Source organism: Marmota monax, unplaced genomic scaffold, assembly GCF_021218885.2.
Source record: "Marmota monax isolate L192 unplaced genomic scaffold, Marmota_monax_Labrador192_F-V1.1 WCK01_AAM20220418_F8-fsc00002, whole genome shotgun sequence".
Lineage (NCBI taxonomy): Eukaryota > Metazoa > Chordata > Mammalia > Rodentia > Sciuridae > Marmota > Marmota monax.
In genome coordinates this window covers 28,854,327-28,926,415 of record NW_026693571.1, presented here as the reverse complement: position 1 = coordinate 28,926,415, position 72,089 = coordinate 28,854,327, and the positions used below count along the sequence as shown (strand labels likewise).

The window sequence follows — 72,089 nt, the reverse complement described above, 5'->3', positions numbered from 1 at the left end:
ACCATATGATCATCTCGATAGATGCGGAAAAAGCATTCGACAAAGTACAGCATCCCTTTATGTTCAAAACTCTAGAAAAACTAGGGATAACAGGAACATACCTCAATATTGTAAAAGCAATCTATGCTAAGCCTCAGGCTAGCATCATTCTGAATGGAGAAAAATTGAAGGCATTCCCTCTAAAATCTGGAACAAGACAGGGATGCCCTCTCTCACCACTTCTGTTCAACATAGTTCTCGAAACACTGGCCACAGCAATTAGACAGACGAAAGAAATTAAAGGCATAAAAATAGGAAAAGAAGAACTTAAATTATCACTATTTGCAGATGATATGATTCTATACCTAGCAGACCCAAAAGGCTCTACAAAGAAACTATTAGAGCTAATAAATGAATTCAGCAAAGTGGCAGGATATAAAATCAACACGCATAAATCAAAGGCATTCCTGTATATCAGCGACAAATCCTCTGAAATGGAAATGAGGACAACCACTCCATTCACAATATCTTCAAAAAAAATAAAATACTTGGGAATCAACCTAACAAAAGAGGTGAAAGACTTATACAATGAAAACTACAGAACCCTAAAGAGAGAAATAGAAGAAGATCTTAGAAGATGGAAAAATATACCCTGTTCATGGATAGGCAGAACTAACATCATCAAAATGGCGATATTACCAAAAGTTCTCTATAGGTTTAATGCAATGCCAATCAAAATCCCAAAGGCATTTCTTGTAGAAATAGAGAAAGCAATCATGAAATTCATATGGAAAAATAAAAGACCTAGAATAGCAAAAACAATGCTAAGCAGGAAGTGTGAATCAGGCGGTATAGCGATACCAGACTTCAAACTATACTACAGAGCAATAGTAACAAAAACAGCATGGTACTGGTACCAAAACAGGCGGGTGGACCAATGGTACAGAATAGAGGACACAGAAACCAATCCACAAAACTACAACTATCTTATATTTGATAAAGGGGCTAAAAGCATGCAATGGAGGAAGGATAGCATCTTCAACAAATGGTGCTGGGAAAACTGGAAATCCATATGCAACAAAATGAAACTGAATCCCTTTCTCTCGCCATGCACAAAAGTTAATTCAAAATGGATCAAGGAGCTTGATATCAAATCAGAGACACGCCGTCTGATAGAAGAAAAAGTTGGCTACGATCTACATACTGTGGGGTCGGGCTCCAAATTCCTCAATAGGACACCCATAGCACAAAAGTTAATAACTAGAATCAACAAATGGGACTTACTCAAACTAAAAAGTTTTTTCTCAGCTAAAGAAACAATAAGAGAGGTAAATAGAGAGCCTACATCCTGGGAACAAATCTTTACTCCTCACACTTCAGACAGAGCCCTAATATCCAGAGTATACAAAGAACTCCAAAAATTAGACAATAAGATAACTAACAACCCAATCAACAAATGGGCCAAGGACCTGAACAGACACTTCTCAGAGGAGGACATACAATCAATCAACAAGTACATGAAAAAATGCTCACCATCTCTAGCAGTCAGAGAAATGCAAATCAAAACCACCCTAAGATACCATCTCACTCCAGTAAGATTGGCAGCCATCATGAAGTCAAACAACAACAAGTGCTGGCGAGGATGTGGGGAAAAGGGTACACTTGTACATTGCTGGTGGGACTGCAAATTGGTGCAGCCAATTTGGAAAGCAGTATGGAGATTTCTTGGAAAGCTGGGAATGGAGCCACCATTTGACCCAGCTATTTCCCTTCTTGGTCTATTCCCTAAAGACCTAAAAAGAGCATGCTACAGGGACACTGCTACATCGATGTTCATAGCAGCTCAATTCACAATAGCAAGACTTTGGAACCAACCCAGATGCCCTTCAATAGACGAATGGATAAAAAAAATGTGGCATTTATACACAATGGAGTATTACTCTGCATTAAAAAATGACAAAATCATAGAATTTGCAGGGAAATGGATGGCACTAGAGCAGATTATGCTAAGTGAAGCTAGCCAATCCCTAAAAAGCAAATGCCAAATGTCTCCTTTGATATAAGGAGAGTAACTAAGAACAGAGTAGGGACGAAGAGCATGAGAAGAAGATTAACATTAAACAGAGATGAGAGGTGGGAGGGAAAGGGAGAGAAAAGGGAAATTGCATGGAAATGGAAGGAGACCCTCAGGGTTATACAAAAGAACATACAAGAGGGAATGAGGGGAAAGGGAAAAATAATACAAGGGGGAGAAATGAAGGTCAATAGGGGGGGTAGAGAGAGAAGAAGGGTGGGGAGGGGAGGGGAGGGGGGATAGTAGAGGATAGGAAAGGCAGCAGAACACAACAGACAGTAGTATGGCAATATGTAAATCAATGGATGTGTAACCGATGTGATTCTGCAATCTGTATATGGGGTAAAAATGGGAGCTCATAACCCACTTGAAGCAAAGTGTGAAAGATGATATATCAAGAACTATGTAATGTTTTGAACAACCAACAATAAAAAAAATATAAAATAAAAAAAAAAATGTTGAGAGAAAGCAACTACAAATTGAACTCCGTGATGGTGACGTTGCTCTCAGAGCCATGGAACTGTTTGTCTTCAGGGCAGCCCACACTCTGAATTGCAAATCGTGGCAAGGGAGAGAGCATCCATTTGGATGAGTAGGTGCTTTTTAAACCTTGCAAGCCTGTGACTAGCAGAGGGGTTGTTTCCTGTTCTCCAAAGACAGTGTTCCTAGTGCGCCTGTTGTTACAAATAGCTGAGTGGAATTCCCTCCCCTCTTAACCTGGCCTGCCTACTCCACACAGGCCTCTGCTCCAAGGACACTTAGAGGCACAGGAGCTCCTCATTATCTTGTTCCTGTATTCTCCTAGCAGACACTATTATGTGTTCCGCTTTTAAATGGCTGGGACTCAAAGCTCCTCACAGTAGTTGTGGTGCAGTTGTCCATTTAGTCAAGAGCCAGAAAGAAAAATGTCTATGTATCCTGTATCCTACTAGAAGTTAGAGTAACATTTTCAATAGGATTGAAAATTATTTTCATAGGATGTTCAACATAACACTACAACAGCTTTCCCCCTTTCTTTTAGTAATAATAGATGGGCAAATTTTAAAATGCCAAAATGAATTATGTCAAAGTTTCGAATCACCCGTAGCCACTTAATCATATCAAATAAAGTACTCACTTGTAATTAAAAAAAAAAAAAAGAAATGCACTATTTGAGTCAAAACTTTGAGTGACAAAAACAAAGGTGATCTTTTCTGCAAAATGGTACTTGACTTTTAATAAAGCATTTGTGCTAAGGTTGTGTGATTTACTTCATTTAAGCTACAAATACTAGATGAGGTTTACATTAGTATCCAGAAGTTCCATGCTTGTCTAGGGAATGCTTGTTAGGATTATTTCAAACGAAAATGAATTTAGATTTTTTTTTTCATAATAAAAAGTAACCCCAATTTGACTGACTTGTTTGACAATGAGGACTGACTTTACCAATAAAATAACATTGTGGCATTATTTATAATTTAAATAAGATAAATCTGCAGCTTCAAAAATTTCTAGGGAATTATGCTAGGAAAAATATCTTTGCAGCAATTTAAACTTCAGATGAAAAATAGCAGATGTCAATGTCAAGGTGACAGGGGCTTCAGAGTTTTACAAAACATTGTTAGGTGTTGATAGAAAAAAAATATTTGGAGATAAAAATATACATGAAGTTTAGATAAAAATTATATTTTAATGGTTGATATAACAGATATTTATAAAATGTTATTAAAATCAGATAAAAATTAATATATTTAAGGATATTATTAAATGCCATTAGTAATTATAATTTTCCAAGATATTTTCAGGGAGCTAAAAAATACCAATGCCACATCTGTAAAATTTGTATAATAATATTTATTTGCTAACACAGGATCCTCTGAGAGTTATTGGTTATTTTTTCTAGATTTTTTTATTAAATGTAGTATATTATTTTTCAAAAAAATAAATCATAATGAGTTTTTTTTCTATACAGCACAAATCTTTGTGTCTACATAGAATTCAGAAATAATTTTATTAAAGTCCTGCTCTTATTTATTTGGGTGGACTCTAGCTAAAACCCTCATTGATGTGTTAGGGATCAGGTCGGTTGAAATAAAGAAACGTTTACTTTGTCTCCCCACACTGGGCAGATCAGTGAAGTTTCTGTTCACTACTCTTCTTGCTGACACAAGAATGATCTCCAGCATTATTTCTAAAGTGATTATGATTGATTAACCTTTCCTTGTGGAGTAATGCCCAAAAAAACAGATGAAAATTTTGTGTCACAAGTTGAGTGAAAATATGGTCATTAACACATGTTATAAAAATAATTCAAACTCAAAAACAAAAGATCCACTTATAATTAAATATAAGAGTTAAAGGCAGGAGAAGAAAAAAGAGGTTAGCATCTGCTATAATCCAAGATATGAAAAGGACCAAGTATAAAAAGTATCTATTAAACATACAATGAATATGAATCTAGAGAGACTTTGGTTCTGTGTTGGTAGAATTCCTAAATAATGAAAATAATGTTTGGAGGAAAGAAACTGACTTTACATAACCTTAATATTAAATTGCTTACTACTAATATAATAATAATTTATTTGGACAATCATATTTTGATAAAATGCACAAATAATATTGCAAAATAATATCATTGCAATATTGCCACTCAAGAAACCTATTACCTATTGAGAATAAATATTGGGAAGTCTTATTTGTTATAAGAAGAAAGATATATTAGTTTAAATGGACCTTTCTCTAGCAATCATTTTAAAAAAAAATTGAAGCAGATTTTTCCTATGAAGCTTTAGGGTATGTGTTATTTATATTAATAATAAACAAGAGTAAATTGTTTTGATATAAAAGCAAATCATACTTATTTTAACTTAAACAATGAAAATAAATAGAAATTGAAATCAAGAACAGCATTTTTTAAAATAGTGTTCAAAATAGAAACACCATTTTGAAAAAGTAGGACAAATAAATACAAATTGTTGAGAAATAAATAAATAATTTATAGAATTAAAAGTTACATTTTTGTTATTACAGAATACATTCAACAATACAATTTTCAGACTCATGATACAGGCCACATCCATCAACCTATGGAGTAAACTTAAAATTTAGAAATATTTGTTATTCTTCTAATAGTTTTGCTCGTAGTTTGGGGACTAAAAGTGAGAGGTTATTTCTATAAAGAGAGATACTGAAAAAGAACCAAACAGAAACTCTGAAAATTAAAAAAAAATACTTAATAAATTAAAAACTCAATTGAAAGCACATATAATAGGCTCAATCACTTTGAAAACATCCTCAGACAAAGAAGAAAAAGCATATAATATTGAAAATAAAGTCAACAATTAATTGAAAATGTTTAGAGATCATGATCAGACTGTTTAAAAAACTGGAGCAGGGTGTGGTCGTGCATGTGTACAATTCGAGCAGCTTGGGAGGCTAAGGTAGGATCATCATGAGTTCAAAGCCAGTCTTAGTAACTTAATGAGGCCCCAAGCAACCCTGTCCCAAAATACAAAATATAAAAGGCTAGGAATGTTTCTCAGTGGTTAAGTTTCCCTGGATTCAATCTTTGGTAGAAAAAAAAATCTATATATATCTAAAAGACCAACAAAATATAATAATTATTAATCATTGGCATAGATAAACTAAGCAGCTTGTTCACTTCTGGGACTAAAAGACCTGACCATAACAATTTTAGAGGAGGAACAGTTCATTTAAGGGTGCATTTAAGGGTTCACAGTTTGAGAGATCTTAATCCATAGAAGGCCAGATCCGTTCCTTGGGGCTTGAGGTAAGGCAGAACAACATGGCAGAATAGTGAGGCAGTGGGAAGCAGCTCACATGATGATCAGATAGCAGAGAGAGAAAGAGAGAGAAACTCCATTCTTCAGATACAAAATACATAACCCAAAACTATGCCCCCAATTCTCACCTCCTATAGCCACATCCTAATACTTCAGTTACCACCCAGTTAATCCCTATCAGGGGATTAATTCACTAATTGACTTAAGACTCTCACAACCCAATCATTTCTCCTCTGATCCTTCTTGCATTGTCTCACCTGTGAACATCTAGTAGACACCTCACATATAAAACACAATAGTAATGCACAATCTTTTCAATAAAATAATAATAGAAAAATTCAAACCTCTGTAACAATAAGAAAGTACAAAAATATAAGAAGCTTTTAGAAACCCAAATAGTGAGATCAACAAAGATTCTGAGACACATCATAATTATAAAGAAAGTACAAATATATAAGATGCTTTTAGAAACCCAAATAGTGAGATCAACAAAGAGTCTGAGACACATTATAAAGATAGAATTTTAAAATTCACCAGAGAAAAACAGCAGGTCATATTTAAAAGTAAGCCATTTAGGATTTCACATGATTTTTCAGTACATACACTAAAAGATATGAGTATTTGAAATAATATATACCAAAGCCTAGAGAAAATGACCACAAATCAAGATTGCTCTTTCTTCAAAATAATCCATCAAAATTAAAGATAAAGTAAAAATTTTCAATGATAAGCAGAAACTAAAAGAATTCACAACCAATAAACCTGCACTATAAGACATATTCAATGAAATATTTTATGCACAAGAAATAAGAAATAAGAATGAAAACCATAATAAGGATGAAGTTCACTTGAAGCATAATCAGTTAAATGAGAATCAAGCCTGAATTAAGCATTAAAAATACACCAAAAATACAAGAAATAAAAATCCTCTCTCTATTGTAAATCTGAAAGCAAATGGTCTAAACTTTCCAATCAAATGGCATAATGGATTAAAAAATAAGACCCAACTTTATGTTGTTTACAAGGGACTCACATCATAGGTAGAGACAGCCAGGATGGAAAAAAAAATATACCATAAAAGTGGAGACCAAAAGCAAGCTACTGTAAGATCAGACAAAATAAGTTTTGAGCCAAACTTAAGCAGAAGAGACAGAGGAGGTTTCTTAATACTGGTGAAACAAATCATTCAAAAATAAAGCAGAGTGATTGTAAATATGTATGCCCAAAATGTTGTTGCACCTATGTACATAAAATGAAATCCTCTCAACATAAAAAATTAAGTAAACCACAATACCAAAATGATTTTAGCACATCTCTCTCATCATTAAAGTCATCTAGGCATAAACTAAAACACTTCAAAATTTTAAAATGCTATAGACATAAAATATTTCATCCATTGATAACTGAATTTACCTTCTTTTCAGAAGCACATGGAACCTTATATAGAATAGATTGTATTTCAGTGCACAAAGCAAATCTAAGCAACTATAAAAAATAGAGATAATTTATTTTATTCTATCAAATCATAATGCAATAATTAGAAATCAAAAACATTATAATAAGCAAAACACATTTAAACAACTGGAAATTAAATAATAAACTTTTTTTGTGGTGCTGGGGATTGAACCCAAGACCTTGTGCATGTGAAGCAATCACCCTACCAACTGAGCCATATCCCTAAAGCAATAATATGCTTTTGAATGACAAATAGATTATAAAAGAAATCTAACAAATTAAAAATATTTTAGAAACAAATGAGAATAGAGATACAATTTACTAACATTTCCAGGACAATATGAAGACAATTCTAAGAGGAAATTTCATAGTATTGGGTTTCTACGTAAAAACATAGAAAAATTCAAAATCATCTAATGTTACAACTCAAGGATATTAAAAAAAGATGAACAAACTAATTCTCAAATCAATAAAATCTAAAAAATAATTAAAACCACAGCAAAAATTACTAAAATAGAAAACAAAAGGTAAATAAATAAATAAATACAGGCAGGTTCAGTGGCATATACCTATAATCCCAGTGACTGAGGAAATTGAGGGAGGAGGATTGCAAGTTTGAGATTAGCCTAAGCAACTTAGTGATGCCCTAAATAACTTAGCCAGATTCTGTTCGAGAATAAAAAAATAACTGCTAGGGATGCAGCTCAGTGGTAAAGCACCCATTTTAGTGCTAGATAATGCTGGAGAAACTAAACATAGAAGAATTTACCTCAACATGATAGAAGGTAAAAAATGACAATCCCAAGGCCTACGTCATATTGAATGGAGAAAAATTAAAAAACATTTCTAAAATCATGAATAAAACTAGAATATTTATTCTTACTACTTCTATTAAACATAGTTTGATAACTTTAAAGTCAAGAGCAATAAAAAAGGAATTAAAAGAATACAAATAGAAAATGAAGAAGTCAAATTATCATTGGTTTTTGGAGGCATAATCCTATATCTAGAAGACACAAAAACTTCACCAGAAGACTTGCCGAATTAATAAACAAATTCAGCAAATTGGCAGGATACGAGGTCAAGATATATAATTTGATTGCTTTCCAAATGCCAATAATTAATCTGCCAACAAAGAAAGAAAGAAAAATTAAATTAAAAAGAACAACAACAACAACAACAAAACCCCACAACAACTTAGGAATAAATCCACCCAAGTAGATAAAAGACTTCTATAACAAAACCTACAGAACACTATAAGAAAGGAATTTAAGAAGACCTTAGAAGATGAAAAGACCCCTCCATGTTCTTAGATAGGCAGAATTAATATTGTCAAATGGCCATACTACCAAAATCAATATACAGATTCAATGCAATCCACATAAAAATGCCAATGACATTTTCACAGAACTATCATAAGAGTCCTAAAAATCATTTGGAAGAATAAAAGGATATAGAACAGTCAAAGCAACCCTGAGCAAGAAGATTGATTCTGGAAGCATGGAATATCAGACTTTATACTACAGTGTTACAGTAACAATAACAGGATGGTAATGGCACCAAAACACACATGAAGACCAATGGAACAGAATAGAATAGAAGACGCAGAGTCAAACCCACCTGATACTCAACAGAGGAGCCTAAACATACATTGGATAAAAGATAGTCTTTTAACAAATGGTTATGGGAAAATTGGATTTCTCTATGTAAAAGATATCAGACTTTTAGATGCCTGTCCTTCACAGTAGTCAACTAAAATTGAAGCAAATGTGTAGGAATTAGACCAGAAACTCTACAAGTGCTAGAAGAAAACATAAGTTCAACATTCTGACATATTGATGTAGTTATCAACTTTTGTTTTTTTTTTGGTACCAGGGATTGAACTCAGGGGCATTCAACCACTGAGACACATCCGCAGTCCTATTTTGTATTTTATTTAGAGACAGGGTCTCACTAAGTTGCTTTGCACCTAATCATTGCTGAGGCCGATTTTGAATAAGTGATCCTCCTGTCTGAGGCTCCTGAGCCACTGGAATTATAGGCATTCACCACCATGCCCGGCAAGTATCAACTTTTTTAACAAGACCCCTAAAACTTAAGAAATAAAACCAAGAATCAAAGTGAGACTGGATTAAATTAAAAGCTTCTACAAAAGAAACAATTAAATGCATGAAAAGAGAATCTACAGAATGTGAGAAAATTTTTATAAGCTGCTCTTCCCACAGGGGAACATATAAGAAACTTAAAATTTTAATACCATCCCCAAACTACTAATCCAATTCATAAATGGATAAGAGAACTAAACAGACACTTCTCAAAAGAAGAAATACAAATGGCCAACAAATATTAAAAAAAAAAAATGTTCAACACCCCTAGAAATCAGGAAAATACAAATCAAAACTACTTTGAAATTTTGTCTCATTCCAGCCAGAAGGGCAATCATTAAGAATACAAATAACAAGTACAGGGGAGGATGTGGGTAAAATTTACATTCATATTGTTGATGGAACTGCAAATAATTACAACCACTCTGGAAAGCCATATGGAGATTCCTCAAAAACTAGGAATGGAGCCACCACATGTCCTAACTATCCCCTCCTTGATATTTATCCAAAAGAACTAAAATCAAAATGCTCTATAGGCACATCAACCTTTACAGTAGTGCAATTCATATTACCCAACTCAAGGAGCCAGCCCAGGTTCCCATCAACAGATGAATGGATAGATAATATCTGGTATATATACACACTAGAGTTTTTCTCAGTCATATAAAAACGAATGAAATTATGGCATTTAATGATAAATGTGATAAAACTGGAGAACATTATGCTAAGTGAAATAAGACAGACTCAAGAGTCAAGCATTGAATATTTTATCTCGTATGTGAAAGTGAAACTACACTAAGGGAGAGAGAGAAGGAAGAGGAAGCCCATGGAAACAGAAGTAAAATTAATGGAGCAGAGAAAGGGGATTGATGGGGGAGGGATGAGGGTCTGAAAAGAGAGGAAAGTTAGAATGAATTTGATCAAATTGTGCTAAGTACATATATGAATGTACCACAATGAATTTCCTCCTTTTGTGTACCTACAAAGTACTAAATTAAAGGAAAAACTATAAATAAATTTTTATTTTTAATTAGTACATTATACTTCTACATAATAATCGGGTTGATTGTATCATAATCATACAAGTGTAAAATGTAATTTGCTTGAGTGTAGTCCCCAATACATTCTTTTTTCCTCCCCTTCTCTCTCTACTTGTTTGCTTTCCTCTATGCTACCAGACCTTCTTCCATTTATATATAGTTTCTAATTAGTGCAGTACTGATATACATAAAGGAACTAAAATAATAATAATAATGAAAATAATAATTAATAATATCTTATTCCAAAATCCATGGAAAACTGAAAGTATTTCTTTTAGAAAGGAGAAACATGGGGAAAAGTAGCTACCAGTGAAATGTTCTTTCATGACATTCTTCAGGCTTTATAATAGAAAACTTCATGAAAATTTCAAAGTTGCTATTTCATCCTGGGTGACTTCACAGGATTAGATTTTACTCAACTATTATGCTTCCCAGGGAATGTCTTTGCTCAGATTGAGTGCAATAGACTTCTTTTTCAGAAATGTATTTAATGTTCCATTTAAGACATAGATAGAATGAAGTATGCCCTGCGATAAAGTACTTGGAATTTGTGAGCATTATGTTTGATTTATTTTTTGAAACATTGTAACTTTTTCTTATATTAGGCTCAGATGTGACTTTGTGAGAATTATTTTGTAAGAGATTTTGTTATAAAAATAACTAAAAGTCTTCTTATTGAAGACTGGAGGAACAGGAAATACCTGCTTATAAGACATTGTGTTTTAAGCTTCTTAATAGCCCAGTGTAAAATGTAATTTTTCTATTAGCATTATGAAAATTATCTCTGATAAATAATTTGTTAAAGTATATTTTATGACTATCCCAGTAACTATGAAGTTACTCTGAGATCATGTAGTGTATACTGGGTTTGATTGTGAAGTGGGAAGAAATCATTCAAATAGAAAAACAGATGTAAAAAATTTTATTATATGCTACTTAAATGACTTGTTAATTTTTCTTTAAGTAATAATGCAGTTCTTTATTGAGATATATTCTGAAATTTTACTATTTTTGCATAAAAATGTGCTCTTATTCACATCACTGAGTAGGAATTTAAATTGCAGCAATATTATTAGGAGTAATATTTTATTATACATTTTATTGTGTTTTATGATATGCATGAAGACACTGGAGTATATTAGTCATTAAGGTAATGAGTGTATATTTTACTGTATAGAATTTTAATGGATAAATGACATTTATGTTGGTTATTTATTATTTTACTTAAGGAAATTATGCCTTCAGTACTTATCAAGGGCTAACATTATATCACTTTAAAGAGACAATGAAGGCTTTGGCAGAAAGATAGAACAAATGTGAACTTTTATATCAAACTCACTATTTCATTCCTGAAGACTTATAGAGACAGGAGTGCTGTATTTGTGATAAACCAAAGAATGATCATACACATGCATGTCCCATCCAGAACTAAATTGCTTTGGTTTGGAATCTGATTCTCACTCTCAATAGGTAAGAATTTTTGTATAAGTTTCTTCCTATTTTATTTTCAAGAAAAGAAATAATATTATCATGAGAGTTAATGGGTCAATATGTAAATGAATCACTTAGTGTCTGGTCCAGGGTATATGTTGTAGAGGGGAATATTGTCAAAAATAATATTATCATCAGATAGAATAAAAAATAATACACTAGTTTTAGAAAGCTCCATACTTTCCATTTTTTATATACATTTGATTCTATGCACAACTTAATTTATCAAAATTATTCCAATTTGGCCTAAATAAAATTAGAAAGCAGAGTAAGATAACTTCTTTAATACTAAACTTGCCTTGTCAGAGCTGTTTTGCTGCTATCATGCCTCTTTGATTCTGGACACCCATCATAATATTCCTCCATAGCATCATAATATTCCTCCCTATGGATAATACGTTTCTTTCTGTAAACCAAAAGTAATTTTTAGGAGCAGTAAATGTAAATGAAAACAAGAAGCAAATTTACCTAAGTTATTATGAGAAAAAAGGGACATAAGTCAAATAAAAGTGTTTCCTCACATGGAATTAGCATTGACTTAATGGTAATCATAAAAAAATAGGAAGCCTAACTTGCATTATAAAGGCAGCAAATGTCAAGTATAAATGAGAAATGGTAGCAGAAGTTATAAGAGCTTAGAGAAGGGAAGACTGCCCTTTGTAGGATAGATCATTGGAAGAAGAAATAACCCTGAAAAATAGGTAAGAGCCAGAAAATAGTAAAATTAGGAGGATATATCATACAAGAATGTTATGGTCTAGCTGTGGTGTTTCCCTAAACCTCGTGTGTGAGACAATGCAAGAAGGATCAAAGGAGAAACGATTGGTTTTGAGAATCATAACTCAATCAGTGAATTAATCCCCTGATAGGGATTAACTGAGTGGTAACTAAAGTGGTAGGGTGTGGCTGGAGGAGGTGGGAATCTGGTGCATGACTTTGGGGTATATACTTTGTATCTAGAGAGTGCAGTCTCTCTCTCTCTCTCTCTCTCTCTCTCTCTCTCTCTCTCTCTCTCTCTCTCTCTCTCTCTCTCTCTCTCTCTCTCTCCCCTAACTGATCATGTGAGCTGCTTCCCTCTGCTTCACTATTCTGTCATGCTGTTCTGCCTTACCTCAAGCCCCAACGAATGGAGCTTAAATATCTATGGACTAAGACCTCTGAATCCATGAGCCCCCAAATAAACTTTTCCTCCTCTAAAACAGTTCTAATTATAAACTAATACACTCTTTAAAAATAAGCATGTTAAAGGTATGGAAACTGGTGGGATTATATTAAATATTAGAAAAAGCAGACTTCAAGATAAAAAAAACTTACTGAAACAAAAAGTGGACCAACTTATAATGCTAAAATCTGAAACTCATTGATGAGACATAATCTCAATGTGAATGTCTCTAAAACACAAAATCTAAATAAATTAAGACTACAATAACTAATTTAAAATAAAAAAATCCACCATTTCAATTTGTGATTCTTAACATCCTTTTCTAATTAATTGATAGAAAAATTAAGAAAAAAATTAGTAGGGCTGTCAACATTTGAATATTATTAGTTAATAACTTAATTTAATTTATATTTATAGAATACAATATGCAATAATAACGCAATGCCTATATTTTTAGTGCACATTGATAGTACTATAAAAGAGACCATGTGGTAGGTAGTCCCTTAAATAAGCCTCCATAAATTTTTCAAGATTGAACTCTTACAAAGCATGTTCTCTGAGCACATCAGAAATAAATTAGACACAAAGCAATAAAACATTTAGAAAATCTTTTTACTTATATACAAATCAAATGTCAAAGAAGAATGTCACAAAGTGTTAAAAATACTAGGCTGCCACAAGAAATCAAACATGTGGTTAGAAGTAGTTCTAAGGCAAACTTTACTTCTATAAAATGTGTTACCAAAGAAAACTGACAAGCTAGCACACTTGAACAGACAGAATGCCAATTTTTATTCCTAACATAGCACTGCCTCTTGCTCTGAAAGGGGGAGCTCAGAATTAAAATCTATGCAATTAGCTCATTTTATAATTGGAGAGGGCAAAGGAAACGGTTATAGTTAAAATGGCACAATAGGATCTTACATCTCAATTAATGCTAAATACTATATTCTGAAAATATACCACCAAACTTGCTATTTATCACAAAAGACAAATAAAAATTACTTCAAAGTAAGGAGAAATTTAAACACATAAAAAATCAGAATCTATAGAATTCAATAATTCAATGGTTTAAAAAATGTAGCCATTGGTAAACATTATTCCATTCTGTACATTTTTTATTTTCATTTTTTAATTTAAAAATTATTTTACATTAAAATTTTACATTAAAACATTTAGTATTTTTTATTGTAAAAATATTCAAAATTATTTTTCTAATGTTGAAAAATATATAACACCTGAGGAAATGACAGTAAACTGGAGGAATGGTGCACATCCCCAGAAGTTTTTTTTTTTAATACCTTTATTTATTTATTTATATGTGGTGCTGAGGATCAAACCCAGTGCTTCCCATATACTAGGCCAGCACTCTACCGCTGAGCCACAACCCCAGCCCCCCAGCAGTTCTTTAACACTGGACTTAAATGTGAGGAATTGGCTTCTCAGTGAGGTGGGTAACTAGGGCAAATCACCAAAATTTAGTACTGAACTGTAAAACAAAAAACAAACAAGCAAGCAGCAGAAACAACAACAACAACAATCCTATGGAGTCGTAGAAGTCAGAAACACAAAAATAAGACATAATTTGTTAGAGCAGTGCCAGCTTGGGCATCAGTATGGCTGCCACTGGCAGCAGTAAGACGGAGGAGGGCATCATAAAAAAACAAAAGAGATGGTGTGGCTGGTGTATAAAGAAATTTAAAAATAAAAAAACGAATTGACTTTGGGTAACTTGTTATTGGAAATGAAGGTTGAATTTAACTGCAGAGTCAGTAGGAGAAGTAAATCAGTGAAAGTAAATCCCAAACTAACTCCCATTGAAGGAGAAGCATTCTGGGCATTAAAAAAAAAAAAAAAACTTCTGCTAGGGGATGTGGCTGTAGCTCAGTGGCAGAGAATTTGCCTAGCAAGTGTGAGGCACTAGGTTCAATCCTTAGCACCACATAAAAATGAAACTCATAAAATAAAATCATGCTGTCCATCTATAACTTAAAAAAAAAAAAAAACAATTCTGCCAGGATCCCAGCAGAATTCCCCACTCTCAGAGAAAGTATGTGCTTGCTGTACCAGAGAAGGCAGTCACCCATTGTGATCTAGAGAAAGCTGAATTCCCATGGCCAGGTAGAGGCAGTCACACTGGTAGAGGCAGTCATCGGCTGCATCCCTACAGCTGGGGAAAGCTTTCACTCTTGCTACTGGAGAAAGCTACTACCTGTTGCATTCTCATGACTGGGAAAATTTGCACTCAGGCTACTGCCTGGTGATGTTCTCTGGCAGGGGAAAGTGCATGTTTGCAGAGCCCTGCCTGTACTCTGTCTGCAAAGCCTCACAACTCACTCTCATGACTGGGAGACAGGGACTGGGAATTTCTGCAGCTAATCCAAAATTCCCAGTAGGGGCCAGAACTAAAAAGACTGAAATAGACACAAAGAAATGTCTCTCTGGACCAATTAGACTCTGGATCACAAGGAAGAAAAGTCCCACTGTTGCTGGCACTACAGCAGACACATTGGAGCATCGGCACTCAAGGGCACATGCCTGGTATTTTATATTCATGGTCGTGAGGGTGAAATATGTAGAGGTTTTTTCCTATGCCTCCATAAATTAATTTTACAGAAACCCTAGAGTTTCAGACATCCTGCCGAGACAAGCATTCCCCTTCCAATAGAGAGTACAAAGTAATTCTGAAAAACCCACCCAGAGAGTTCCAAAGTTCAATCTAGACTAAACCCCCAATTACTGAAATCTCCAATTTAGAACTCTGCTGTACCCCCACCAGAGAAACACACAATTCATCAATATCCAAATTGTGCTATTCTACTGTGTACCTGGAGACTGGAAAATGAGATCTATTACAACCAGCTTTGCCTCCTAGTCAAAAAGGCTTGCAGCCAAGTGAGGAACACAAGGCACAGAGCTTAACAACCCAAGTGTTACAAAGTCAAAAACAAAAACCAGCAGTGAACACTCATTCCTGCCAAATGTTCAGCCATGTTAGTAGAAATAAGCCCTTTATTTCTCACCAAGATTTTTCATTTTTTAAAATTATTTTAGTTTTTAATTTTAGTTTTATTTTTTCTTTCCTAATTTCTTTTTCCATTTCTTTTTGTAATAGTCACATTTTAATCTATTTTTATTACTTTTTAATTTATTTTTTATTTTTTTTAAATCATTCATCATATTGTATTACTTTTTTTTAAAATAATTTTTATTTATTTTTATTGTTTAATTTTCGGCAGACACAACATCTTTGTGTGTATGTGGTGCTGAGGATCGAACCCGGGCCGCACGCATACCAGGCGAGCGCGCTACCGCTTGAGCCACAGAGCAAAATGTATTACAGTTCTTATTACATATATAGAGCTCAATTTTTCATATCTCGTTGTATACATAGTATACTCACACCAACTCATGTCCTCATACATGTACTTTGGATAATAATGATCATCACACTCAATCATCATTCATTACCCCATGTCCCCTCCCTTCCCCTTCCACCTCTCTGCCCTCGATAGAGTTCAGATATTCCTTCCAAGCTCCCCCTCCCTATCCCACTATGAATTAGCTTCCTTATATCAAAGAAAACATTGACATTTGGTTTTTTGGGATTGGCTAACTTCACTGAGCATTGTCTTCTCTAACTCCATCCATTTACCTGCAAATGCCATGATTTTATTCCTGAGTAATATTCCATTGTGTATATATGCCACACTTTTTTTCATCCATTCATCTATTGAAGGACATCTAGGTGGTTCCAAAATTTAGCTATTGTGAGTTGTGCTGCTATAAACATTGATGTGGCTGTGTCCCTGTAGTATGCTGTTTTTAAATCCTTTGGGTATAGACTGTGGAGAGGGATAGCTGGGTCAAATGGTGGTTCCATTCCCAGCTTTCCAAGAAATCTCCATACTGCTTTCCATATTGGCTACACCAATTCGAAATCCCACCAGAAGTGTATGAGTGTACCTTTTTCCCCACATCCTCACCAACACTTATTGTTTGTGTGCATAATAGCTGCCATTCTGACTGGAGTGGGATGAAATCTTAGAGTGGTTTTGATTTGCATTTCTCTAATTGCTAGAGATGATGAACATTTTTTCATGTGTTTGTTGATTGATTGTACATCATCTTCTGAGAAGTGTCTCTTCAGGTCCTTGGCCCATTTATTGATTGGGTTATTTGTTGTTATGATGTCTAGCTTTGTGAGTTCTTTATATACCCTAGTGATTAGTGCTCTATCTGATATGTGAGGGGTAAAGATTTGCTCCCAAGATATAGGCTCTCTGTTAACCTCATAGATTGTTTCTTTTGCTGAGAAGAAACTTTTTAGTTTGAGTTCATCCCATTTATTTATTCTTGATTTTAATAATTGTGCCACAGAAGTCTTATTAAGGAAATTGGGGCCTAATCCCACATAATGGAGATTAGGGCTTATTTTTTTTCTATTGGATGCAAGGTCTCTGGTTGTATGCCTAAGTCCTTAATACATTTTGAGTTGACTTTTGTGCATGGTGAGATAAGGATTTAATCTCATTTTGTTGCATATGGATTTCCAGTTTTCCCAGCACCATTTGTTGAGGAGGCTATTTTTCTCCAATGCATGTTCTTGGCACTTTTGTCTAATATAAGGTAATTGTAGTTTTGCGGGTTAGTCTCTGTGTCCTCTATTCTGTACCATAGATCTACCAGTCTGCTTTGGTGCCAATAGCATGCTCTTTTTGCTCTTTTTGTTACTGTTGCTCTGTAGTATAGTTTAAGGTCTGGTATAGTGATGTCACCTGCTTCAGTCTTCCTGCTAAGGATTGCTTTAGCTATTCTGGGTCTCTTATTTTTCCAGATAATTTTGTGTTTGCTTTTTCTAGTTCTATGAGGAATACCATTGGAATTTTTATTGGAATTGCATTAAATCTGTATAGTGCTTTTGGAAGTATGGTCATTTTTGATAATATTAATTCTGCCTATCCAAGAGCAAGGTAAATCTTTCAATCTTCTAAGGTCTTCTTTGATTTCTCTCTTTAGGGTTCTGTAATTTTCATTATATAAATATTTCACCTCTTTTGTTGATTCCCAAGATTGTGTGTGTGTGTGTGTGTGTGGCTATTGAGAATGGGGTAGTTTTCTTCATTTCCCTTTCTGAGGATTTGTACTGATATACAGAAATGCCTTTGATTTATGGGTGTTGATTTTATATCCTGCTACTTTGCTGAATTTATTTACTAGTTCTATGAGTTTTCTGGTGTAACTTTTAGGGTATTACAGGTATAGAATCATATCAGAAAATAGTGCCAATTTGAGTTCTTCTAATTCTATATGTATCCCTTTAATTTGTTTCATCTACTTGCTCTGGCCAGTGTTTCAAGAACAATGCTAAATAGGAGTGGTAAAAGAGGGCATCCCTGTCTTGTTCCAGTTTGTAGAGGGAATGCCTTCAGTTTTTCTCCATTTAGAATGATGTTGGCCTGGGGCTTAGCATAGATAGCCTTTATGATTTTGAGATAAGTTCCTGTTTTTTCCCAAGTTTTTCTAGTGCTTGGAACATAAAGTGGTGCTGTATTTTTGTCAAATGGTTTTTCTGCGTCTATTGAGATTATCATATGATTCTTATCTTTAAGTTGATTGATGTGATGAATTACATTTATTGATTTTTGTATGTTGAACCAATCTTGCATCCCTGGGATGAATCTCACTTGATCATGGTGCACAATCATTTTGATATGTTTTTGTATTTGATTTGCCAGAATTTTATTGAGGATTTTTGCGTCTATATTCATTAGAGATATTGATCTGAAGTTTTCTTTCTTTGAAGTGTCTTTGTCTGGTTTTGGAATCAGAGTGATATTGGCCTCATAGAATGAGTTTGGAATTACTCCCTCTTTTTCTATTTCCTGAAATAAATTGAAGAGTATTGGCATTAGTTCTACTTTAAAGGTCTTGTAGAACTCAGCTGTGTATTTATCCAGTCCTGGGCTTTTCTTGGTTGGTAGACTTTTGATGGCATCTGCCATTTTGTCAATTAAAATTGATCTGTTTAAATTGTGTATGTCATCCTGATTCAATTTGGGAAAATTATATGACTCTAGAAATTTGTCAATGCCTTTGATATTTTCTATTTATTGGAGTACAGGTTTTCAAAATAATTTCTAATTATCTTCTGTATTTCTGTAGTATCTGTCGTGATATTTCCTTTTTCGTCATGTATTTTAGTGATTTGAGTTTTCTCTATCCTTCTCTTCATCAGCATGGCTAAGGGCCTGTCAATTTTACTTATTTTTTTCAAACAACCAACTTTTTGTTCTTTCAATTTTTTCAATTGTTTCTTTTGTTTCAATTTCATTGATTTTAATTATTTCCTGTCTTCTGCTGCTTTTGGTGTTGATCTGTTCTTCTTTTACTAGGGCTTTGAGATGTAATGTTAAGTCATTTGTTTGTTGAGTTTTTCTTCTTTTAAGAAATGATCTCCATACAATGAACTTTCCTCTTAGAACTGCTTTCATACTGTCCCAGAGATTTTGATATGTTTTATCTGTGTTCTCATTCACCTGTAAAAACTGTTTAATCTCTTCCTTAATGTCTTCAGTAACCCATTGTTCATTCAGTAGCATATTATTTAGTCTGCATGTGTTGGAGTGGATTTTATTTTTTATTATATTATTGATTTCTTATTTGATTCCATTATGATCTGATGGAATGCAGGGTAGTGTCTCTACTTTTTTTATATTTGCTCAGAGTTGCTTTGTGGCATAGTATATGGTCTATTTTAGAGAAGGATCCATGTGCTTCTGAGAAGAAAGTATATTCTTTCATTGAAGGTTGGAATATTCTGTATATGTAAGTTAAGTCTAAGTTATTGATTGTATTACTGAGTTCTATAATTTCTTTGTTCAGCTTTTGTTTGAAAGATCTATGTAGTGATGAAAGAGGTGTGTTAAGGTCACCCAAATTATTGTGTTGTGGTCTATGGACTCTTGAACTTGAGAAGGGTTTGTTTGATGAACATAGCTCCTCTATTGTTTGGGGCATATGTATTTATAATTGTTAAGTCTTGTTGGTGTAGGTTCCCTTGAGCAGTATGTAGTGTCCTTCTTTATCCTTTTTGATTGACTTTAGTTTGAAGTCTATTTTATTTGATATGAAGATGGAAACTCCTGTTCACTTCCACAGACCATGTGAGTGTTATTATTTTTCCCAACCCTTCACCTTCCGTCTATAAATGTTTTTTTTTCTATGAGATGAGTCTCTTGGCAGGAGCATATTGTTGAGTCTTTTTTTTTAATCTCTGCTAGTCTATGTCTTTTGATTGGTGAATTTAGGCCATTAATATTCAGGGTTATTATTGAGACATTATTTGTATTCCCAGCCATTTTTTAAATTATTGGTATTTAATGTGACTTGGTTTCTCTTCTGGTTAGATTTTCCCTTAGTCTAATCCCTCCCTCTGCTGATTTTCATCAATGTTTTTTATTTCCTCTTCTTGGAATATTTTGCTGAGGATGTGCTGTAGTGCAGGCTTTCTAGTTGTAATTTCTTTTAACTTTTTTTTTTTAATCATGGAAGGTTTTTATTTCATCATTAAATCTACAACTCAGTTTTGCTGAATGTAAGATTCTTGGTTGGCATCTATTTTCTTTCAGAGGTTGGTATATGTTGTTCCATGATCTCCTAGCTTTGAGGGTCTGGGTTGAAAAATCTGCTGAGATACTAATTGGTCTCCCCCTGTTTGTGATCTGATTCCTCTCTCTTGCAGCTTTTAAGATTCTATTCTTATTCTGTATGCTAAGCATTTTCATTAAAATGTACCTTGGTGTAGATCAGTTTTAATTTTGTACATTTGTTGTACTGTAAGCCTCTCGTATTTGGTTTTCCAATACGTTCTTCCTGCATGGGAAATTTTCTGATATTATCTCATTGAAGAGATTGTGCATTCCTTTGGTATGAAACTCTATGCCTTCCTCTATCCCAATAACTCTAAGATTTGTTCTTTTGATGCTGTCCTATAATTCTTGGATATTTTGTTCATGGTTTCTGACTTTCTTCTCTGTGTGGTCAACTTTATTTTCCAGATTGTATACTTAGTCTTCATTATCTGACATTCTTTCTTCCAAGTGATCTAGTCTATTGATTATGCTTTCTATTGAGTTTTTTTTTTATTTGATTTTTTTTTGTATCCTTCATTTCAATGATTTCTGACTTTTTTTCAGGGTCTGTATCTCTCTCTTGAAGTAATCTTTTGCTACCTGTATTTGCTCTCTTATCTCATTGATGGAGTGATCAATTTTTGCTTGTATTTGCTATTTTAGGTCATTCTTTAATTCACAGATCATTTTAATTATGAACCTTCTAAACTCCTTTTCCAACATTTCATCAACTTTGCTGTTCATAGGTTCTGTTATTATAGTGTTCTGGTTTGTTTGGGGCATTTTCATCCCTTGTTTTTTCATGTTGTTTATGTGTCTTCCTTTCTTGCAGTGTGGATTTGAGATATTAGTTTCTTCCCTGTATTTTTGTAGCACCCATACAGATTGTACTTCCCCTTGATGTTGGACTTTCAGACCCTGCTGTTGTCCCTCAATGGATGCTACTGCTTCCTGGATCTGGGACCTGCATAAGTTGGTGTCAGTAGATCTGGGCCACTAGGGTTGACTTCCTGTGGTAGTCTGCTGGTCAGAAGGGATAACCCTGCACCAGAGACTAGGTTCTGGTGAGTGTCTGACCCAACGGGAAAGAGGTGGACCTGGCTCACTGTGTGCCTGGGCCCCACAGAGGCTGATGTGAGTATATCTGGGCCACTGGGTTTGACCTCCAGTGGTAGGTCTGCTGGTCAGAAGGGACAATTTTGCCTCAAAGGCTAGGCTCTGGCCATCTCTGCCCTGCAGGGACCAGGCATGTTGTGTGCCTGGACCCTGCGTAAGCCGGTGTGTGTGGGTCTGGGCCACTGGGCTTGACCTCCAGTGGTAGTCTCCTTGTCAGAAGGGGCAGTCTTGCACCAAAGCCTAGGCTCTGGCAGTGTCTGCCCCACCAGGGGAGGGGTGAGCTGTACCTACTGAGATCCTGGATCTCTAGTGGGCTGATGTGGGTGGTCTGGGCTGAATCTCAGCTCCTATGGTAGTCTGCTGGTCAGAGAGGGCAGCCCTGAACCAGATGCTAGGCTCTGGTGAGTGTCTGCCCCTCTGGGAAAGGGGTGGATCCAGCCTGCTGTGCGCCTGGACATCAAGGAGGCTGGTGTGAGTGTATCTAGGCCACTGGGCTTGACGTCCCACTCTAGTCTGCTCTGTATTACTTCTTAATTTTTTCATCATGTGTGATTTTGTGTGCCTATACATGTGTGTGGTTTGGTGGAGGTGTGTGTATTCACTACCTGGATAGATTTGAAAAAAAAAATGTTGTGTGCCTATATAGTTTTACTTTCACATTAATTGTTTATTTCTGTAACTTTTTATAATTTAGCCTTGATTTGTCCTAAGAGTGGCTCAATTATGTGTCCTTTTCAGCTACTTTAATGTTATAGTTGCTGGTTTATCCATACCTTCATTTTCATTCCATTAATTTTACTTTAATCACTATCTTCCCCAATAACTATTTTTTTTGTTCTCACATAATACCTTTCTTTATTTTATTACTTTATGTAAATTTTTTATGTCTTCTTCTGAACAGACAGCATATCTTAATTACTACCTTTCCTTCCTTTAATCATTTTTTTTAAATTTCAAACTTTCTGTGTTTCCCACCTAACTTTTTCTGTGTTTAATTGTAATCCCACTAAATAATATGATATATAATCATAAAATTTAGTTACATAAATTATTTTATAGTTTATATATTTCATACCCTATTCTAGTTGTGATTATTAATATAGTGGATGACATAGTAGACATTTGACTTGAATGTCTGATCTTGTCTATAGTTTCGCATTGCTAATACTGAAGTTAAATGCTGACTCTACAATTTCTGAATACATTTAGTCAGCTTAAACACACCCCCATCACCAATATGTAGGTGTTATTAATAAAACCATAAAATCAATAAAGATATTTCCAACCTAAATTTTTATATATATATATATATATATATATATATATATATATATATATATTTCTGTAAACATAATAGACATCTACAAAATATTTTACACCCAAATAGCTGAATTTATCTTCTTAACTGTAGCTCATGGAATCTTTTCCAAAATAGGCTATATTTCAGGTCACAATGTAAGTATTACCAAATACAAAAAAAAAAAAAGATATAATCCATGTATCCCATTGAACCATAATGGAATGACAATATAAATCAATAGCAACATAAGTAATAGAAACCAAAAAAAGTCACAGAGATTAAGTAATAATCTCTTAAATGAAAAATGTGTCATAGAAAAATTGAGAGAGGAAATTATGACATTTTCAGAAACAAATGAAAATTATGATACAACATATCAAAATCTAAGTGACAGTATAAAAGAAACACTAAGAGAAAAATTTTTGCTTTGAATGCCTACACCATATAAATAGAGAAATCCAAAATAAATAAGCATATGTTTTCCCTCAACTTTAGAAAATGAGGTATAAACTAATTCCTAAATCAGTGAAAGACAGGAAATAATAAAAACCAGAGCTAAAATTAAAGAAAATGAGAATAAAAATAATACACAGGATTAATGCATTGAAAAATTGTTCTTCAAAATTATACATAAAATTGCTTAACTTTTAGTGAAACCAACCAAAAGAAATAGAGAGAAGGACCAAATAAACATAATTAGAAATGAAAGAGATATCACCACAGATACCTTTAAATTCCAAAGGGTCACTGGAAAATATTTTGAAAATTTATACTCCAAATAAACTGCAAAATCTGGAAGACATTGACAAATTTTTAGACATATATGACTGCCTAAATTGAACCAAGAAGACATAGAAAACCTAAGCAGATTGATATAAAATAATAAAATTGAAACAGCAATTGAAAACCTACCAACAAAGAGAAGCTCAGTACTAGATGGATTCTGAACTGAGTTCTACCAGAACTTTAAAGAAGAACTAATACCAATATTGCTAAAATTGTTTCATGGAATATAATTCTATGAAGCTAGTCCAACCCTGAAACCCAAACCAAACTATGATACATCTAAAAAAGAAAACTACATGCAAATCTCCTTGATGAATATAAATGCAAAAACCCTTAATAAAATATTAACAAAACACATTCAAAATATACTAAGAATATAATACACTGTGATCAATAGGCTTCCTCCCAAGCATAAAAGGTTGGTTCAATATACACAAATCAATAAATATAATACATAATGGAAATATAATTAAGAGAAAAAACTGTATAACCATCTCAATAGATATAGAAAAGGCCTCCGAAAAACTACTGCCACCTTTCATAATAAAAATGTTGTATAAATTAGTGATAAAACATTATAAAGGCTTCACATTACAGATCCAAAGGCAATATCATGCTTAAAAGAGAAAAAACTGAAAGCTTTGTTTTCTAAAACCAGGAACAAGATAAAGATGTGCACTATCATCACCTCTATTCAATATAGTCCTTGAAACTCTAGCCAGAGCAGTCAGGCAAGTGAAGGGAATACAAACCAACAAACAAAAAAGGAGTTAAATTATTACTGTTTTCTGATGATATGAACCTGTATCTAGAAGACCCCAAAAACATTTCACCAGAAGACTCCAAAGCTGATAAAAAAAAAATTAACAAAGCAGCAGGATACAAGATCAACACAAATAAATTGGTAACTTTTCTATAGTTCAACAGTAATGAAGATGATAAAATCAAAAAACAATTCCCTGTACAGTATACTAAAATAAAAATTAAATATCTGGAAATTAATCCAAGAAAGTGAAAGTTCTCAACATTGAAAATTATAGAACACTGAAGAATATAATTGAAGAAGACCTTCAAAGATGGAAAGACTTCTCATTTCTTGAATAAGTAGAATAAATATTGTCAAAATAGTCATATTATCAAAAGCAATATCCAGATTTAATGGAATATCCATGAAAATACCAATGACATTCTTCACAAAAGTAGAAAAAAACAGTATTTAAATTTATTTGAAAAAATAAGAAACTCAGAATAGCCAAAGAAATTCTGAATAAGAAAAGTTTTGAAGGCAACACAATATCCAATCACAAATTATACTACAGAGATGTAGTAATAAAAGCAGCATGGTATAGGCATTAAAGTAAACATGAAGAACAATGGAATAAAATAGAAGTCTCAAAAACAAACCCCAAAACTTAGAGTCGTCCGATAATTGATAAAAAAAAAGCCAAAGATATATGTTGGAGAAAAGACAGGCTTTTTAACAAAAGTTTTTATAAAACTGAACATTTATATGTAGAAGAATAAAATTGGATATTGCTTTTTACCATGCTCAAAAGTAAAATCAAAATAGATCAAAGACTTAGAAAGAAAATTTGCAACTGCTAGAAGAAAACCTAGGATCAACATTCCATCAAATAGGTGCAGGCACCAACTCTCCCAACAAGACCCCTAAAACATAAGAAATATAACCAAGAATCAATAAGTGAGGTGCCATCAAATTAAAAAATTATGTACAGCAAAAAAAATTAGCAAGAAAGTGAAGAAAGAACATACAGAATGGTAAAAAATCTTTGCCAGCTATTCCTGTGATGGGGGTTAATATCCAAAATATATAAAGATCTCAAAAACTTCAATGCCCCAAAGCTCATTTAATAAATGGGCAAAAAAAGCTAAACAGAAATTTCTAAAAAGAAACACAAATGGCCCCAAAAAATGTAAAAATAAAAAAAAAATGTTCAACATCTCTAGCAATTAGTGAAATGCAAATAAAAACTGCACTAAGATTTTATCTCATTCCAGTCAAAATGGCAATTATCAAGAATATGAATAATAAAAAAAATGCTGGTAAGGCTGTGTAAAATAAGGTAAACTCATACACTAATGGTTGAACTGAAAATTATTATGAGAACTTTGGGAAGCAGTATGAACATTTCTTTAAAAAACTAGGAACCAGTTCATGACCTAGCTATCCCACTCCTCAGTATTCATCCAACAGATCTAAAATCAGCATACTGTAGAGATACAGCCACTATAATATTTATAGAAGCACAATTGCCAAATTATGGAATCAACCCAGATTTCTGTCTATAGATGGGTGTATCAAGAACTAGTCCTAGATGCCCTTCAATAGATGAATGGATAAAAAAAAATGTGGCATTTATACACAATGGAGTATTACTCAGCACTAAAAAATGACAAAATCATGGCATTTGCAGGGAAATGGATGACATTAGAGCAGATTATGCTAAGTGAAGCTAGCCAATCCCTAAAAAACAAATGCCAAATGTCTTCTTTGATATAAGGAGAGCAACTAAGAACAGAGCAGGGAGGAAGAGCATGAGAAAAAGATTGACATTAAACAGGGACGAGAGGCGGGAGGGAAAGAGAGAGAGAAGGGAAATTGCATGGAAATGGAAGGAGACCCTCATTGTTATACAAAATTACATATAAGAGGATGTGAGGGGAAAAGAAAAAAACAAGGGAGAGAAATGAATTACAGTAGATGGGGTAAAGAGAGAAGATGGGAAGGGAGGGGAGGGGGGATAGTAGAGGATAGGAAAGGTAGCAGAATACAACAGTCACTAGTACGGCAATATGTAAAAACGTGGATGTGTAACCGATGTGATTCTGAAATCTGCATACGGGGTAAAAATGGGAGTTCATACTACACTTGATCTTAGCCAAAAGGCCGAGAAGCGATAAAATGGGAGTTCATAACCCACTTGAATCAAATGTATGAAATATGATATGTCAAGAGCTTTGTAATGTTTTGAACAACCAATAATAAAAAAATAAAAAATAAAAAAAATAAAATGTGGTATATACACACAATAAAATTTTACTCAGACATAAAGAAGAATGAAATTATGGCATTTGCCAGTAAATAGACAGAAATGGAGAAGATCATGCTAACTAAAATAAGCCATACTCAGAAAACCAAGAATCAAACATTTCTCTCCTGTGTAGAAGCTAAAGCAAAATTAGCGAAAGAAGGCATTGGGGGAGGAAATCTAATATATAGATGCAGGAATTATCAGTGGAGTAGAAGTAGAAGAAAGAGAGGGAGAAAGGAAGGGAAAGGGAAAGAAACATGAATGAATCTAACAAAATCATGTTATAGATACATATAAATGTACCAAAGAAAATACCTCCTTTATGTATTTGTAGAAAGTTAACAATCAAAAATAGATAATGGGAGCCCCATCGATTTTTATTAAAGTAGAAGTGCTTCAACAGATAAATGGATATAGAAAATGGGATATATATAGACAATGGAATATTACTCAACCTTAAAAAAGAATGAAATTATGGAGGTGAATGAATAAATCTGCAGGTAAATGAATGGACCTGGAGAATATCATGCTAAGATAAATAAGCCAATCTCTAAAAACCAAAGGCTGAATATTCTTTCTGATATGTGGATGCTGATCAATAATGGGGGAAGGGATATTAAGGAAGAATGGAAGAACTTTGGATTGACTAGAGGGAAGAGGGTATGGGGGTTGAAAGGATGGTGGAATTAGGTCAGCATTATTACCCTATTTACAAATATGATCACATGATCAGTGTGACTCTGCATCATATACAGCCAGAGGAATGAGAAAGCCAATTCCCAAAACCAAAGGCCAAATGTTTTCTTTAACATGTGACTACTAATTCACAATAACGTCATGTGGCACTAGAGAAGAATAGCATTACCTTAGATTTAAGTAGAGGGGAGTAGGGGGAGGGAGGAGAAGGGATGTGGGGATAGGAAAGACAGTAGAATGAAACAGACATTATTACTTTACATACATATGTGACTGCATAACCAATATGATTCTACAACATGTACACTCAGAAAAATAACAAATTATATTCCATCTATGTATGATATATCAATGTGCATAAATGCATTCTACTGTCATATACAGCTAATTAAAACAAATTTAAAAATAATTTAAAAATGCCAAGAGGAACCTGAATACTATATATAAATATAATGTTCTATGAAAAAAGAAAGAAGAAAATTATAGCACCTTATTGACATCTATAATAACTATTATGCTTGACCATTTACCAATTTCCAGTCCCTTACTTTCCACAGTATTTGAAAACTAATATTTTCCTCTTAACTTCTAGGTGTTCAACTTTTTCATATTACAGTCATGAATGAGGTCATAAGAAACATCTTTTTGTGCCTGGCTTATTCCACATGACATGATTATTTCCACTTGCATCCATCTTGTCAAAAAGAATTCCTGTCTTTTTTTAATGCTGAATAGTACTTTATTTACTAATAGTATGTATGTATTTATATGAAAAGTAAATAAAACTCAGTAAATTTAGAAGAAAGAAAATGAACATAAGAATTATACTCAATGATATATAAAAAGGAAAATCTATAATCCTTTAAGAAGACTGTTCAAGAAAATAGAGGAAAATCATTTTTCAATATAAGGAAGGAAGAAAATAAACCTTTCTAGAAGCAGTATATGCAACACAAAGATAAGAAGAAGACTTTAAGAATAATTTTATTTAAACATATTTAACAACTTAGATGAAATAGGCAGTTTCCATTTAATAAACTAACCAAAAATAACACAAGAAGAACTTGAAGTAGCTATACTTGTATTAAAAAATCAGTTAACAATTACAAAAACTAAGCAAAGAAATAAAACAAAATAAAAATAATTATTTTCAAGAAAAAGGTCCACATGATTTCACTGTGATATTTTAAGAATTTAGAAAAAAACTAATATTAACCTTACCCAAAATCTTTAAATGATAGAAGAAAGGGAGCTATTCCAAAAATATTTTAAGAGACCAATGTAATACCAGTGCGAACCTGATTAATACAACAGAAGAAACAATTATAGGCCAATATCTCTCATAAACAGAAGTGCATAAAAAGACTTGTGGATCAATAGAACAAAATATAATGTCCAAAATAGCCTTATACATTCAACAACAAGAATTTTTAAATTTGTTTTAATTAATTGTATGACAGTAGAATGATATAGCATATATAAAAGGGATATAGCATATATAGAAGCAATAAAACTTCTCATTTTTCTGAGTGTACATGTTGCAGAATCAAATTGGTCATGCAGTCACATAATATAATAATGTCTGTTTCATTCTACTATCCTTTCTATCCCCACATCCCCTCTCCTCCCTTTCCTCTACCTACACTAAGGTAAATCTATTCTGCTCAAGTGCCCCACCCACTTACTGTGAATTAGTATCTGCATATTAGAGAAAACATTTGGTTTTTGTTTTGGGGGGAATTGGCTTAATTCACTTAACATGATAGTCTCCAAATCTATCTATTTACTGGTATATGCCTTAATTTTATTCTTCTTTAAAGTTGAGTAATATTCCATTGAATATATATATATATATATATATATATATATATATATATATATATATATATACAAACCACATTTTCTTTATTTATTCATCTCTAGCAGAAATGCAATGGATATAGAAAATGTGACTGATATATATATATTTAATCTCACTCCAGTCAGAGTGGCAATCATCAAGGATACAGGCAACAGTAAATATTGGTGAGGATTGCTGGTGGGACTGCAAATTGGTACAATCATTATAGAAAGCAGTATGGTGATTCCTCAGAAAACTTGGAATGGAAGCACCATTTAACTCAGCTATCCCATTCCTTGATTTTTACCCAAAGGACTTAAAATCAGCACACTACAGTAATGGAGCCATGTCAATGTTTTTAGCAGCTCAATTCATAATAGCTAATCTATGGAATCAAACTAGGTGTCTTTCAATAGATGAATGAATTAAAAAAAAACAAGATTTTTTTAAGTTAAGATTCATTAAACAGCAAAAATAAAGAATGGAAATCAAAGCCTCAAACAACTATCATAGAAATTAGATAACCATAATGCCCTAATAAAAACATAAAAATATGTACATGCAACTTAACTTTTATCTCTTATGATACACAAAATTTATTCAATATAGATCACCAAGTTAAATATAAGATGGAATATATAGAGATCCTAGTATAAAACCTTAAAATAACATTTTCCAAATTTGGCATAGGGAGAGATTTTTGACAAGATTACATGGAGTAGACATAAGAAGAATAAATCATAATATGAAATATTATAAAATTAGCTCCATTATCATGAAAAGTAATAACAGGCAAACCACAGACTGAGAAAAGAAATTTTATAATACATATATCTGACAAAGAATATATGTATTTGTAGTTCATAAAAAATTTATGTATTTGTAAAAGACTTATCAAAGGCCAACAGGCATATGAATATAAAATATAAAATCATACCTACCAATGTGTTTAAAGTTAAAAAGTCTGACACCATCAAATCATGGAGAATTCAAATTGTGGGTTCTATCACTTTGCTCTAATCACTTTAGAAAACTGGCAGATTCTTGTAAAGTAAAATACATATCTATTCTTTAATAATTATTCACCTATTTTTTCTCAAGAGAAATAAAAACGTATCTTCACAAAAGACTCAAGAAAAATATTTATATGGTCACAGCTTTGTTCCTAAGAATCCTAATCTGGGAATAACTCAAATATTTTCTTTTTATTTTATTTTTGTATTAGTTACACATGACAGTACAATGATCTTGACATATTATACATTTGAATCAAATGGGGTATAATTTCTCATTTTTCAGATTGTACAGGTTGCAGAATCACATTGGTCATACAGTCACGTATATACATACAGCAATAATAATGTCTATTCTATTCTGCTGCCCTTTCTATCCCTCTTTCCCCTCCCCTCCCCTCCCCTCACTTCTCTCTACCCAAACTAATGTGACCCACTTCTTTTTTTGTTCCCCTCACAACATCATACATGTATTCTGTATAACAATGAGGGTCTCCTTCCATCTTCCATGCAATTCCCCTTCTCCATCCTTTTCCCTCCCACCTCTCTTCCCTATTTGGTGATAATCTTCTTCTCATGCTCTTTCTCCCTATCCCATTTTGAGTCACCCCCCTTATATCAGAGAAGACATCTGGCATTTGTTTTTTAGGGATTGGCTAACTTCACTTAGCATTATCAGCTCTAATGCCATTCATTTCTCTGTAAATACCATGATCTTGGGAATAACTCAAATATTTTCTAAAAGGAGAATGAATAAACAAATTTAAGGATTCCTACTATGAAATTATATATGCAACCAAAAGAAAGAAACTACTAATAAATTAAAAATATAAATAATTAACTCTCAAAACTATTGTGCTGGATGAATAAAATAGACCCCAAAAGTAAATATTTTGTGATTTATTTTTATAAATAGTATAAACATATAGCTCAGAATCTAATAGAAAGCAGAAGAGTGATTTTTTTAGAGAGATAGACATTGACTAGAAAGGAATACAAGGGAAATTTCCAAGCTTATGGGTGTAATGTAAATATTGACTAAAGTGTTGTTTATATGTGAGTCAAAACTCATTGAATTGTTCACTTAATACACATATGTCCCACCTTACATAAATTATACCTCAACAAAATGGCTAGGGTGGGGCAAAAAACTCAATGAAAAGTCCAGAAATCCAGTCAAATAGATTCCCCTGGTTGTCACAAGTTGTACTATTGTGCAAATTTAATAACTGTGTCCTATCACATGACTAGATTGCAATTAGCTCCCCTTCCCATATTATTAGATAATGGTACTGCCTTTGTAGAGATCAATTAATAAATCTCTTTCTTCTCAGGTGGCACAACTCTAAGTTTCACTATTACCTCATCTGTCCTAATTTTATAGATACTTTAAAGCAGAACATAATATATAAAACTTTACACTGTATTCATAGATCAAGATCACAAAGCTACAAGTCCAGATCCCAATAGAAATGAACTCATGGCCAGAACAGACACCAAACAGGCAGGTAGCAACTCAAAAATGTTGTAGAGGAGATTAGAAACTAGAGTGAAGTATAAGAAAGAAGATATTTTGGAGACTAAATAAATGTGTTCACAGTTGGAATTGATAATAAGATACATACACCTGAAAAAGTACCAAAATTTGTAGACTATGCTACATCAGGGGAAGGGGCAAAAATATTTTTAGGTCACCATGAACAAGTGTGAAAAGTTAAGGCTTATTCTAAGACTGTCAAGAATGTAGCACTTCTGTAGTTTAATGCATGCTGAAACATCACAAGGAATCTGCCTTCTCTCATCAAGATTAGCATCTCCTCTCTATTGCATGCTACTTGAGAGTTTGAGAATAAAGATGCATATCACAGGGTCCTTGTTTTAAGTATTAATAGTCTAGTGAAGTTAAAATTAGATTGTTCTTCAAATAAATATTGTCACATAATAAAACTTTATAGAAAATTAGGAAAACAGGAAACAAGCTGGCTAACACAGCTATAGGAGATAAATACTGACTTCAATCTTAATAATTCAGAAAGAATTATTTAGGGAGGAATATATTACTATAAGAAAATCAATATGTATAAAAACATTTTTACATAAATAAGAAAATACAGAATAAGTCAGTTTAAAGTATTGAATATATATTTTGGGAAATGATAAGCAAGGTTTAGGAAATATGGAGTGAGATCAAATTGTAAGAATACTATGTCATATGGAATGTTGAAAAATTCAGTCTTTTGCTCTGAATATTAGATTTTGATTATTTTTGGTCTGATTTCTAACCACAAACACTTTCATTGACTTAAAAATATTTTTAAGGATTTTCTAAATATTTTCAAATATTTGAGCATTGGAGAAATTTTTCATAAAATACAGATTGTCAATCTTAACTTGAAAAAGTCAGATTTAGCAACATTGCTTCCCAAGTTACTACAACAGGAACTGAATAATATTCTATAAGGTAAAATATCCATTGCCCACCCTCTGTGTGTGGAACTTGTAAATTATTTATAAATGCTACTAGCCTGGCATTTATTATTTGTGTCAGTTATTTAAAATATATTATATGGCATTAAACAAATTAATATTTTTTTATGGATGGATGCTTTAGAAATAAAGTAGATCTGTGACAATAAAGTGAGTATAATACTCTAGCTAAGGTCTAACTCACTTTTGACATAGCAGTGACAGTGTGATTAGAATGGAATATATAACTTGAAGATATGTAATAAAGAATACATAGAAACTGTTTCTATAGGTGAAGATAAATTGTTTAGTGAAGGTTGTTTCAGAAGTTTCCAAAGTATTGAGACCAAAGTTTGAGACAAAATGATTCTCTGCCCCTGATGTTGGGTGTTGCCTATGCAAACTGCTGACCTCTGCAACACAGAAAGCCAGTTTTAGTATTAGCAGCTAATCACAGTAGGAGATGCCTATTGGTGTCAACAAGGGTCACAACCAGCAAAGCAGGATTCTTTTTCCCTACTATTGAGTGGTGTGCTTCAGCTCTCAGTGTTACAGCTCTGTATGGTGTATTATACCCTGCAGTGTTACAACAGACCCCAGTAGCTCAATGCCTACTTCTTTCCCAGTTATTGTCTCAGTTCTTAACTCTGATGAATGAAAATCACATGAAAGTGGAAGGCCAGAGTGACTAGAGTAGGGATTATTCAAAAGTCAAGAATAGAAACAGAATTATTGAAGAAGCAAGAGGAAACCTAACAGCAGCGTATGAACTGAGTATGTTAGTCTACAAGGTTACGTAGGACTTGGTTCAATGCTGTTGGTCCAAATTTATGCTAATTAGAGTTTGGATAAGTGCTAACAATATTGGTTAACCCTTAAATCTGAAGTATGCTTGCCCTACTTCCATTTTCATTCTGTTTGCCTGAAACCCCAGCTTCCCAGGAGGTTGAGGTTGGCAGATGTTGGATGGTTGGGTGTTTGGAGCTGTGGTGTGATGTGGAATAGGCATACACACCAGGAATGGATTGGGCCTCTATGATGTGACAGATTGGTGAACCCTAGATTGCCTTGGCCCTGGCTTGCTGCACCTCAAGCCTGTGCTGGCCAGGGTTGTAACCCGTGCTCACAGCCCACACTCCAGCCCACCAGGGATCACTGCTCTGTAGCTCCCACAGAAGGGGTTGGCTTTTAGTATTAGGGATAATCATAATTAACATTATTAGTTTAGATATCTCTCTCTCTCTCTCTCTCTCTCTCTCTATATATATATATATATATATATATATATATATATATATATAACTTATTCTGCCATTAATCTTCCAAAAAAGGGAAAATAAATGTGGATAATAGTGTGAAGCAGAAATAGTGGTATTATAGAAATACAAGATAACAGTTTTGTCATCACCAACTACCTGTCTCTTGGTCCCTCTTCTAGGACCCAATTCTTATAAATGGTGATGTTAAATAGAGAAAAAAACTGAGACCACACTCCCACTTCTTTACCTATAACTTGAAGGAATTACAAAACTCTTGCAAGAATATTGATGTTGGCTTTGCTAAAACTACCATGTGCCATGTAAACATAAGCATACTGATAGTATTTACTAAAAGCATAACATTTATTAACATTATCGTATATATATGATGTGCAGATCTTAAAATTCCAAATTGCCTTTCTGGGAGAATATGAAGATACTGTAAACACCTAAGAATGAGATAACAGTCTTCTGCCATGTTATAACATAGCAATACCAAAGCCAGATTAAACCAGTTGTACCTTAGCAGTAAACAAATCAGAGAGAAAATTACAGACAAACTACTTCTCAAAAGATGGCAGGGAAAAATCCTGAAGATACAGCGTGGATGTCTCTTTATCTCTCTTACCATCAGAGCAAATGCCTTATAGTCTCATTTGCCATTTTGGAAAGAGAGGGAAGAGTAAAAATATGTGGGAAACAAACAAACAAACCTATGATTAAAAGATGATGCCTGGCTTTAAAAACTCTATTCAAAATCAGAAAAGAATAAGAAAGCATTACTTAAAATCTAACATTAAATAAAAAGGAACAAATATTCACACATTTATTTTTTTTATTTCTTACCCTTAACTGAATGGGTGATTGCAAAGATGACATGAAAAAACAAAATAAACAAGTTTGCGCATACATGATGTAGAAGGCATGTCTTTGAATCCATTAGGGCACATGGGTTGATAGTATTTACTAAAAGCATATGATATCTTCAGAAACACCTAAGTGTAATATATTAATTAGAATAGTCCTCATAGTAAGTAACTCAAAAAAAAGTTAAAGGAGATTTTTGTCACTGTTATTTTGGGATATTAATGTTGCCCAAAGGCCTGTGTGGTAAAAATTTGGTCCTCAGGGAAGTGTTAGAATCTTTGAGAGGTGGGGCCTAACAGGAGGTCTTAGGATATGGCAGGCAAGCCCTCAAATGGGATCATGGGACCTTAGCTCTGCTTCTTCCCTCCTTTTATGTCCACACTATAAGAAGAATGGTTTGCCTATACCAGGTTCTTCTGCAATGATGTGATCCTTTCCCTGACATGTCCACTCCCCAAAAATAGTCCTAAAAGGAATGAATCAGCCTATTGGCCTGATTATGAACTGAAAAGTCCTAAAACTGAAAGCCAAAATAAATCTTTTCTTTATTTATATCATTTATTAGTTATAGTGATGTAAAGCTGACTAATGCAGTCATTGGCACAGTTTATGGGTAACTGAAGCAAAAAACAAAAGTATACTACTTGTCTATAAGCAGAATATATTAAGTAGAAAGCTCAGATGTGAATATTAGCAACTTGACCTGAATACCAACTTTCTTGTTTACTCTGTCTGGTAGCTTTATTCCTCTCAGACAGTGAAAGTACAAAGTTTTAAGGAACAAGAAATCAATCTGGATTTTTGTGTGTGTGTGTGAAGAGATGAAGGCTGATGACCTCGAGCAGCGGTCGGCTTCTTCATATAGAATCTGGGAGTAGGAGATACAGAATCGAATCTCTTCTCCCTCCCCCCTCCTGGTTACAAATCCCTTGAAATATGTAAGTTAGTGGATCTTTGCTGAGTGAGATTTTTTTGATCTTCAGCTACATTCTTCTGCCTTTGTGAGGAACCTTAACAAACACGATGGCTAGCAACGTTACCAACAAGACAGATCCACGCTCCATGAACTCCCGTGTATTCATTGGGAATCTCAACACTCGGTGGTCAAGAAGTCTGATGTGGAAGCAATCTTCTCCAAGTATGGAAAAATTGTGGGCTGCTCTGTCCATAAGGGCTTTGCCTTTGTCCAGTATGTTATTGAGAGAAATGCCCGGGCTGCTGTAGCAGGAGAGGATGGCAGAATGATTGCTGGCCAGGTTTTAGATATTAATCTGGCTGCAGAGCCCAAAGTGAACAGAGGAAAGGCCGGTGTGAAACCATCTGCAGCGGAGACGTATGGCTCCTCTTTTGACTTGGACTATGACTTTCAACGTGATTATTATGACAGGATGTAGAGTTACCCAGCACGAGTTTCTCCTCCTCCTCCCCCTCCTCCCCCTCCTCTCCCTCCCCCTCCGCTCCCCCTCCCCCTCCCCCTCCTCCTCCTCCTCCTCCATGCTGTCGTGCCCTCTAAACGTGTATCAGGAAACACCTCCCAAAGGGGCAAAAGTGGCTTCAATTCTAAGAGTGGACAGCGGTGATCTTCTTCCAAGTCTGGAAAGTTGAAAGGAGATGACCTTCAGGCCATTAAGAAGGAGCTGACCCAAATAAAACAAAAAGTGGATTCTCCTCTGGAAAGCCTGGAAAAAAAGTTGAAAAGGGGCAGAGCAAACAAGCAGTAGAGACGGAGAATGATAAGTCTGAAGAGGAGCAGAGCAGCAGCGCCCTGAAGAAAGATGAAACTAATGTGAAGATGGAGTCTGAGGTGGGTGCAGATGACTCTGCTGAGGAGGGGGATCTACTGGATGATAATGATAATGAAGAGCGGGGGGATGACCAGCTGAAGTTGATCAAGGATGATGAAAAAGAGGCAGAGGAAGGAGAGGATGACAGAGACAGCGCCAACGGCGAGGATGACTCTTAAGCACATAGTGGGGTTTAGAAATCTTACCCATTATTTCTTTACCTAGGCGCTTGTCTTATGGTCAAAATTTCACCAGATCCTCTCCCCTAGTATCTTCAGCACATGCTCACTGTTCTCCCTATCTTTGTCCTTCCCCTGTTCATTAATTCATGTTGCCCTGCGCCTAGTCCCATTTTCACTTCCTTTGAGGCTCCTAGTAGTTTTGTTAAGTCTTACCCTGTAATTTTTGCTTTTAATTTTGATACCTCATTATAACTTAACAATAAAAAGGATGTATGGTTTTTATCGACTGTCTCCAAAATAATCTCTTGTTATGCAGGGAGTATAATTCTTTCCATTTATACATGATTTCAGTAGTTGTTTCCCTAACTGCAAAGGCAATCTCATTTAGTTGTAGCACCTGAGAGCAGCTTTGAGTTTTAGAGGTATGTGTGTTATCCCCCACATAATAGTCCTATGTGGAGCTGTTCAACACAAATGTAACAGTGTATTTTTGTGAATGAGAGTTGGCATGTTAAATGCATCCTCTAGAAGAATAATTAGTGTAATAGTCTTTATTTGTTTTCTAAAGTTCATACTCTGGGTTATTTTTGTGAACAGCCTGATGTTTGGGACCTTTTTTTTTTCAAAATAAACAAATCCTTATTATACCAGAATTTGGAGAAAAAAAATAAATAAATCTGTTTTTTACATATTAAATTTAAATTAACACCCTTATATACTTATGAGAATTTGTATATAGTCCTGAAGAGAAGAACAAAGAATATGGATTTCAAAACTGTTTTATTCATTTTAAATAGGATTGAGGTAATAACTATAAGAATATAGACAAGCAGAAAGATTTCCCTACTTTGCCCCTGGATGGCAATTCCACAATTGGAAATCGGGGCATCAGATTGCTTAATAATGTTCATAAAGAGTGAACAACAATGTTCATGATTAGCTTAATATTTTTATTCTTTAAAAAGTTAAGCAAATATATTGTCTTCCTTCAAAATATATAAGTAAGGGATGTAATTTTATAAAAAGTCATTGATTTAACCCATTAAGAAAACACAGTATTGATGGAATTGTCTGAGATCTCGAGGACTGGGGTGGAGCTGCAGATGTTAAGGAGTTAATGTCCTCTGAGCTCTTATAAGGCCAGAGCAAGAAAGAGCAGACTGTTCTCAGGACATGCTCAGTTGGCATGATCAGACTTGCCAAGTTTCTCTTGAGATTGTGGACTTGTTTCAAGTTTTTTCCTTGTGGTGGAGTTATTTGGGGAATGTTCCTGTTAGTTTATGCTTAGCTGCTAGTATAAGATCTAGGACAAAGATTAAGAATATAAATGTAAACATAGCATTGTTTTAAAAAAGAAATTTTGGTATTTTGTCTGTCTAAGCTCAAGGTTGCATTGCATGTTTGGGAACCCACTGTAAACTATAAAATGCTGTTCTTGCCAATAATAAACATCCTTAGCTGCACCAAGTTTTGGGTCCCCTGTGTCCCTTCTTTCATCTTGCTTGGCTCTTCAGTCCCCATCAACACAGTATCATTTAAAATCACACAGATTGTTTTGATTCTCAATAAAATAATGTAATAATAATAAAAAAAACAGAATCATAAATGGCTAGCACAAGGATAGAATTTAGATGCCACCTACTTTAATTTTGTCATTCATTCTAAGACAAGTTTTGGTCTTCACATGCAAAAAATAAGCCAAACTCAGAATGCTCAGAGGGAACTTAGCCAAGTAATTTACGGCTAAACAAGAAACTAAAGATATCCAAGCAAACAAACTTCATACTGCTCATAGATTTACAGTGTGTAGGTAGACAGTACTTTATCTTTCAGAAGTCCAAGATGAGATCAATTATCTTAATCCTTTTATGCAGGATACTGCTCTGGAAAACTTCTGAATCAATACTATTTAACCACTATTATCAGCACAAGTAAACAACAATAATATCAGAAATCCAAGATTGAAATGGGAGAAAGCTAGACTGAAAGTGTGTGTTCTTACTTTTTTTGTGATTCTGAAAAACTGAAAAGCTGTGAATAACTATCCAAGACCCACAGTAATAGACTGAGAAACCCTCCTAAGGAGAACAATGAAATAAATGTTGAAAGCCAACTTCAGGTAAAACAACTAAGAATTTTATCAACATTTACTATTTACTTTTTACTTTTTCTCAAGAATTTAGAATTCTAGGGGCTGGGAATGTGGCTTGGTGGTAGAGCACTTACCTAGACTGAAGAAGGCCTGGGTTCAATTCCTAGGATTGAAAAGAGAGAGAGAGAGAGAGAGAGAGAGAGAGAGAGAGAGAGAGAGAGAGAGAGAGAGAGAAACAAAAAAAGAATTTAGAATATTTCTAATTTCTAAGATCAGCTTAAATTCAATTAATTCTCAGGTTCTGTGTTTGTAGACGTGAATGGCTGGGGAAAGAGTAGAGGAAAAGTGTAAGAAAATGACAAAGTTCCTTCTATCCTGAAGACATCAATTAAAATCATTGCAAATCTCATATTTGTGTAATTTTATGTTTGTGTTTTTGTGTAATGTTTAATTAAACAAAGATTTTGTGGGCTTAGTTAAGAAAGAAATATGAAAGACTGGCAACCAAGTGAATTTTCATCATTATTTACCTAATAATTTGCAATAGAACTCCTTACCCCCAATTTTTTTTGAAACAAACATATTTTATACTTCAAATAAATTCTTATAAAAAGATATCCCTGCACCCCCACCCATTTTTACCACTCAGAGATCTGAAGATTTTTCATTTTTATGTTTGGAAAATACACAAAAAAATACTTTTTCTTTTTTATTTTCTATGTTGTCCTTTACATCAATATTAGCTTTCAGGCTTTTCAAAGGTCTTAAAAAGTTGCAAAGATATGGTGAGCCGTGTTTGTAGACCGTTGCCGCCATTAGAAGATGGCGCCAGTCTCCGTTGTGGATCTTGGTAAACAACTCCTTATTTGGGAGAGTTGGCATGCTGTCCCTCAACACCCTATGAGAAAACCCCGCATGGCAGCTTTGGATTGGACTTGAATAAGCTTTATTAGGCTATGCTTGGGCGCTCGGCGGGCGATCACTAGAAGATGATACATGAAACAAGGCCTGAATAAACTGCTGAAAGAAGAATCCTGTGTCGTGTTTTCCCTTGCCGGCGAAGGGTCGCGACACAAAGATTTTTACAATATTTTTACTAGCAATATGGATTTAAGTAAATAGTTTTTTTTTTTAAAAAAGAACCTACCAGTTATGGAATGAGTCAGTAATTAATATTATCATTTCAATTGGAAAATAGTCAATATCTGTTGCAATACTTTAATATTTACCTACCTATTACCCCTATATTATATTAAAGTTATATATTATATTAAAGCTATAGACTTCAAGTTACAGAAATGTGGATTATTTTATTAGGTTGTAATCAAGAAATGTTTGGTTATGAAGTTATACAAGCAACAACAAAAAATGAAGAATGGTGTGTAGTCTGACTAAGTATTTTATTTATATATGAAATATTTTTTAGCTAAAGAAGCTATTAATTGAGCTAACTAGTAAAATCAAGCAGTTGTTCCTTTAAACAATTTTGAAACCAACAACAAAAGGCAAAAATTAGATTTATGAGAATCTAAAACTGCATTTTTTGTGACACCTAGAGTACTGAAACCAATCCATGGCAATGTTAAAATATACAACATGGCTTAATTATATTTTATGTATAACTACTAGTTAATTCAAAGAAATATATTCTAAGCACATTACATGAAACATTATATATATAAAAATTATAAACTTATATAATAATCTAAATAATGCTATCAGTTATAAAAACTTTCATATATCTTACAGATTTAAATATATCTTTTAAAAAGCTATATGTTCATTGTTCAATTTTCTGAAAGAAAGTCTAAGTCATTACTAAGAGACATGTACAGTAAAACATGTTCATCAGACCTGAAGGAAAACTGAATTTCAGTCATTATTGCTTGCAATAAAAATATTAGCAATCTATAAGTCTAGACAAATAATTCTAAACAAATTTTCCCCATATTACAAGATTTTAAATACAAAGTGATTTAAACTAATAACAAAAATGCCTTATTCTTTCTGTCAATAAGTCTAGAGACAATTTTTTATTATTTCCACATTTTCACAATATGGTGCATGAATGAGGCTTATGTGAGGTTAATTATTCTTGCATTGTACTGTATCTAAATTCTTTAAGTCTTTCCTATTTCTGAATGACATAATGATCACTTACAACAAAAAATGCTCACAAAAACAAATAAAATTATAAATGTAAATAAGTTGACATCCAGATCAGCTTACGTCTTCAGACAGAGAAATTGAAAAATAGCCTAATATAGATATTTACTAGAAAGCAAAAATTAGGTAGGTATGTAGAGAGAAAGTAGACACAAACACATAAAGATAGATATAGATAATGGCATATAGATGTATTATTGGATGGATAGGGCAACCAATGAATACATGTTGGCTATAATCCACAGTACCCTCACCCTCTTCAGCATACTCCACTCACATGTTGAATAATGAATACATGACTGCAGGGAACAGACTTATTTGGAATGGAAAGAAAAATGAAAGCAACACCTTAATCACTGCCATGCCTTTCAAGGTTTTTTCTTTGATATTTCCCATATCTAGTCTCCGGAAATTTTTCCCTTATTCACTCTGCTTCATGACCAGATAAATATATGCTATAAACAGAAAGATGACCCTTGAGAATGTCTACCTATTTGCCAATTCATTTTTTACATTCAGATACAATTTTGACATTCCTAAGAGTGCTTACAATAACATCTGTCAGCCTATTCCACAGTCGGGGCCACTTGCATGAGGGTAGAAATTTCTTTCACTTACAACATATTTGTTTTCAAGTTGTAAAGAAACTATACCACAAAGCCAGCATGATTTTATGGGTAAAACAACAGCAACATTTCCATTGATGATAGGAAAACAGTAACTCCTGTTTCATGATAAATTTTCCCAGAAGTAGTGCCTGAGACATGAATTCAAGTGCAAGTAGTTTACTTCGCAGGTAATCCTGAAAAATATTGATAGTGTAGAGTGGAAATATAACTGCAAAAAGAAGGGAGCTGATAGAGAGTAAGGAAATGAGCAATTTTACCCAATGGTACCAATGGGAGATATCTGTAAGGCTCTAGTTGTCCTATGAAAGGGGTAAACGTGTTAATGTCGTATTGCTGCCCTAACATATCACCAAAAATTTAATGCCTCACATCAACACAAATTTATTATGTTAAAATTCTGTAAGTTAGACAACCAAAATGGGCTTCATTGGACTATAATTAAGGTATTTAGGGTTGCAGTCTCAATTCTGGATGCTCTGCAGGATATTTTGTTCTTTGTCTTTCTCCATTTCTAAAATTGGCCCATTCATCAACTGTATCTCCTTGCATCTTGAAAGGTGCCTCTGTGATGATCTTTTTTTACATCAGATTTCCACACATTCTTCTGTCTTACTTGTAAAGGGTTTTTATAATCATAAAACCACTAGACCTAGTTGCATAGTCCAGGAAAAGCTTACTTTTAGTGTCAGTTCAATAGCAACCATAATTCTATCCACAAACTTATTACCACCACTGACAAGCACCTAACATTCATAGGTTCTAAGAATCTACCCTGGGTGTAGGGTTAATTAGTTGAAGAATTCTCCTAAGCATAATTCTTGACAAATTTATTTTAATTCTTGGCCCATCTGTGGCTCAGCATGCTTCTGCAGCAAAGTTCATACTTCATGAAGAGTCTTAGATGCTTGTGTTAAGAACATGCATATATGGGACTATTTTGTTCTGATATTGTTCATTACTGTTCATTCCACACATGTCCACACAATACATTTATTCAGTTCTGTCACTGTCTGTCCAGGTAATAACCAGTAATAATTTATAAATTAAATTTTAAAAAACTAAACAAAAGAAGAATTAGAATCATTAATCTGTTGGTTCCAAAATTAGATGAAAAAAAAAAGACATCTCTCTACTCTGTCACAGTGTAGGCTGTCCATCTATTGTATTATCCCAGACTTTTTCCTAGAAAAATTGGCCACTGGTTATTGAACTCTTCTCAATATGGAGATACTGCATTTCCCTTTTGATGATTAACCCTTGACATGAAACACCAGAAAGCATCCACCCAGTGAATGCCTTGAAATCTTAAGATACATTTTCCTGCCTCACATTATAGAGAATTAAGCCCTACGGCCTTAAGAAGCTTACTATTAATTATTCTTATCTGCTGGTCTAGAGGTATAAAGATTTCAAAATGATTATGTGATAGACTTAGCTTAAAAATTAGTGAGTAAAGGTGAAGAATAGATGCAGGCTATAAGTAGGCACATTGCATAGCATTTAAAAAGTAACAAACTATTTGAATATTGTTCTACTTCTTATTATCAACATACAATAGAAATTTTAAACAATATTATCAATAAAATCACATCTCTTTCAGCGTGAATATTTCTGCCACTCTTTGTCCCTCCACTTTCTGCTCCACCATTAATATATCACTTCTGTGGCAAGGTCATAGCATCCACCCATCCCTTCTCCCACAAAAAGAAACAAAACCTCTAATTCAGTAGACCCGATTCTAGGGAAAGTTGTTGAGATGGATTATTAGAATAGCCACATATAATTCTAGCTGTATTAAATTTTTCTCTAAACTAGCATATTTTTATTGTTATAATCATATTATTATATAAAGGATGTTGGTTCAAAATATATATAATCTGCTCAAATATGCAGTTTTCCCCCCAGCTTGTGTCTTAGCTTCCTGCCCCTTTTTGACCACGTTAGAAGTTTTCTATACACTGTTATCTTCCATAAAGCAGTATATGAAAAATATCATATTATCATATTCTCAAAGGGAGAAAAGAAGTCTTGAGGACATATAATTGTCATATCTCCTTTGTCATAAAGTTAGTTTCTTTCACCAAGGAGTTTTTTTTTTAATGTACCATTCAAAATCATTAAATCAGACACTTTTGAGAATTTTACAAAGCACTTCTGCCAAGTCAATAAGAAGGAAAAAGTATATCCAGAATATACATTGATCCCAATAAAGGAGAATCATTGCTTTCTCCAGAATAGAAGAGATCTAATGAAATCAACTTGATAACAGGGGTTGATTGGTCTCCCAAGGAAAGGTATACATCGAAGGCTCAACATTAGATTCTGCACATGAAAAAGAGGGTGGATCTGCAATAGTTCTCCATTGTGAATGCTGCTTTAGCTACTGTGACAGCTGAAAAATTCATGTATAATAGTTACTGGCAAGAAACACGAATAGTTCAACATTTTGTGCTAAATTCTATTCTCAAATCTTCTCCCAGTCTTCTTTGTTCTAGGGCTTCCTACAATCCACAAGGTAATCAGGTAATAGTAATTCAAAAGTAAATGTATATACTCACCTTATGCCACTTCTCCCTCCATATAAAGGTAATAAACTGCTACTGAAAGGATTGGTGAAATTTTCCCTCACATTGATTTTTGAGGCCACCATGAGTAAAGGTACAGTGAAGCAGCAGTCAATGTTTAGTTCAATAGATTATATTGAGAACCAACCTGATTTTTCTCCTTTGCTTGTGGGAATTCCTCAGAAGACTACAGAAATTAACTAGAGTAGAGGCATTTGTACAGCATTAATGGGTTTCATCACTATCTGACACTCCATGTCTGAAAATTATATTTAGGAACAAACCTTGCTCACTATCTTGAATGTGCCACCTCTATTTTAAGAGGCTGACTCTATTCATACTCAAACTTATGAAATGGTACTGTGTTAGGAGTTTTTCTCATTGTGACCAAAATACGTAACCAAAACAACCTAGAGGTCTCAGTCCATATTTGATAAACCTCATTGCTCTGGGCCTGAGATGAGGCAGAACAGCATGGCAAAAAAGGCATTATGGAGGAAAGCTGCACATGTCAACCATAGTCAGGAAGTAGGGGTGGGGAAGAGATAGAAACAAAACATAAACCAAAGAAACATCTCTCAATAACCTAGTTCCTCTAACCATGCCCCACCTGCCTATAGTTAGGAATCAGTTAATAGTTCTTTAAAATTAATAATCCGTCACATGGATTAATCTGCTGATTAATAATAGGTCTCATGATCTAATCATTTAACTTCCTGAATTAACACAGGGTCTTTAGGGGATCCCTATTATTCAAATTATAACAATGGTTCATTATGCAGCTCATGGTACCCAATTCTGGCACATAGCCAAATAAGGTGTGAAGGTCAGATAGTCTCAACCATGGCCAAATAGTATATCTGCTTTTCAAATGATGAATGATTCTGTATAGTAGTAGTGTGACTTTGGATCACACTATGGGATGTATCTATTCCCCTTTTGGTTCAAATATTTAAGCTTGCAAGGATGTCCAGAGATTGTCTTTATCTTCCTTTTATGCCTCTAGCATCTGTTCCATTGTAGGAATTAAATTGTAGTCATTTAAACTTTAGTATGGATATGCTAAAAAGTGCTCTTTTTTATTGCTAAGTTATGCAATATGATTTCTTTAATATATTATAGAGGATATTCTAGTACACACTAAATAAAAAGGAAACCAAAATTTCCCTGAAAAGAATAAGATAGTGTATGGTATAGGTCATTGGGGATTTGTTGAAAACTTTTTTGATTCTATACTATGACAAAATAAGAGAGGTAACAACCTTCAAAAATACTACAAATGTACACTGCTTTCCATCTCAGGTGAATAAAGCACTTTTGATTTAACTTTTCTAATGGAAATTAAAAATAATCCATTTGTTAGATGAATAAAAAATTCCAAAGTCTTAGCTGATTTACTTTCTAATTTTTAAAAATGTATTAACTTGCTGGTTGTGGAGGAGCATGCTTGTAATGCCTGCAGCTTGGGAAGGTGAAAAAGGAGGATTGCAACTTCAAAGCCAGCCTCAGCAACTTTGTGAGGCTCTAAGCAATTTAGCAAGAACATTAAAAAAAAAAGGCTGGAATATATCCCAGTGGTTAAGCACCTAGGTTTAACCATTCAATAGAGATGGAGACTGTTTATATGATTTAAAGTTCAAACCTTGTGTTCAGTCAAAGCAGTTATCTGCATCCCAGTCATCAAGAATTTCCCTAAGCTAAAAACAAAGTCAAGGAATAATACCAGCAAGTTGCTTGTGCAGTCTATAGAGGGCTTTTACAGTTTCCCAGTTATCAGGCCCCTGAGGAAATGTTTGGTGTCTGGTCACTGGGAGGTATAGGTGACACCGGGTAAAATGTCCTATCCAATTTAATGAAGGTACAGCCACCCATGATTGTCACAAACCCACAGGGTTCCTTGGGGCACTCATACCTCTTCTATTAATATCTGATTGGATAGCCAACAAGAAACTGCAGGGATCCAACCCACAAGTTCTGTACCTTCCATTTTCTCCAAACACAGGGAAATCAGACATCTTAGTTCTACAGTTTCATAAGGAAATCAGGCCATTCCATCCCAGACGGAGTACCCCAACCATGGGTGAGAGGCATTGAGTTGTACCTGGACTGTTATTACAATGGATGCCTTAGTCTCATCCAGTATTGAAGTGGCAATAAAAGTCTTTCTGAGCCATGTCCAATGTCCAGGGACATAGTATGGATTTGCCAGGATAGTCCAGCAGCAGAAATCATAGACACTTCAGTGCATATCAAACAGGCAGAGATGTTTGCTATTTTGGCATAGTTGTGTTCCCATTCTACAGTGTTGTTAACAAGGACACACCTATGGAAACAAGGACAAAATAGTTATTGGAATTATTACAGGTAAATTACATCCATCTGAGAAAATATATGCCTGCTTTGCATCCCAGGAAAGCACAGATATCACCTGTGGCCTTTAAAATTTGTGTCCCATCTGTAGGACCTGGCCAAGTCACATGTACCTGGGGAGGGGGCATTCGTTAGTAAACTATGGTGTCACAGGGAGATGGCACTCCAAACCTTTATCATGGGGTTAACAGAGCTACCCAAGGAAGGTAGGGATTTTATTGTCCAGGATAATATCTAATCCACAGTTCATCCCCAATTCAATTCAGTGGGAGAAGTCAAAATATTACTTTTCTTTCCAAACCCAGGCTTAAGTACAGCATCGTTTGTAGTCACCTTGACATATACTGGGGTTCAGTGCAGAAAAGCCTCCAGAATAGCTGGTACCCTTCATTTGGGATGCTCATTCAGAGCTCCCACAACTACCCATGGATGCTGTGCCCACCCCTATATAGTAGGCAGGTTGACTCCAGTTTTGAGCCCTTGCTTAAGCAGACCATTATTGTTGAGAGCCACAGTCAAGTGGAATGATGCCTAGCATTTTGCCAGAGGGAATGGTTGAAAGGTGACACCAACAAGCCATTAAGATGATGATAATTAAGTTATAATTGCTGTGACTGGATGATGCTAGATTGGGACAGGCTGTGTATTGAGTTGTATATGGACCCTGCTGTCCCACAATAGGGTGGCTCCGGGAATAGCATGGCTCTTGCTGCCTCGGGCGCCTGCTACTTTGGAGTTCCCATAGAGTTCTCACGGGGTTCCCAGGGAGCTGGCGCGGAGCCCAGTAGAGAGCTGGGAGAGTTCCCCGGAAGTGTGCGTGGAGTGCTGGTGCAGTTCGGGCAATAAAGTTTCCTGTTTGAACATACAAGTGCTTTGTAGTGGCTCAGTTATTTGTGCTCAGCCAGACTGCGGCACATTAGATCTATCATGCCTGTTGACTATGGGTTGTATGGATCATGCAACTTTCATTGAATTGGTAACTGAGCTATCCATAACTGTACATCCTGACCTGTCAAATGGGTACATTGATCCTTTTTATCGTGATGACCTGGCTGAACAAGACTGTTAACACTGTAAGGGCACTAATCATAGTAAGCTGATTGATTTGACCATAGGCCAGGCAAACAACATACTGGTAACTGTATAAACTGCTATCAAGACAAAAATGGCCCACTCCATCCTTGGTAAAGGGCTAATATAGTTAACCTGCCATCTTGTCAAGAGGACACCCATGGGGGGATCTAGGAGATGGTGGAGAGGGGAGTGCATTGCCCCCGTGTGCTGCTTCACTGTGTGGGAGTATGACAAGTCAGGACGGCTAAAGGCTATCTTGTTAGGAATTTCCAGCAATAGTGGGGTGCTCCGGAACCTGGAGGAAGGATTTCCATCGCACGAGGATCGGCTATGGGGACTCAAATGCGAGAGGTTTGTCGCACGGAGGGTAACACTGCTTATTCAGCAAATCGCCCCGCCGCTAGAGTCTGCAGCGTGCGCTGGGAAACGAGGAGATAGCGGCGCAGGGATACAGCGCTGCAGTTTCTGCCAGCCGTGCAAGCACCATACTCAGGGCTGAATTCTGGGTTCGAGACGGGGGAAGGAAGCGGTCCATCTCAGTTCTCCACACCGGTCAGACCACAGAGGAGGCCAGCGGCCACCATGTTGGAAAGCTGACGTCACCATCCCTGTTTTCGACTGACCGCAGCTCATTCAGCCATAGAACAGGTAATTTCAGGCTGCCATTCGCCTGTGGCTTGCAGACAGATTGCTCGGGCACAGTGCCTGGGTGCTTCTTAGAACCTACACTTATCCGAGCGAGCACCGAGCGAGGGGCGGCCGAGTTCCGGCTCCCGGAACCACCCTGGCCCAGGGCTGGGGAGCCTGCGGAGGCTGCTTCTTGGAGCCTACTCTTATCGGAGCATACACCGAGCACAGAGCGGCCAAGTTCCGGCTCCCGGAACTGCCCTGGCCCAGGGCTAGGAGCACGCAGAAACTGCTTCTCGGTCCGGGTCCTGCTGAGGGCCGGTCAGGACTCACCTGTTGCTTTGGTTGCCCGGCAAGGGGAACGAAATGCTGCCATTCGCATAGGATACCAACATGGCAGAGATCTGATGTCATCAGAAAGCGGCGGAGAAGAGAACTTCATCAATACCAGCAGTGACAGAAACAGTTGATATCCTGGTAGGGGGGGTGAGGCACAGACACTGGAGTCTCCTCGATTTTTCGTCGAGCCAGAGGGGAGCAGCTGGGCCGCCGCCAGCGCCCGGAGCAGGCCCAGCGGCTCGCCAGCATGGTGACCGCGTGACCCCAATTGGAGAGGGGGTGGAGCGGAGCCGCCACAAGCGCCCGCAACGTGGGCAGACCCGCGACCCAGTGGTACACGGGCGTGGTAGGAGGGGCAGGACAGAGCCGCCGCCCATGCTTGCAAGGTAAGCAGACCTGTAACAGACTGGCGGGTCAGGCCCAGTGGCCTGCCAGCGTGGTACACACGTCACCCCAACTGGAGTAGGGGCAGAGCAGATCCTTCGCCCACGCCCGGATCAGGCCCTGCCAGTGTGGTGGTCATGTGACCCCAATTGGAGTGGGGGCGGAGCGGAACCGCCACCCGTGCCCACAGTGTGAGCAGACCTGTGACCAACCTGCAGATCAAAAGAAGTAGAAGGCAAGAAATAATTAAAATCAGAGCTGAAATTAATGAAATCGAAACAAAAGAAACAATTGAAAAAATTGACAAAACTAAAAGTTGGTTCTTTGAAAAAATAAACAAAATCGACAGACCCTTAGCCATGCTAGCGAAGAGAAGAAGAAAGAGAACTCAAATTACTAGCATACGGGATGAAAAAGGCAATATCACAACAGACACTTCAGAAATACAGAAGATAATCAAAAACTATTTTGAATCCTTATACTCCAATAAATTAGAAGATAGTGAAGGCATAGATAAATTTCTTAAGTCATATGATCTGCCCAGATTGATTCAGGAGGATATAGACAACCTAAACAGACCAATATCAATTGAGGAAATAGAAGAAACCATAAAAAGACTACCAACTAAGAAAAGCCCAGGACCGGATGGGTATACAGCAGAGTTTTACAAAACCTTTAAAGAGGAACTAATACCAATACTTTTCAAGCTACTTCAGGAAATAGAAAAAGAGGGAGAACTTCCAAATTCATTCTATGAGGCCAACATCACCCTGATACCTAAACCAGACAAAGACACTTCAAAGATAGAAAACTACAGACCAATATCTCTAATGAACCTAGATGCAAAAATCCTCAATAAAATTCTGGCGAATCGGATACAAAAACATATCAAAAAAATTGTGCACCATGATCAAGAAGGATTCATCCCTGGGATGCAAGGTTGGTTCAATATACGGAAATCAATAAATGTTATTCACCACATCAATAGACTTAAAGATAAGAACCATATGATCATCTCGATAGATGCGGAAAAAGCATTCGACAAAGTACAGCATCCCTTTATGTTCAAAACTCTAGAAAAACTAGGGATAACAGGAACATACCTCAATATTGTAAAAGCAATCTATGCTAAGCCTCAGGCTAGCATCATTCTGAATGGAGAAAAACTGAAGGCATTCCCTCTAAAATCTGGAACAAGACAGGGATGCCCTCTCTCACCACTTCTGTTCAACATAGTTCTCGAAACACTGGCCAGAGCAATTAGACAGACAAAAGAAATTAAAGGCATAAAAATAGGAAAAGAAGAACTTAAATTATCACTATTTGCAGATGATATGATTCTATACCTAGCAGACCCAAAAGGCTCTACAAAGAAACTGTTAGAGCTAATAAATGAATTCAGCAAAGTGGCAGGATATAAAATCAACACGCATAAATCAAAGGCATTCCTGTATATCAGCGACAAATCCTCTGAAATGGAAATGAGGACAACCACTCCATTCACAATATCTTCAAAAAAAATAAAATACTTGGGAATCAACCTAACAAAAGAGGTGAAAGACTTATACAATGAAAACTACAGAACCCTAAAGAGAGAAATAGAAGAAGATCTTAGAAGATGGAAAAATATACCCTGTTCATGGATAGGCAGAACTAACATCATCAAAATGGCGATATTACCAAACGTTCTCTATAATTTTAATGCAATGCCAATCAAAATCCCAAGGGCATTTCTTGTAGAAATAGAGAAAGCAATCATGAAATTCATATGGAAAAATAAAAGACCCAGAAGAGCAAAAACAATGCTAAGCAGGAAGTGTGAATCGGCAGTATAGCGATACCAGACTTCAAACTATACTACAGAGCAATAGTAACAAAAACAGCATGGTACTGGTACCAAAACAGGCAGGTGGACCAATGGTACAGAATAGAGGACACAGAAACCAATCCACAAAACTACAACTATCTTATATTTGATAAAGGGGCTAAAAGCATGCAATGGAGGAAGGATAGCATCTTCAACAAATGGTGCTGGGAAAACTGAAAATCCATATGCAACAAAATGAAACTGAATCCCTTTCTCTCGCCATGCACAAAAGTGAATTCAAAATGGATCAAGGAGCTTGATATCAAATCAGAGACATGCCGTCTGATAGAAGAAAAAGTTGGCTATGATCTACATTCAGTGGGGTCGGGCTCCAAATTCCTCAATAGGACACCCATAGCACAAAATTTAATAACTAGAATCAACAAATGGGACTTACTCAAACTAAAAAGTTTTTTCTCAGCTAAAGAAACAATAAGAGAGGTAAATAGGGAGCCTACACCCTGGGAACAAATCTTTATTCCTCACACTTCAGATAGAGCCCTAATATCCAGAATATACAAAGAACTCAAAAAATTAGACAATAAGAGAACAAACAACCCAATCAACAAATGGGCCAAGGACCTGAACAGACACTTCTCAGAGGAGGACATACAGTCAATCAACAAGTACATGAAAAAATGCTCACCATCTCTAGCTGTCAGAGAAATGCAAATCAAAACCACCCTAAGATACCATCCTACTCCAGTAAGATTGGCAGCCATTATGAAGTCAAACAACAACAAGTGCTGGCGAGGATGTGGGGAAAAGGGTACACTTGTACATTGCTGGTGGGACTGCAGATTGGTGCAGCCAATTTGGAAAGCAGTATGGAGATTTCTTGGAAAGCTGGGAATGGAGCCACCATTTGACCCAGCTATTCCCCTTCTTGGTCTATTCCCTAAAGACCTAAAAAGAGCATGCTACAGGGACACTGCTACATTGATGTTCATAGCAGCACAATTCACAATAGCAAGACTGTGGAACCAACCTCGATGCCCTTCAATAGACGAATGGATAAAAAAATGTGGCATTTATACACAATGGAGTATTACTCTGCATTAAAAAATGACAAAATCATAGAATTTGCAGGGAAATGGATGGCATTAGAGCAGATTATGCTAAGTGAAGCTAGCCAATCCCTAAAAAACAAATGCCAAATGTCTTCTTTGATATAAGGAGAGTAACTAAGATCAGAGTAGGGACGAAGAGCAGGAGAAGAAGATTAACATTTAACAGGGATGAGAGGTGGGAGGGAAAGGGAGAGAGAAGGGAAATTGCATGGAAATGGAAGGAGACCCTCAGGGTTATACAGTGGAGGGGGTAGAGAGAGAGGAGGGGAGGGGAGGGGAGAGGTGGGGAGGGGGGATGGTGGAGGATGGGAAAGGCAGTGGAGCACAACAGACACTAGTATGGCAATATGTAAATCAATGGATGTGTAACTGATGTGATTCTGCAATCTGTGTATGGGGTGAAGGTGGGAGTTCATAACCCACTTGAATCAAAGTGTGGAATATGATATGTCAAGAAATTTGTAATGTTTTGAACAACCAACAATAAAAAATTAAAAAAAAAATTAAAAAAAAAGAATGTTTTCTCAGATCCATAGTGGGGGTGTGGGGGCAAAAAGCTGTCCTTGCAGCAACCAATGGAGGAGTGGGACATGGAGCAAGTGCAGAGGATGCAACACATGGCCTCATGCCCAGGGTGTGATAGACTGTAGTTTGTATTTGTGTCAAGTCTGTAGACTGCTATAGAAGAGGGTAATGAAAAGCAAGCAAGAATCAAGCAGCAATTTTGAAGAACAAGAGCATTTCCTATAGATAAAACTGAAAAGCATAGAATATATTTTATGTAAATAATATTTACATTAAATAAGGAAAACCTCCTCTGGTTTTGTGACTTAATGTGTAATTGCATTTATGCATCACTAAAATAGACTTCTCAAATGTAATAGATTTTATTATGATATTGATTTCCCAGAAAACGGGCACATAATATATAATGGAAGTCCCACCTTCAAAATAATGAAAAATTATGTGATAAGTGGATAATATGTTCCTATGACTTTTCCTTCTATTGAAGGCTATAAAACTCACTTCACAAATTCTTCATAAAATGTTTAAATATTGTTTAATATACTTATTTTTATATTTACATTTTAGAAAAATCCTACATGAATCTGTATATGATAGCAATTTTCTGGGACCTGAAAATATGTATTTTTTTCATTTTTAAGAGAAAATGCTGAACATGAAAGCACAATTTTTAGTTGGTATTCTGCACATTTTGCCCCCAAATTAAGCATTATATAAATGTTGCTAAGATGGCTTACATGTAATTCTACTTATGCAGATTAATCAAGGACCTTGTTTGCATTCATATTCATCTCAAACAGATTAGATTATTTGCAAGACAGAACCTCAGATAAAGAAGACAATATATATAATCTTGAAAATAAAGTTCACTATACAGTGAAGACAGTAAGAAAACATGAGCAGAACATTCAAGAAATATTGGATAACTTTAAAACACCAAATTTAAAAATTATTGGGATAGAGAAAGGCATAGAGTTTCAAAACAAAGAAATGAATAATGTATTCAACAAAATAATATAAGAAATTTTTCCAAACAGGAAGAATAAATAGGAAAATCAAATACAAGAGGGTTTCAGGACACCAAATGTACAAAATCACAACACATCTAAAACAAGGCATATTTTAATAAAAATGCCTAGCATACCGAAAAAAAAGGAGACTCTTAAAAGCCACAAGAGAAAGGATTACATATAGGGGAAAATCTGATTACATATAGGGGGAAAAGAATTAGGATGTCTGCAGATTTTTCAACCCAGACCCTGAAAATTAGAAGATCCTTGAGCAACATAACACCAAGCTCTAAAAAAGTGGATGCCAATCAAGAATCTCATATCCAGAAAAATTAAGCTTTAGATTTGATGATGAAATAAAAAACTTCCATGATAAACAAAAGTTAAAGAATTTACCACTAGACAGCCTGCACTACAGAATATCCTCAGCAAAATATTTCATGACAAGGAAATGGAAAACAACAATAAAAATCACCAAAGGGAGGTACCACAATAAACCAAAAAACCAATCAAAGGAGTAACCAAGTCAGTTAAATATTGAAAATAAACAAAAATGATTGGGAATACAAATCATGTCTCAATAATAACTCGGAATGTTAATGGCCTAAACTCACAAATCAAATGCCATAGACTATCAGATTGGATTTTTTTAAAAAAAGACCCAACAATTTTTTTCCTTCAAGTGACTCATCTCATAAGAAAAAAAAATCTACAGACTGAAGATGAAAGGTTGGGAAAAATCATACCACTCACATGGACTGCAAAACAAAGCAAGGTTCTCCATCCTCATATCAAATAAAGTAAATTCAAGCCAAAGTTAATCAAAAGGAATAAAGGAGGTCATTTCATACTGCTCAAAGGAAATATACATCAAGGAAACATAATAGTTATAAATACATATGCCCCAAACAATGAAGCGTCAACATTGATCAAACAAATTTCTTGTCAAGTTTCAGAGTCAAATAGACCACAACACAATAATTCTGGGTGACTATAACACACCTCTTTCACAACTGGATAGATCTTCCAAACAAAAACTGAACAACAACAAAAAAAAAACTATAGAACTTAATAATACAATTAATAACTTAGAGTTAAGTGACATATATAGAATATTTCATCAATCAATGAGCAAATACACTTTCTTCTAAGTAGCACATGGATCCTTTTCTAAGTTAGACCATATAATGAAACAAAGCAACTTTTAGAAAATACAAAAAAGTAGAGCTACCACCCTGCATTATATCAGATCATAAGGGAATGAAATTAGAAATCAATGGCAAAATTTAAAATTAAAATTAAAATAAAAGCTATTACAACATGGGCAAACTAAATAATATGCTATTGAATGAACAATGGGCTGCAAAAGACATCAAAGAAGAGATTTTAAAATTCTTAGAGGTAAATGAGAACACTGATACAACATATTAAGATCTCTGGGACACCGTGAAGGTAGTACTAAGAGGAAAGTTCACGGAGTTCATTCTTTAAAATAAGAAAAAGTAAAAAAATAAATGACCTAACATTATATCTCAAAGCTCTAGAAAAAGAAGAACAGATCAATACAAAAAGCAGTAGAAGGCAGGAAATAATTAAAATTAGAAATAAAACTTAAATTATTAACATCTATGATGTAAAAGGAAATATCATGATGAACATTACAGAAGTAGAGAAAATAATTAGAAATTATATTCAAAGTTTTTATTTCATTAAAATAGAAAATATCAAAGGCATTGACAAATGTTTAGAATCATATGATTTGCCCAAACTGAATCAGGATGATATACACAAGTTAAACAGGAGAATTACATGAAATGATATAGAAGAAACCATTAGAAGCCTACCAACCAAGAAAAGGCCAGAACAAGATGGATACAAAGCTGAGTTCTAAAGATCTTCAAAGAAGAACTAATCTGATACTCCTCAAGTTATTTCATGAAATAGAAAAAGAGGAAACACTTCCAAACTCATTCTATCAGGTCAATATCACCCTGATCACAAAACCAGACAAAGACACATCAAAGAAGAAAACCTTCAGACCAATATCTCCAATCAATATAGATGCAAAAATTCTCAATAAAATTCTGTCAAATAGAATACAAAAACATATCAAAAATATAGTGCACAATGTTCAAGTGGGGTTCATCCCACGGATGCAAGGTTGGTGGTTCAACATACAGAAATCAATAAATATAATTCATCACATCAGTAGATTTAAGATAAGAATCATATGATCATATCAATAGATGTAGAAAAAGCATTTGACAAAATACAGCACCTTTTATTCAAAACACTAGAAAAAATTGAGATAATAGAAATATATCTCAACATTACAAAAGCCTTGTATGCTAAGACAAAGGCCAACATCATTTTAAATAGAGAAAAATTGAAAGCATTTTCTCTAAAAACTGGAACAAGATAGAGATGTCCTCTTTCACCACTTCTATTTAACATAGTTCTTGATTCTCTAGCTAGAGCAATTAGACACAGGAAAGAAATTACATGGATACACATATGAAAAGAAAAACTCAAACTATCACTGTTTGCCGATAACATGATTTTATACCTAGAGGATCCAAAAAATTCTACCAGAAAAATTCTAGACCGAATATATGAATTTAGCAAAATAGTAGTATATAAAATTAACACCCATAAATCAAAAGCATTTCTTTGCAACAGTGAAAATCCTCTCTGAAAGAGAAACTAGAAAAACTATTCCATTTACAACAGACTCAAAAAAAAAAAAAAGACTTGGGAATCAGCTTAACAAAAGAGGTGAAAGACCTGTACAATGAAAACTACAGAATGCTAAAAATGAAATTAAAGAAAATCTTAGAATATGTAAAGACCTCCCTTGTTCTTGGATAGGCAGAATTAATATTGTCAAAATGACTATACTACCAAAAGCACTATACAGATTTAATGCAACTCCAGTCAAAATTCCAATGACATTCCTCACAGAAATAAAAAAAAAAGCAATTTGAAATTCTTCTGTAAAAAATAAGAGACCCAGAATAGCCAAAGCAATTCTTATCAAAAAAGAATTAAGAAGGTGGAATCACTGTATCAGCCTCAAACTGCACTATAGAGCCATAGTAACAAAACAACACAGTATTGGCACCAACATAGACTTCTAGAATGAGATGTATATCATTATTCTAATAGAAGACAATGAGGAAAACCCACATAAATACAGTTATGTCAGAGTAGAAAAAGGCACCAAAAAAATTAATTGGAGAAAAGATAGCCTCTCAACAAATCATGCTGGGAGAACTGCAAATTTATATTCATCATAATAAAATTAAGCCCCTATCTCTTACATGTGCAAAACTCAACTCAAAGTGTACCAAAGACCTTGGATTAAACCAGAGTTCCCGCACATAACAGAAGAAAAAGTAGGCTCTAATCTCCATCATGTGGGATTAGGCCCCAACTTCCTTAATAAGACTCATATAGCACAAAATTTAAAATCAATAATCAATAAATTAGATGGATTCAAACTAAAAAGTTTCTTCTCAGCAAAAGAAACAATCAGTGAGGTAAAGAGAGAACCTACAAAATGTGAGCAAATTTTTACCACATGCACTTCAGATAGAGCACTAATCTCTAGGATATATAAAGAAATCAAAAACTTAACACCAAAAAAAAAATAAAAATAAAAATAAACAAATAGACCTATCAATAATTGGGTCAAGGAAGTAAACAGACATTTCTCAGAAGATTGTATATAATCAATCAACATATATATTAAAAAATGTTCAACAACTCTAGCAATAGAGAAATACAAAATCAAAACTACTCTAAGATTTCATCTCCAGTCAGAATGGCAGCTATTGAGAATATAAACAACAATATGTGTTGGTGAGGATTTGGGGAAATAGGCACACTCATATATTATTAATGGGACTACAAACTGGTGCAACCAATCTGGAAAGCAGTATGGGGATTCCTTGTAAAACTGGGAAGGGAACCACCATATGACCCTGCTATCTCACTCTTTGCTCTATACCCGAAGGATTTAAAAACAGCATACCACAGGGACACAGCCACACCAATGTTTATAGTAGCACAATTCACAATAGCTAAATTGTGGAACCAACCTAGATTCCCTTTGTAGATGAATGGATAAAGAAACTGTGGTATATATACACAATGAAATATTACTCAGCAATAAAAGAGAATAAAATCATGGGATTTGCAGGTAAATGGGTGGAGTTGGATAATATAATGCCAAGTGAAGTAAGCCAATTCCCAAAAAGTCAAATGCCAAATGTTTTTCTGATATGTGGATGCTGTTCCATAATGGGAGTGGGTGGAGCAGAGGTGAAATGGAGAAACTTTGGATAGGGTAAAGGGGAGGAAGGGGAAGGGAGGGGGCATGGGTGTAGGAAAGATGGTAGAATGAGATGGATATCATTACACTAAGTACATGTATGAAGACACAAATGGTGTGACTCTACTTTGTGTACAACCAGAGACATGAAAAATGTGTTCTATATGTGTACTATAAATTGAAATGCATTCTGCTGTCATGTATAACAAATTAGAATAAATTTAAAATTTTTAAAAAATTAATTTCAACCATAAGTTTATATATTCACATAGTGTTAATAAAAATACAGGTTATATATTTGACACCTTACATTTATTTTGAAGACCACTGCTCTAAACCTTTAAAGTATAGGAAAAAGTATGACTACAATATGTATATTGTTACCATGTAATAATATAAGCCCCTGAGTAAATTATCATATTCAATTTCCACCAAATTTATATTTTTATTATTTTTTAAAATTTATATATGACAGTGGAATGCATTACAGTTCATATTACACATATAGACCACTATTTTTTATATCTCTGGTTGTATTCAAAGTATATTTTTACCAATTCATGTCTTCATAGCTATACTTTGCAAAATGATGACCATCACTTTCCACCATCATTTCTAACCTCATGCCCCCTCTTTTTCCCTCCCACCCTTCTGTCCTATCTAGAGTTTGTCTATTCCTCCAATGCTCCCCCTCCCTACCCCACAATGAATCAGCCTCCTTATATCAAAGAAAACATTCAGCATTTGGTTTGTTTTGGATTGACTAACTTCACTTAGCATTATCTCCTCCAACTCTATCCATTTACCTGCAAATGCTATGATTTTATTCTCTTTCATTGCTGAGTAGTATTACATTGTGTATAAATGCCACATTTTTTATCCATTCATTTACTGAAAGGAATCTATGCTGGTCCCACAAGTTAGCTATTGTGAATCCTTCTGCTATAAACATTGATGTGGCTGTGTCCCTGTCATATGTAGTTTTTAAGTCCTTTGGGTACAGACCAAGGAGAGGGATAGCTGGATCAAATGATGGTTGCATTCCAAGTTTTCTAAGGAATCTCCATACTGCTTTCCAGAGTTGTTGCACCAATTTATACTCCCACCAGCACTGTATGACTGTACTTTTTTATTCACATCCTCACCGACAATTATCTTTGTTTGTATTCATAATAGCTGCAATTCTGGCTGGAGTGAGATGAAATCTTAGAGTAGTTTTGATTTGCATTTCTCTAATTGCTAGCAATGATGGACATTTTTTATATATTTGTTGATCAATTGTACATCATCTTCTGAGAAGTGTCTATTCTGTTTCTTGGCCCATTTATTGATTGGGTTATTTGTTTTTTTTTTTTTTGGTGTTTATCTTTTTGAGTTCTTTATATACCTTACATATTAGTGCTCTGTTAAAATACAGCACCCCTTCATGTACAAAACACTTGAAAAAATAGGGATAATAGGAACATATCTCAACATCATTAAGGCTATCTATGCTAAGTCTCAGGCCAACCAGCATTCTAAATGGAGAAAAATTGAGAGCATTCTCTCTAAAAACTGGAACAACACAGGGATGCCCTCTTTCACCACTTCTATTTAACATAGTTCTTGAAACACTGACCAGAGCAATTAGACAGTCAAAAAAAAAAAAGGAGGGAGGGTAGAACTCAAATTACCACTATTCGCTGATGATAAGATTCTAAACCAGAAGACCCAAAAAATTCCATCATCAAACTTCTAGAACTAGTAAATGAATTCAGCAAAGTAGCAAGATATAAAATCAGCACCCATAAATCAAAGGCATTTCTGTAAATCAGTGATAAATCCTCAGAAAAGGAAACAAGAAAAACTATCCCATTCTCAATAGCCTCAATCAATCAATCAACCAATGGGATGAATAAAATACTTGGGAATCAACTTAATGAAAGAAATGAAAGATCTATACAATGAAAACTACAGAACCCTAAAGAAATAAATCAAATAAGACATTAGAAGATGGAAAGATCTACCTTGCTCTTGTATAGACCGAACTAATATTATCAAAATGACCATACTACCAAAAGCACTGTACAGATTTAATGCAATTCTGATCAAAATCCCAATTACATTCCTCATAGAAATAGAAAAATCAGTCATAAAATTCATCTGGAAAAATAAGAGTCCCAAAATAGCTAAAGCAATTCTTAGCAGGAAGAGTGAAGCAGATGACATCACTATACCAAACCTTAAACTACACTACTGAGCAATAGTAACCCAAACAGCATGGTGTTGGCACCAAAACAGACTGGTAGACCAATGGTACAGTATAGAGGACACAAAAACTAACCCCCCAAATTACAATTTTTTTAGACAAAGGCACCAAAACATACATTGAAGAAAAGATAGCTTCTTTTACAAATGGTGCTGGGAAAACGGTAAATCCATATGCAAAAAAAACAAAAATCTAATTAAACTCCTATCTCTCACCATGCACAAAACTCAACTCAAAATGGATAAAAAACCTAGAAATAAAACTAGAGAGCATGTTTCTAATAGAAGAAAAATAGGTCCTAATCTTCATCATGTGGGATTAGGCCCCAATTTACTTAATAAGACACCTATAGCTCAAGAATTAAAATCAAGAATCAATAAATGGTATGGATTCAAATTAAAACGTTTCTTCTCAGCAAAAGAAATAATCTGTGAGGTGAATAGAGAGCCTACTTCTTGGGAGAAATTTCCACCAAGTTTAATTCCCACTCTACAGCTTGAATTGGAGTGCTGATTAACAAGACATTAGCCAAGTTAGAACAATCTGGGTTTTATTCCAATGAAAGAATTAATCAACTGAGACAGACTTTAGTACCAAGACCACATCAGAGTAACTGAAGAAAGAGTCTTGTTACTCATTTACTCATCTTTTAATCTCAATGTACTGTACTAACTTAAAAATAAAATAAAAAAGCTATAATCTGCAGGTGGGTAGCACAGATATTTAGTTTTATGGTGAAAAAAATGGTAAGTCTGCTAGAAATAAGGTAAAGATTGTACCATGAGGAGGCAGCTATTTCATAAATAATCAGGTAACTTTTACAGATTTGAGTATACTGGTATAGAAATGCATAAAATATATTAGTGAAATAAAGGCAGAAAAGAACCCAAACTAAGTGATTGATTTTTTTTTTACCCTCTAAAAGACTCAGAGCCCAGAAGTTATGTTTATTTTGTTTTCAAAAACTTTCCCTGATGGGGCTGGGACTCTGACTCAGTGGTAGAGTACTTGCCTAGCATGTATGAGGCACTGGGTTCAATTCTCAGCACCACATATAAATAAATAAAATAAACATCCATTGACACCTAAACAATATTTTTAAAAAATATTTAAAAACCACTTTCCCTGAGAAAAACAGTAGAATAAAATTGATATAACGTTCCTACCTTCCCATATGAATACATGACTGGTGCAACTCCACATCATACACAACCACAAAAATGGGAACTTATATTCCATCTATATATAATATGTCAAAATACATTCTACTATCATATATAACTAAAAAGAACAACAATTTAAAAACTTTACCTGAATTACTCATATTATTTTAATCTTCCTGGGAAATAATAGCAAAATTGGGAAGAAAAAATTATCATTAAAAATTTGAGACCACAGGACATTTCCCAAATACTGATTCACAATACCTTTTCTCCTGACTCCATTTGTCTATGTTCTTACTATAGAAAATATTGACTCACATCTCATATCATGGCCTTTTGCATTGACATTCTAAGATTTCCTTTTGTTGTATAATCCAATTTCCATCCAGATTTCTTATCTACATACAATATCTTCCTGCTGATATGTACTGGTAAAAAACAAAACCAAGTAGAAAATTAACTGCATACAATGAAATTCACAATTTTAGGTTTTTTTACAGTAAAATAATGATAATAAATAATAATAATAATAATTATAAATAAATATATAATAATAAATAAATAATAATAATTCCCAAATTCTGTATAGATTAAAATTAAAATTTGAATATTAAGAGGTAGATTTTCCTTATATTATTAACAGGCAAAAGATAAGCAGTAAAACAAAAATATTTTTTAAATATTTTAAAGTTACAAAAATGTTTACTGATATTTTCAAGGAGTCAAAACTTCCCTCAAGGCACAATGACTATTTAGAGTAATCTGATAGAAACAAATAATATTTTACTTTATGATTTTAATTTCAAATTGACTAGAAGTGCAGCAAGAAGAAGAAGAACAAGAACAAATAAACCTTATCTCTGGCTGAGCTTTGTTAATTTAATACAAAAAATACTATGTACATTTTCTTTCCCAAGCTAACTTCCTGACCAGAAACATCTAGCAGCTCTCTACCTTAATTCTAATACTATTTTTCTTTTCTTCCCTTCCTCAACAGAAGAGTTTTTTAACTAGTATTTTTGGCTGAGCACTTGTAATTGACTCAGCTTCATTTTTACTCTGAAAGAACTGGTTTTATATTATAAAATACGTTTTTCATTCTTAATACTTCTTAATACTACTTACTTGAGCAAACTTTAAAATATCCCACAGAATTTTCCCACCAAGCACATACTCTGGTCTGATATACTACCTATTTTCTAGAAGCACAAGTAATATTAAAGTGCAACTAAACATAGGCAATTTCTTACAGGTCAAAGTCAGTTAATGCTCAATCAGGGACATATATAGGGGCTATATATGATCTTTTTCTTCTGGAAAATTATGTGTTAAAAACCCCACAAATCAAAATAATCAATTTTTTCATCTGTTGTAAAAATAAATAGAACAGTAATAGTATGTTCCATCAGGTGGAAAATCTACTGAATGAAGCCGTCGACATTTGGTTCCACTCCAACACATTCTGGAAAATTACATTATAGAGCTGTCAAACACAAATTCCCATCAAAATGTCATGTTTGTACAAAAGCAACAATCTGAAGGACAAAGTGAATCTTGCTTTACCTTAGAATCTCCAAGGCAGAGTTTCATGATATTTTAACTGTATTGCTTCAAGGTTGAATCAGCTTTCATCACAGTTTTAACCTTTTCTGATTTAACCCATTTTGTCCCATTGTCCCAAATGTGGAACATCTGGAAAAAGTTAAATTGAGCCACAAATACACAATTTACAATGACTTTGAAATAATTATTATAATTTACAGGTCTATTCTTTTGAGAAAATTGAAAGATGGATTGTGAGTGTCCATGAAAACACATTTTATGCATGTGTGTGTATATATATATATATATATATATATATATATATATATATATATATATATATATACACATTATATATAAAAGCATATATGTATATACTCTAAACTATGATTTCCAACTTATTTTAATGCAACTGTTTCAATTTTATTTAAATATTTGCCAAAGTGAAAACCTGGGACTCACTGGGTTAAGGCAGAAATAAATGCTAGTGTCATGTCATTTATATTAGTAAAATTGGCATATGTTGCTATTTGGTGTAATGGTAATTAAAAATCTTCTGTTAAATACTGAAGTAAAGTATCCAAAATAGGATACTTTGGAATTTAATGAGGGATTAAAAGAATAAAAATATATTATTTGTTGTATTACATTTTTAAGCATGCCAAGTTGATTTTTGTTCTTTTGTCAAACAGCCACTTCAATCACCTAGGTTAGTTAGTGGTAAACTTACTTTGTTCTGAATTTTTATCTGCCTCAAAGAATAAAACTTAAAGCACAAACCATTGAGTGTTTCTTATGTTCCACCAGTTCATCATTCTGCTTATTTATTCAGAACTCACTTTTCCTTTTAGCCTACTTTGTAGATGCTGACTTAGTAGTTGTTGTTATGTTGGATTTCTCTTTTCCACATCACCTAAACCCTTGTTCCATAAAATTGATCTAAATTTCCTAAAAGTCAAGCATATTTTCTATCCCTAATCTCCTAATTCCATGTTATCTTCTTAACCTAGATTCATAAACAGTGAAATGAAAATGTCTTTGGAGCATTTAGAGAGCATAAATTCATGCATTTTTTTAAATTTTCCCAACATCTAGAAAATGCCTGGTATGGGGAGGGAAAACTGCTTATGAATATTTATCAAATAAATATACTATCAATAACAATTTACTAGGAAACAATTCAAGTAAAAAGGGAAGCTTTCTTAAAAATAAGAAAACAGTTTGCAAATGGGGAGATGCAGACTTCAATACAAAATTTGATAGAAGGAATAACAAAAGAAGGAGCTGGCTCATATTTTAAAAAGTTACCATCCAGATTCAGTCTAACAATGAAAATGAGGTATGCATGTATATGAAGAAGTATTCAGGCAGGATTAATTCATTGCAGGTCACAGCTTGTTGGTCAGGTCCAGGTAGCAAAACTAGACTTTTTCTGGGCTGTTCATCTTGGCAGATTGAAATGGAACATGGATGCAAAGGGTCACAAAGTTTAGTTTGTATTTCTTCCAGGAACACAAAGTAAGTGTGTGACCACACAGTCAGCAAATGGCTATCAGGTCACATTCTAAATTTAGGCCCAGTTGGCCACTCAAGACCCTTTGTGGAAATTCAGGTGTTCTCAAGTTTCACAGAATTAATCCTTTTTCTTAAACTGTCAATGCTTAAATAGATGTGCAAAATATGCAAACTTTACCCAAGAATGTCCTGTATACCTCAATTGTACTCGATTTGACCAACTTATTATCCCCATGTCATTTTTTACATACTTAGTAGAAAAAAATATTTTCTAAATAGTGAGAATGAATTTCAAAGGTATGAATGAAACAAAAAGTCATGAACAAGCTATTCCATCAGAATAGATCAGACATGTTTGTGTCTTTCCCAATGTCATAATTTATCAAATAACAAAAATTCACAAACTACATCACTTTCATTTGTTACAATTCACCAAATATTTGTGGGTTACTTAGTAGTTGTAAGCAAAGCAATCACATGTACTTTTATTCTAATTTAATACTAAAATCTATAACATCCAGTTTATACACACAGCATCATACTTTACAAAATAATGCATGTATGTGTATATATAAATATATGTATATATACATATATATATATATGTTAAGAAAATAATATAAAAGAGTTTTGCCATTAAAATAAACCAAATGTCTTTCCATAATGTAAGAACTTATTGAACAACAGTTTATTTACAAGATAACATCACTTTCAGTGGTAATAACTCATTGAATAATTGTGGATCACCTGATAGTCATAAATCTAACAATCACAGGTCATTTTATGCCAATCTTAATGACTAATATCTATAACACTTAAGTCACACATCACATTTTAAACAAAAATGTCAGACATAAGGGTTTAATAGATTGAACCTTAGAGCACAGGAAAGCAGATACAAATGCAGAGCCACTGTACATGTCAGAAAAGACTAAGGGCACAGAGGTGTCAAAAGTCTGACCTTACTCTAGGCCAGGATTTGGAGAGATGGAAGTTTTTGAGTGTCATATTGAAGTGTCGACTTGAGGTGGAGTGGGACTTGTGTGGTCATAATTGACCAGAGAAAACTACAGTGAGCTGGAGCCAGATGAAAGAAACAAAGGTTCATTGCTGTGGCAATTTTCCTGAGCAAAACTCATGACAGGTAACCAGGTGACAGGGCCTGTGTGACACTGTATCCAGTCTTGGGGTTCTTCTTTCTATGGGTCTCAGGTAAGGAGGTTTCTTCATTCAGAGACCTAGTGTTTTTGATAAGATTATGGATCTTTTTTTTCTGATATGGGATTGATACACCCTTGATCCATATGTTTTTTATTTAATTCAATAAGTTCACAGGTGGTAATTTTTATTAGCAAGGTTAATTTATTCATTCGTTGGTTTGTGCCTTATGATTGAGCTATGGAGATGGTTGTTGTTTACTTGTACAAACAAGGCATTCCACTCCAGCACTTGTACTCCAACTGGACTAACTCATGGCAAACTGCTGCTTTATGAAATGGAGTAACTTAGAGTTAGACACAGCCTGAAAACTACTATAAGTACTGGTCTATACAATATGGAGTATAACTCAGAGAAGGGCACAGCATTTACTCTATAAAAGGGTTAAAGCAGCCACAGGGCTTCAAGTGGTTCCACTGAAACCAAAGGCTTAGAGTAGATACAAATGTAACAGAGTCACTGCAGGTGGTTAGATAAGTTTAAGAATCAGTCATAGGACTGGCTTAGGGTACAGAGCTGTCAGAACCCTAAACTTATTCTAGGAAAGGTTCTGGGTCTATAAGCAGTTTTGAAATGGGACATGTTAATCAGGGAAACTAGGCTAAGCTGAAGTCCAGGGACAAAGAGCAAGGAGTTTGTTGCCTGTGAACAACTCTGATAACTCTCACCAAATGGTCTGATAACAGGATGATGTGTGCCATTATAACCAATCTTGTGGTGCTTCTTCTTTTATGAGCCTCAGGTGATGGATTTTTGCATTTGGTAGTCTGGAGTGTTTAATAAGCACATGGGCCTTGTTTCTCTGATATGGTCTTGGTACACTTGTACCTTCATATGCTTATAATTTAATTGGATAAGCTCAGAGGTGGCTTTTTTGTTTGTTTTGTAAGTTTAATTTCTGTTTGTCCCTATGGTTGTGTTTTTCAGGTAGTGGTTGTTTACTTGTACAAAAAAAATATGTAAAGTCATTGTATCTTAGCATTTGTACTTAAAATGGGGTAACTCTTAACAAAGTGTGGCTTTATAAAATGAAGTAACTCAGGGTTAAGCACAGCCTGAAAACTACTGTGCTATACTCAGAGCAGGGAATGGGCTTGTATCCACATTAAAATTTCCAAACTTTGACCTTAAAACTTATCACCTGGATCAAATAAACCATCCAAATGAAATTCCTGGCTAAATTTCAGGGTATAATACTCAAGCAAGTACTAGGAATGTATTTCCTTCCTTACTAACATTTTTATTTCCTGAGGATTTTGTTGAAGAAATAATTTTAAAGTAAACATAATTAACTTCATAAAAACGGATGCAAATATAAAAGTGCTTTTATGTACAAATAAAATTATGACTTATTTGTGAATTTTACTATTACACTTTTTCCATATCATTTTTTATATTTGTACTCAAGTGTTTTAAAGGAGGAAGAGGGGTTGTAGAGAAGAATATCAAAAAAGAGGTGATAGTCTATAGGTAACTTGGAATATGAAAGAATAGATTTTAGATCAGTGAGAGTGATGGAAATAGAAAGTCCACTTAAGAGACCTGACTATCATAGCATAAGATTAGAGTTATACTTAACAAATGTTACAGAATCAGGTATAGGATACAAAGGTATGAGATGACAGTAGGTGATCTCTTGAGGATAGTAGTTATTTTGACACTGAAGAAGAGCACATACCTGCTCTGCTTGAGTATATAAAAGTGTGTGTAAGGAATAATATGTCTTCTTTGAGTGAAGAGTAGCAAGGGAAACCCAAAAACAAGGTATGTGTGCATATATGTGTAAATCGCGTTGTGCTGTTAAGTGCCTATCAGTTTTTTTTAATGGCAGTATGATACATTTTCAAAAAATTAGATTAGCAGTCTATCAGTGAAGATAAAGATCCCATGTAAGGTCAAATTGAACTGTGCTTATTCAAAATTGGCATAATACTTTATGGTCTTTATCTGTCATTTCAAGTAAGGAGGTGCTTGCCATAATATTGCTTTTCTATAAGACACTGAAACTACCTGTCACTAAAACTGCTATTCCTGTATTCCTTACAGTTTATTTTTTCCTTGAATCAGGTCATGGTACTAATTGTAAAAAAATCCAGTCTTCTATTAAGAAATATCCCTTATATTAATTCTTTTTTCAAATTATGGTATCATTTCTGTTTCCTGAATGGACTTATTGTTACAAAAAGGAACCTTTCTCAACCCCAGTGAAATCAGTACACAAGTCTATCTTCACAACTTACTCTTGATAATGCATCTAAATGGTACAATCACTTACATAGCTTTAAATATTTTACTGAAGATGTCAAATATATAACCTTTGTCAAATACCAAGCTCAGTTCAATATTTCTCAGTAATAATACTAAACTGTCTTTATAATTCCTTAAACTGTGAACTAATATTTTTATTGTCTTGTTTCCTTGCACATGTTGGTAATTTCCAAACATTCAAATGTCAGATGGTTGGATTTTCTAGCTGGGAGAGCTTTTCTTCTTATTGTGGATACTGTTCTGCTATTACTAGGTATACTTCTTTATGAGCAAGATAATTATATTCATTGGAAACTGCCTGCTAGAGAACTAGGTTGAACATTGCAGCAAATCTGCATCACAATGCAATACCCTCATTTTACCAGATAGCAGGAGACCTTTAAGGACATTTCCTATGACCTTCATTGTGTATTTCATGTAGAAAATTGCTGTGGGACCTGATTATTTAGGAGACTATCTCACAAGAATATTAATAAAGTAATAGTACACAAAATTTGTGTCTTTAAAAATATTTCTCAAGTCCCCATCCTCTTTTCACTTATGTAAGATATTTTTAAAAAAATATATAAAATTTCCATGTTGAAATTTAAATAAAGGAATACATCATATGCCAAATAATAACTTTTTACAGGTACACAGAGGTCCTATATGTGTGTGTGTGTGTGTGTGTGTGTGTATATATATATATATATATATATGTATATATATATGATAAGCAGTGGGTTTTAGAAGAGGTGATGTGAGAGAAAAGAAAATCATTTGATTGTATTCAAACCTGGTATAATTCCAATGAGCAATCTAATAATGATCATTCTATAGGTTATTTTGGAGTTCACAAACCCAATTTTAGAACAAGTGCCATAATTTTGTAGGTATTGTGAACAAGAACCAAACCCATAGGAGTTTAAATTTTTTTCCAGACATAGTGTTTATCAAAAAACATGTATTTGTTGATATCCAGACAATAAATTGGTGTCAAGAATTTAATTTTGGAAAATAACAGATAAGAATCTAGGCCACATGGAACTTAGAGACACTTGTAGTAATCAGATGGCAATTAAATATTGCCAAGTTGTAAATTGTAAATGTTAGCAAATGCTATAAAAGAAAAGCACAGGAAACTATGTGGCCATGTTATAAGACCTTCTCCTTTAGTGCTAGGCTTAATTAAGGTAGTTTGAAGAAGCACACTAAAGCTATTAACTGAAGACCAAGTGGTAATTAACTATAAGAATGAAGCAAAATGTATAGTTTTGTAAGAAAAGTATACAGAAGTTTTGCAAGAACTTCTGGTACTGCTGGCTAGAACGATTTTGAGAAATTTCTAAGAGGTTCAGTGCCAAAAAAAAAAAAAAGGGAAATGGAAAATAAACCCAAATTGGACAAATAATACAGAGTTTTAAAGCCATATTAAGGTTTGAATCTTAATACAGATAATGAGAAAGATTTGAAAATTAAAATAATAAATTCAGAGCTCAGATTTGCATTTCTTATGTGATGTATGTTGCATAACTGTAGTGACCATATTGGATAAAACAGATAAAGATATGGGAGAAATTAATTGGGATATTATTAACCTTAGACATTGTGCATTATTGAAACTTTGGACTAGTTTATTTGTGCCCTAAATAAAAGTTGATTTATTTGAGAAATGTTTAGTAAACACTTGCTAAGCAGATTGAAGTAGACTGCCATCAACATTGTAAGGTTTCTGGCTTAAACAATATTTGATTAAAGATACTCTCACTAAGATGAGAAACACTTTCTCATGGTCCCTATTTCGCTTGGGGTAATTTTGGTCATAAACAATATAATGTGCTCTTGAGAAACTGTAGAGATAAAGTGGATGAATCCATTAGCTTTATGGGCATAAAACACAAATAAAAATCCTTTGCAAGAGATATACATTCTAAATTCATTCATGTATGGTAGTCCCACATTTTCCATTGGAGGTGCATCTCAGACTCCTGGTGCAAGCCAGAAATTTCAAATAGTACTCAATGTTATATAAACTATATTTTTTCCTATGCTTGCATAATAGCAACTAAGGAAATAGAACTGTTTTAACAACATGGTTTATTTAAAATTATGTAAATGAGGTGTCTCAGAATATCTTTTTATTTTTTTTTAATTTTTAACTAATTTTTAAAAAATAAATGACAGTGGAATGCATTACATACTTATACACATATACAGCACAATTTTTCATATTGCTGGGTGTATATAAAGTATGTTTCACACCAATTTGTGTCTTCATACATGTACTTTGGGTAATGATGACCAAACATTCCACCATCCTTGCTAACCCCAGGCCCCCTCCCTACCCCTTCCACTCTTCTGCTCTATCTAGAATTCTCCCATGCTCCCCCTCCCTACCCCTCTCACTCTTTTTCTCTATCTAGAATTCTCCCATGCTCCCACTCCCTACCCACTATGAATCAGCCTTCTTATATCAGAGAAAACATTTCACATTTTGGGGGGTATTGGCTAAATTCACGTAGCATTATCTTCTACAACTCCATCCATTTACCTGCAAATTCCATGATTTTATTCTCTTTTATTGTTGAGTAATATTCCTTTGAGTATATATGCCACATTTTTTATCCATTCATCTACTACAGGGCATCTAGGTTGGTTCACAGTTTACCTACTGTGAATTGTGCTGCTATAAACATTGATGTCCCTGTAATATGCTGTTTTTAAGTCCTTTGAGTATAGGCCAAAGAGAGGGATAGCTAGGTCAAATGGTGGTTCCATTTCTAGTTTTCAAAAAAAAAAAAAACTCCACATACCTTTTCATATTGGCTGCACCAATTTGCAGTCCCACCAGCAATGTATGAGTGTACCTTTTCCCCCACATCCTTGTCAACACTTATTGTTGTTTGTCATCATAATAGCTGCCATTCTAACTGGAGTGAGATGAAATTTTAGAGTAGTTTTGATTTGACTTTCTCTAATTGCTAGAGATGATGAACATTTTTTTTCATATATTTGTTGATTGATTGTATATTCTCTTCTGAGAAATGTCTGTTCAGTTCCTTGGCCCATTTATAGATTGGGTTATTTGTCTTTTTGGTGCTTAGCTTCTTGAATTCTTTACATAACCTAGAGATTAGTTCTCTATCTGGTGTGTGAGGGAAAAAGATTTGCTTCCTAGATGTAGGCTCTCTATTAACCTCACAGATTATTTCCTTTGCTGAGAAGAAACTTTTTAGTTTGAATCCATCTCATTTATTGATTCTTGATTTTAATTTTTGTGCTACAGGAGTTTTATTAAGAAAGGTGGGGCCTAATTCCACATGATGAAGATTAGGGCCTGCTTCTTTTTTTATATTAGGTGCAGGTTCTCTGGTTTAATTCCTAGGTCCTTGATGCACTTTGAGTTGAGTTTTGTGCATGGTGAGAGATAGGGATTTAATCTTATATTTTTGCCTATGGATTTCCAGTTTTCCCAGCACCATTTGTAGAAGAGGCTCTATTTTCTCCAATGCATGCTTTTGGCACCTTTGTCTAATATAAGATAATTAAAATTTTGAAGGTTAGTCTCTGTGTCCTCTATTCTGTACCATTGGTCTACCAGTCTTTTTTGGTGCCAATACCATGTTGTTTTTGTTACTATTTCTCTGTAGTATAGTTTAAGGTCTGGTATAGTGATGCCACCTGCTTCACTCTTCCTGCTAAGGATTGCTTTAGCTATTCTGGGTCTTCTCTTCCAGATGAATTTTATGCTTGATTTTTGTATTTCTGTGAGGAATGCCATTAGGATTTTGATCAGAATTGCATTAAATCTGTACAGTACTTTTGGTACTGTAATCCTTTTGATAATATTAATTCTGCCTATCCAAGAGCAAGGTAGATCTTTCCATCTTCTAAGGTCTTCTTTGATTTCTTTCTTTAGAATTCTGTAGTTTTCACTGTATAGATCTTTCACCTATTTCATTAAATTGATTCAATTTTTTTTTTTTTTTGAGAGAGAGAGAGAGAGAGAGAATATCGTTTTT

The 72,089-nt window shown here is 34.4% G+C and overlaps 1 pseudogene; it reads left to right on the top strand.

The window, feature by feature from the left end:
* The first annotated feature begins 36,128 nt into the window (after positions 1–36,128).
* LOC124102588 (heterogeneous nuclear ribonucleoprotein C-like) lies at positions 36,129–37,649 on the top strand (annotated as a pseudogene).
* The last annotated feature ends 34,440 nt before the right edge of the window (positions 37,650–72,089 follow it).